This window comes from Nesoenas mayeri (assembly GCF_963082525.1).
Source record: "Nesoenas mayeri genome assembly, chromosome: 5".
Lineage (NCBI taxonomy): Eukaryota > Metazoa > Chordata > Aves > Columbiformes > Columbidae > Nesoenas > Nesoenas mayeri.
In genome coordinates this window covers 9,715,708-9,787,796 of record NC_137548.1, presented here as the reverse complement: position 1 = coordinate 9,787,796, position 72,089 = coordinate 9,715,708, and the positions used below count along the sequence as shown (strand labels likewise).

The following is a 72,089-nucleotide window of genomic DNA, read 5'->3' as shown; positions in this document are numbered from 1 at the left end:
AGACTCAGACTTTCATCTCAGACTTTCCAAGGTAGGGTGGTGGGATGTGCCCCAGCAATGGTCTAGGCTCTTCATAGAAAGGTTGGGCAACAGCATGTTGGGAGACTCAACACAGGTGTAGACCAACTGCTGCTCTCTATTCCTGTTATTTTAATTAGATGAATTATGTAAATTAGCGTTTATGTACTTAGGTGAATAAAGAGCCTTTCAGAGAAGGTTTCAATGAGGAGAAAGGACTCATGTTTGTTAAGGGGTTGCTAGGCTTGGATGCATTGTAGCTTGCTGAAGTCCAGCCTGAGGATCAAGGATTCAACATCAAGGTGCTGTACAAATGAATATGAGTTTCCAGTTACATCTTAGCCCTTGCAAATCAGTTTATATACACAATATATTGTTCATCTGCCTCAGCCCCATTGCCCATTCACATAGCAAGTTCAGAAAAGCCAGTGAAGTGAATTGGAAGCAGAAATATTTGTGCGAGTATTTTACTGTTTCATTCCTCATTAGATAAATGGCCTCAAATCTTGCAAGGAAGAAAAATCAGAGCTAGCAGATGCAGATCAGTTTTATCTTCATCTCTTGGAAGTTCCTAGGTAAGCAAAATTTTCCTTGTCTTCAACCCATGAGTGTGGTTCTTATCAGATTTATCCATAAGAATTAAGGCCTCTGTTTCCCGTGCTAAAGAGATGTTCCTGACATTCAGCCTTCAGGGTAAATCATCTGACTACTATTTGTAGAGCTGGTTTGATAAATTTTTCCCTCCTAAAGGCCAAACAGGCTTTCAGACACCTTTGGCAAACCATAGATAAATTAATAAGTTAGTGAGAAAACTCTTGGTTCTTGTAAGAGCTACTATCTGTATGGCATGAAGCTGCAGACTGAATCCTGCCACCAGGCTGCTGATTCACTCCACCCGTGGTTTAGAGATTCCAGCTCCAATGGAAGCCCACAAACCCATCGCTGAATCACAGCAGTGCTGGTGTTTTCACCACCTCCCTGATTTTTACCAAGTCAGAGGAGGTGAGCACAGAGGGATCTTTATGCTATCCATAAAAAAAAGGGTGATGTGCCATAATTCATAGGAACAGCTCTCCATAAATCTGATCAGTTGCCATGCCACAGCCTGAGACATGTTTTTGAAAATATGTCTTTTCATTTTCTCAAGCTTATAGCCAGCTTTAAAAGTACTTTAGAAAATGTCTTCATAGGTCTTCCACAACATTAATCCATAGTGAGGCATAAAGATAATTAAAGGACATCACTGCAAAAATATTTAGAATTTCTGTATGGGAAGTTAAAGGGAAGAATGAAAATCCTGACTAGTGCTGCCCAGGAACTGTCAAAAATTACGGCCTCATTATGCTGGGAAGTCACTGCCAGATGTCAGTGCAACATTGCTTTCTGAAAGAGGAGATCATAATTGTTTCTAGGACATCTTTGGAAATATCCAAGTGTTTGATTTATTTATAATCCAGTTCTCGTGTCAGAGCATTAAAGAGAGCATAACAATGCTGGTACTGAGCTTTGCCTAAAATGGGTGATTCTCTCACTGAACACAAGACAATTAATCAGGCTTGAGGGTTTTGTTTTTGTGGTGTTTGTTGGGTTTTTTTTTCCACTGATCTCTTTTAGCTACCAGTTGCGGATTGAATGTATGCTGATTTGTGAGGAAACAAAAATTCTGCTGGAGTGTTTGTGGCCAAAAGCACAAGCCATCAGGACAGCCTGTGAAAGTAAGTACATCAGTCCACTGCCTATGTCCAGGCTTAGTCTATAGGAAGCCTCTTTCCTACTTCAATAGCATCAGTAGTAGCATATGCTACAATTTAATCAAAATTAACCTTTTAATTGCTGAATATGTACTGAATGTCAAAATTATTCTGCAAATTCCTCCTTCTAGAATTCATTCTCTAGAATTGCAATTTGTGCTGTCCGTTCTGAAGTGGAGCTTCTGTCAACATGAATAACACAAACCTCTCTCATATCAGTGGTTCTGCAGAGAAGAAATTTCCTTTATGTCAGTGACAGATTCTGTTTGAACACAGGCTAGTTTTTTTCTGTATGCAGTGAAGATTTTTGTCTGTAACGGTGAATCAGTCCCAGTTTATCCTCTAGCACACACTGGTTGCTGCCCAGCTTAGCTCTGCAGTGGAGCAGTCCACAGTGACTTACCAGAATTTGGTTTGGCTTACAAAGTGGACGTCCTAGATGGTGTTCACCAGCGCTTCAGGAACCCCCTCCACACAAAATTAGCCTTGGTTTTAGTTTTAAATTGGCTTGTTCATGAAGTTGCACTTCAGTTCAATAATTTAAAGAAAGTCATTGACCTCATGTTGAAGAGTTAAACTGCAAAACTTCGGTTTATGGTTGCACATAAAACTTGGCTATACCTGGCTATCTGATGTCAGTGCTATAATCTCTCTTCACTGTGTTGCAATCAACAGCTCTCTGCAGTGTCACCCTGTCATCCCTGTCCCCGCTCCATCCCATTGCATGGGTCAGAGTTTTTGTTCCAGTTTTGCCAAAAACTTTCATCTTACCCCAGATTCTCCAGCAAAACACACACAGCGTCTGGTTATCACTCTCACTAAGGATGATAATGAGGCAAAAACCCCTTTGCTTTTCTTAACCTAGAATAATATGTGCTGGAAATTTGAGCTATGGTCTTTCACAAGTTTATAGACTTTCCCATGTGCAGTTCTCCTTCCTAAGTGGCTGTAGGGATGACACATCTATACTTCAAACTTGATGGGAAAACTAGTTTGTAGCAAAGAGACTTCAATAGAAACTTACTCATTCCACTTCCATTCAGCTGATTTATTTCTGTAATGGTGTATTTCCAAATCCATAACAACGGCTTGACATACTCTTGGATGATAATTTTCTTAGCCTCACTGTCAAACCTAAGGAAAATCCTATTTCAGATCATTTAATTTAATCTATTGAAAATGTCTCTCTGTTTATTCTTCAGCACTTCTTACCAGTCACCGACTGCTGGTTTTCTGCCAATTGATTCTTAAAGTTGGAAACTTTTTGAACTATGTAAGTAAACTGTTTTCTTTCATCGCTGTATTTCTAAAGATAATAGAAAATACAAATGCAAGACTTGGAAACTGAAGGAACTTTCTTCTGTATCTTCTAGGGGCATCACACTGGAGATGCTGGAGGTTTTAAAATTAGTGCCTTGCTCAGGCTAACAGAAACAAAAGCAAACCAAAGCCACATTACTCTGCTTCACCATATTTTGGAGGTACAACAAAACTGAAATTATTTCTGTATGCATTATTCTAAAATACTAATGGTCCAGAAACTAAGGGGCTTTGACCTCAGTAGCACCCTGCTGTAGGTATCTGGAGATTGAGTGGCTCTGCCTGAAATACAATGAAAATCTTTCCACTGTTCTCTGTGCAAGTGGGATCAAATCCCTATGCAGTAATATTTAGAGAGTTAACACTAGCTTTCCTTTCTCAAGCTTTTTTTCACATGTCTGCTTGCTGTTTCTTTCTCTTCTCCAACTGCTCTCTGGTGTTGACATGCCTCCCAAACACATCTGTCAAAATAAATTCATTTTAGTGGCTTGAAGACAAAATCTCAGGTCAGCTTGTGCACTGTGGCAGCACATAGGATGTAAGTCTGATAACAACCTTTTGTTATCTGTAACTCCCTATGGGTCCCGACATGAGAAAAATAATTAACAAGACTAAATTTACCCCCATGCTTATAAGAATGAAAACTGATGTGTAAATTTTTTGGTCCTGATGTTGTCCAGCTGAAAATCTTTCATACTCTTTGACTGACTGTGCAAGATAACTATTTTTCACTTCAATTTTAGGAGATTGAAAAAAATCACACAGATTTGCTGCAGCTTCCCAGAGATCTTGACTTTGTTTCCAAGGCAGCAGGGTAGGACATTATTGTTTGTTTATGTTGTGTATGAATTGCCAACCTCTTTAAAGCCAACAAGGGGCTGAGTCATTTTATGGTGGTATAATAAGGTCACAGGACTTGTCTGCTGTGGGAGAGAGAAGTTCCCTCCTCACACCAGACAGTTTTGAGATTTATAAATCAACCTGGTTAAGGCTTTTTTATGTGGAGCTCAGTGGGGTTTTTCTTTCTGAAGCTCCAGTACTACCTAAAAGTAAAACTGTGTGAATAGTGAACTCCCTCATTTTCAAGGACAAGGTTCTCCTTCCACATATTGCAATAGAAACAAATCTTCCCTGACATTTCTCAGTGATATTCATGTGTAAGCTCATCAGGAGGTACATGTGCAGTGATCGTGTAAGGAGGGAATGACTGGGGTGATTTACTGGCAATTGGGGGATCTCAGGAGTCTCTGAGTTGAGTATCAGCTCCAGTTTCCAATGTATTTGGGTAGAAAGAAAAAAATCAGTTTCTGCAGACTTTTTTTCCATGTGCCTGAAAGACTCGTGAGTCTAATGACAGCTTATTCTGCTTAGCTCAGAAGAATCACATGGTGATATGTTAAATTACACTAATCAGAATCCAAATCTGTAGCATGAGGATTAACCTTTTTTAATCCTGTTATGAATTCATAGGAACCCTCAGTGTTTTAATTTTGCTTTTATCTAGAAGTAGGGGTAATCTGGAGATGGACTGACATTGTTAAGTAACTGTTAAATAATCAAATATAAAAGTATTTTTATTCATTACTGTAACAAAGTATTACAGTTTTGTGAGTTATCTGTGCAGAATTTAATTTGGATGTTGTTTTGAAACATGAATTTTTTTTGGGTTTGTGTGAAAACAGAAATACTTTTGTCATCTAAAACTAAATCTTGATGGTTGATGGTATAAATGGTGGTGATGGTATAAATGATGGTATATGTTCATTTTTATAAAGTAATTGGCCTCCAGTTTAATCCAACTCTCAAACTTCCAAAATCGATTTGCTAATCAACCTGTGGAGAACTGTTTACAATGCAAATCCTGCAAGGGACTGTTCTAGGGCTGCTCACATTTGGATGCACCGTGTCAGGTTTTGCCAATTCAGTATTTTCTGTCTGGTACAAAGAACTGGTCAGAACCACAGATGATGTTGGTTCGGCAGGGTAACATGTTTGGGTCTCCACATGAGCTATTAACAAATGAACTCTGAAAAGAGATGTGATTTTGGACTATAATTAGATTAGGGAGAAAAGGCAAGGAGAAAAAAGAGCCAGCTAAGTAACCACAATATTGGCACAAGGGAGATGAATGTGTGTTGCCTGTGAATAGAAATAGGCAGGAAATTTGGGAGGTTTTTTTAATACTGTAACAGCGAGGTTCTTCCATAGTCTGTCCAGGGAGGTAGTGAGGGGAGAAGTACAGATTCTTTCTTAGTGAAGGGTTGGAGCACATAGAAAAGGATTTATATAGAGAACTACCTGCAAAGGCAGGGCCTGGTTTGGATGATTAACTCTACATTCATTTGGACAGATTATATCATTTATAATAATATTTTAACTTAATGAAAACGAAATACCCCTTCAATGTACTGTCCCTTTTGTGGACCTTTCAGAATCCGCTTGGACGTTTTGCGGGCTGAAGCAGGCGCCAATTTGAAGAAACTGTTAGAAATAGAGAAGCGTTTGTTTCTGTCGACAGACGATTTAAAAATACAGCATGCAAAATCTGTTCAAGTAGGTAATGTGGGTGTGATGCACTTCCTATCTTTCTTCCTAACCACTTTAAATGTCTTCTCAAAGGCCCTGTAATTCATGTTGCAAACGGACATAGAGCTCTATGGGAAAGGGGACATAACTACATTCTTCCCCTGTGCCCTGCTGGAAGGAGCATCCCAGATTTTGCTCCACTTCTGGGGGTATCATGATAAGGAAACAGCAGAGGAGCAGTCAGTTTGTGCGTGGGCAAAAGAAAAGAAAGCCCTAAAAATGAAATGTAGGATGCAACTATAAATGCATGCAGCACAGTACAGAAACATGGTTTGTCTCACTGTTCTTTGGTGGGGGGGAAAAGTGAACAGATTTGCAATATGCTCTTTTTTTTTTCCCCATATATTTCCAGACATCCTGGCTTTTCATGTTCTCAGAACAGGGTAATTTAACTAAAGCTAAAAGGCAGAAATCCTGGTGCTGTATCTTCCTTGATCAGTCATCCCAGATTGTACCAAATTTCCACGTGGTTTTGTGATGAAAGTGTCAACAAGCAATGAGCTGCTTTGGTCCAAATGAAACCAGGGAATAGGTTAGGTAGATGGTTCAATTAAGAGGAAAATATCACATATTGTGAAACAGTCTTAACTGTCAGTTTTTTAAAAAACTGATTGCTCTGTGTTAAGTGGCTTGAGTCTTCTGGGCAGCTCAGAATATGCTACTTCTTAATATGTATGAATTGTATTGCAAACTGTGTCTCAGGGCAGTCTCGATGCTTCAAAGGACCTGCAGAAGGAGTTTGCCACCATTGAAAAGAAGAAGGAAGAACTTGCTGATTATTTTTGTGAAGACCGAAAAAAATTGTCTTTAGAAGATGTGTTCAACACAATGAAAACCTTCAGAGAGCTCTTCCTCAAGGCCTTACAGGTGGTTTGCATTTGTGACTCTTTAGAAATAGATTGAGAACTTTTATTTTTAAGCAAACAAGAAGTTTTTTTCTTCTTCTCCAAGCTGGGTTACTGAAAGTAACTGTTTATGTGGGCAAACATAAAATGTGATTTTTATTTTTTTTTAATTTTTTTTCCTGTGCAGAACCCTCCAAGTTGTTGTTCCCACTATAAAATTATTAATCAGGCTTCAATGCAATCAGAGCTTAGTGGTGTGTGAAAGAAGGAGCAACCTGACATGCTTTATAGGCTTTGCCAATAGGCAAAACATAATTTTGCCAATAGGCAAAGCCTAATTGGAAAATATGTTTACATATAGGTATTTCATTTTACTAGTTAGCTCAAAACAGTCTGGTTTTTGCCCCCTGTAAAACTTGGAATCTCCCAAGAGATTATATTGGGCACTTTATTAATTTATAAGACCTCACTCCTTCCAATAAGGATCAAGAAAAGAGCAACTTCACCATAAAAGTTGTGTAGAGCACATTCTAATTAGTAAGCCTCCAGTAAACCTTCATTTTGCATCCCCTGCTACATGCTTCACGCCTGAACTATTGAACTTCCTCCAGGGTTTTCTTAATACCAGGTGAGAGTGGCTGCACATTTATATATTTTAACAGCAACAATCACCCACCCACTCCAGTGATGACACCAGGAGAGCCCCAGACTGGATGCGCCTTCTGCCCAGGGAACCATCCACGTCACAAGACGTGTTGCAGGAACACAGACAACTCTGCTGGGCATTGTCAAGGCAAGAGAGGCTGAAGGAGTGTTTAAGGGCAGATCATAGTTTCAGATTAAAACAAAGAAGCTTCTGAAGTGTTGGAAGATGAAAATTATATCCTGTAATATTCCCACGGCTTCTGCTGTGAGGCCCTGGCCTTCAATATCACAACAATACAGCTACACAGGCTCCAAAATTATGTGATAGCACCATAGATAGTCTGGGAAATAAACCCAACAAACCAAGGATCATTTGATGACATACTTGACCCTCTGAGTTCCTAAAAATATAGGCAGGAGGGAAAGAATTAAGATTCAAGAACAGCATGGCTCAGCAGCTGTGGAGAGCTACACTGGAAAATTGCTGTGAAGGGTAAATCCAACAATTTTTTCTTTTGAAGAAACAGTCCCAATAAAGGTTATGTAGTGTCCTAGTACAGCTGCAGTAAATTTAAACTCTTTTTTGGGTGCTGCCTGCTCACAGCTAGGCTGGAGCAACTAGCAAGAAGCTTATTTTTATCTACCCAACATGTAGACTCCCTTTCATCCTTATTTTTGTTCCATTTCTCAGCAGCACCTCACCTCAAAGGTACCACAGCCATTAGCCATATCGTGTGCTTCTCTGCTACCTCCACTGCAGACCTGTAATGCAAACTCCTCTCTGCCTTGCCTTGCTTTCTCCCTGTCACTGTAGTAAAGATACTCTCTGTGCTTGAAACAGCACCATGCTGAAAAGCTGAAGGTTTAAATTTTCAGAGTATTTAATTGTTCTGTGATTTTGATTTTTACATTGGAATCGGCCACATGCATCGTCTCTTTCCAGTGCAATTTGACAGAAGCTTTAAGGCTAAGGTGTAACTTTTATTTTGAGATGAGTCTTCTGTGTAAAGCAGGTCTCTTAGCGCTACCAAAATCATTAGTGCAATCTTTCCATTCTCATATGAAATAAGAAGGGAAATAATTTTGATAAATAGTGACTCTTCATGGCTCCTAAGCTTACCTAGAGAGATTTTGATTTTGTTACTTCTTCATTTAAGCAAAATCCTTTTCCATTCCCTGAGGGTTCTTTCTGCTCTCTTATCCCTCAGATAACAAAAGCTGAGCTACACAAATGAAATTGCTATAATAAGAATCTGCCTTCTTCCTCTCTGTCTACTTGAAGAGGTGAAGGGGGGGAAAAAAAAGGCTTTTAAAACAGCCAAACAATCCCCAAAACTGAGAGTGAAAAGGAGCTAGTTCATCACCCAGGGCTGGTGACTGCTTTGCCAGTTCTCAAAAAATAAAAGGAGCAGATGGTAGGAGGAAGGAGAAAGGGAGAAAATAGCTTCCTAGATCAAAGATGAAAAAAAAAACAGTACTGGAGATACACTGAGAACTGAGTTGTAAAATTGTGTGGAAAAGAAACACTGTGTGATTATAGGGGATTGGGAGAAACATTTGATTTCCCTTAGCACTTGCAGCTGTTCAAAGGGGAGCTCCCAACAAAGAGTCTGTCTAACTTCAGAAAAAGGAGAAAAAATGTTAAACAAAATCTGCTCTAGGAAGGAAGTACTCAGTTGATGAGGGAGGTTACATAGACAGCTCTGTGTGGGGATGGCTCTTCTGAGGGCTCCCCTGGGATAACTGAGCTGGAGCAGCTGTTCCTCCGCAGGGTGCACATGGTGCTGGAACGGGATGTGCTTTAGATAGTGTGGGCATAAACAGTTGTCATGGAGCATCCTTCAGTTCAAAGATCACGCAAGTATCTAACGTCCCACAAAGTTCAAATCTGAAGTGATACCCCTCTTTGATTTAATCTCATCCATACAGCTGCCTTCAGTAATCCAGGAGATTGAGGAGGGATTATAAATATTAATTCCTCTGCCTTTACCTTGTTGGGCTTTCTCATATTGAAAAGTGTGGTTGCATTGAATTATGTTTTTACTTTGTTTGTTGGGTTTTTTTGGTTTTATTTTTGTTTTGTTTTTTAATTTTCTCTGAACAATTTGGTTCAGGCTTCCTCAATACATAAATTCATTCCTGATATATTTGGGTTTGTTTTCAGTACATTGTGTGCTGCTTGAGTAGCAGAACAATGTATCCCTGAATTCACCGCCTTTATTTCTTGTGGCACATGACATAGAGACATTCTCCCAGGGCCCACAGATCTGCAAGTCCCTCAGCAGCCGTAACATCTCAAAGACATTACCCTAAGGCACAGTGGGAATTATCAGGCAAGCATGTAGGAGGCATACAGTGATGAAAGGCTTTTAGCCTTTCCATAAGACTTCATCACCTGGACCTCCTTCTTTCAGAAGCACCCTCCATTCAGGGAAAATATATCCTTTTCTTTCTTTGTCACGAGTACACCATTTTTATCTCCTTTTCTATGTATTCAGTGAAGGTCCCCATAACCTTGAGCCTATAATGCTGCTATATTTCAGAAAGACTAATTCTATTAATGTTCACAAGTTTTCTTTATTTGCCTGGAAATGTCTTTGGACCAAAGAATCCTAGGCTTTAAATTTCTAGAAAGGCTTTAAGAAACTTGTGCATGTTTCTGAGAACTTCTTCAGCCCATTTTATGGAAATAGCATCAGATGATCCATAGCAATTAACCAAATCTATCACTATAATGAGAAAATGTCTCTTCTGCTGCCAGACTCTCTGCAAGGGAGACCAGACATGTCTCATCAAGAATCCTATCTTACCACATCATCAACATCTTCCTGGACATTATTAAATTTTGTAATATGGCACAGCAGCACGCTACTGTTAACGTCACAATTATCTACGACAGCAGGCCCAACACCTACTGATCTACCTACAACACGTAGATTAGCTACAGGCTGGTTGCAATCACAAGTAGGCAAGCTTCCAGGTGGTGATGGCAATGTTCTGGTGATGATTGCAGCTCTGGAACAAGGACTGCATAACCTTCCAAGGAAATGGGGTTTGTCATCTGATGTTCTGCTACACTTATCCCAGTTGTTCAGAACCATCCTCTCCTACAATTGTGCTACTTGTCAAAACCTAGAGTAAAGTTCTTCCTCTACCAGGAGTGATCATTCAATTTATTTCTCTTCAATTTCTTTCTCTTAATCATATCAACCTGATACCAGCAGCTCTGTGGAAACCAGAGTCCTGCCTGTCTGTGTAAATCCCAGCAGGATTTATGCCATCCTGGCAGTTGTCTGACTGGTACCAACAGATGCTGCCACTGAACACCAGTGCAGAAATACAGCTGCAAATTTAACAGGTGCCTGAAGAGAAGCTGTGAATTCCTGTTTAATACAGCCAAAAAGTTCCTGAAATTTTTGGTTGAAATCCCTGAATACGAACAATATAAAATCAAGGTTGCTATGGGATAAATCTCTAGAATGCAATTTAAGCTAAACTAACATCCTGTTTTGTTGACAAAAGGACTAATTAAGAATGCCTTTCACTCCATAGTCAAATGTTGTAGTTAAAGCTCAAGAAATAGTTTGCTGGTAACATCACCAGATGGAGAAGGCCAAAGGGATTGACAGAGAAGCTCTGTTCTGCTATTCACCCTCAAACCCCAGAGGCTGAGAGTTTTAAATGTGCATAGGTCATATTCACAACAGCTCTTCATTGCAAACTGGAAGTTTCTTAACCAGCTTTTCCTTCAGTAACTCTTCTTTTTCTTTTTTTATTTGTTATTCTGTCTGAATGCAGGAAAATGAAGAAAGGAAGGCGCAAGCTGCAAAGTCTGAGAAAAGGAAGAGACAGCTTAAAGGAGAAGATGCAAAGAGGCTAAAGGGAGAGTATGGAAAGAGCATAACATTTAACAAAAATTAATTCTGCTTTTACTAGCCAGTCTTTTGTTAATTAGGAGGAAACTATCTGTTTAGCTGTGGCTGATCTAATACAATAACAGTGATTTAGCCATGGATGGTCCAAGCAGACAGTATAGTAAGATACTGATTATCAAGTGTGTGTGAATGCTTGGAAGAAATCATGATGGGGATGTTAGAAAAAAATATCACTCCCGATGAGCAAGTTACTACCATTTTGCTAGGAGGTGAATGATATCCTGCTGGTGGTCTGAACAGTTACTGGAAGACTTTTAGGGGTACAGAAAGTTGCACATACTTGAATTTCAAGCTGCGCTGTGTCACTATGGTAGGCGAGTTGTGCCAAATGTTACTGTTACCGCAACATTTGCTTTTTTCTGATTAGAGATCTGATTCCTTAAAGCGGTTCTATGTGTGCTTAAAGGAGTGTCTGTGCTTTGCTGAAGAACAGCTGATTGACATAAATGCAGAAAAGTATTTGCTGTGCTGGATCTCCCTGGGTGTGAAGCATTTCTAGTGCTAATGCTGGCATGTGTATATTTAAAAGTTTTATATTGGGAAATACTTTTCATCCACTTTTCTTGAAGATTTCTGCCAATAACATTTGGGTTTGATTCTTTAGAGAACCACTGCAATAATGGCATCAGGAAATCTGAGTGGAGTTCGTGTAAATATTACACTAGATGCTCACCCCTTGGATGACTGTGTTTTTCCTTTTATCTGGTGTTTAAATGGCCTTGTTTAAGCTCCTCTTTTACAGTTACTCATCTGTAGAAATAAATTTTTAAAATACATAAAATTCATTGAAAACTGACAAAAACAAATTTGTCAGTATTGTCTTGACAAGTGACAAGCTGCAGTGCAAAGGTTTTATGTATTTTGCAATTATAACATGCTTAACGTAAAGATGTAGATTAAAACCTTCTTGCTGTAAATACAGAACAGTATCTTAGTATATGGTAAAATAAAATTATAAAGTGATATTCAGCAGCTGTAAGGATTAAAGGTGTGCTTCTACACTGTGAAGACATGGATAGACCAGAAGAACCTTCTGCACTTCCAACATGCAATTTAGATGGTTGCTTTTGATCCCTTGTGAGAAGGTAGATTTAATTACTGGAGTATAAACTTAAATATGAGAGAGACCATTTAGACTCTGAATTATTTTTCAGTACTCATTTTAGAAAACTGTGCATAGCACTAGTGACAATGAGAATTGAGCAATTTTTTTAATCTATTTTAATCTCCATCAGGGTGTGCTGACAAATTATAGAGGGTATCAGATCTGGCGTGGCAGGATGTTGGAGCCCATCTTAATATTCTTCTGCCTATGTGAAACCTTTTTCCTTTTTTTATCCTATATTTAGCAAGTTAAGTAATTATTTATAAGGAGGGAATGAAAAGACAGTAAGTCTGGTGAAACCCTATTATCATGTGCTTACACGATTATCAGAGCCTGATTCCACAAAGACTCAAGTGCAACTTTAACTTTGCAGGTATCTCCCTTAAGGCTGGTGATATCCAGCACATGGGGTAATCCTGTACATAAATCTTAAAAGGCCCAAGTGCTACAGTCTTTGAATCTCTGACCTTATCTCCAGGCACATGCTCTGTCAGTGTCAATATCTGCTTTATCCAGTTGTCTGAGGATCATTTCTCTGCAGCTGACAGATCAGAGCACAGAGCAGTGAAGTTTCTCAGGGCAGGCGATAGTCTCACTCTCCCAAGTTCAAATAGAAGAGGTGAAGGCACAAGCACCCATCACTGTTATTTTATTGACAGATTGCAAGGGAAGGCTTGCAGCTGCTGAAAATTGCCGAGTCAGAAATTGTTACCAAAATTCAAATGTATGGCACGATTAAGAGAACAGAGCAATATCCTATTTGATTCTATGTATTAAAAACATCTTTCCTGTGAATAAATTTTAAGTTATGCTTCCCTAAAACAACTTTGGTGACAGGCTTCTGCTGATTCCAGAGACTCAGACATCTAGGGATTTTTTTTCACTCCTCTGAACTAGTTTATATATGTATTTACATGAAGGTTTTTTTCCATGCTTTATGTTTGATTAAGCAATTATCCTGCTTTATTATCTTCAGCTTCTCTTGCAGCAGCTTCCACTACTGAGCAGTTAAATTCTTCAAGACAATTATATCAGATAGTTGCAAAGACCATTTCAAGAGAAATAACATATAGAGGTTTCTTTAGCTAAACAAGTGGAAAAATTACCTACTTCTAATGCAAATTTGGGGGCACAGCTAATGACTACAGTAAACAACAGAACAAAACCACTTCAGAACAGAGAATGAAAATGTGCAGTTAAATATCTGGTGAGAATTTATATATGCAGCTCTAATACTGTAACTGTAGCAGAAAATGAAATGCTATCAAAAGATGAAGAGCAAGTAAATTTTGATGAACAGTATAGGAGTCTCACAGCATATTTACCACCATTATGTATAGAAACCAACTGCAAAAGCAGATCCCCCCAGTCCAGTTTCTTGTGTTGATGCATTCAGCACCAAATACAAGAGCTTTTCTCTGGCAAAATCCTTACTGTTTCTACTTACACAGGACTTATTCATGTGGCTATAAGTAACAAACTAATCTATGATAAAATGTTATCCGCATAAATTGGTCTTGCAATAGTAAAAGCATCAAGTCTTCAAGAGCCGGGGAAATAAGCAAATGTTCTGCTGCTAAAAATTTACTGCTTAGTGGGTTAGTGTTGTATTGCTTGAATTTGCTTTCTAAAAACATGTCATAATGGTTTAAAAACTCTGTATTTAGGACAAGTCCAACCTTCAGTGCAGAGTTTACTCACAACTGCATTGTACTCTAGTATGTACTTGTAATCCAGGATGTATTTCGCATTTGTATACGTTCATTTTAGTAAACAGAGCGAAACAAATGTATCTGAATCTGTGAGGCTTGTTAGTTGTGGTTTTAAATAATATACTAGCAAATAAGATTCTGAGCAACTGCATTTCTTGGGCTGATTGTGAATGCGGTTGCAGTGTTTTTGTTTTATTTCTTTTTAAGCACAACGGCAAAGATAGACTATCTGGATCTTAATCTCCTAAATAGGATGGTGAATAAATGAGAAAAAGCTTCTTAACTGCATCTGGCAATATAAAACTGTTAAACAGTTAGATTAATTCCACATGAATTCTAGAAAATTGCAAAGATTTGTTTTGTTTTGGTTTTAATTCTGACCCTGAGCCCTGGAGCTCAATGAGTTTGCCACAGTTCTTTCACAGTTCTTTTTTTAAATATAAATCACCTCATAGAATGTCCAATTCATTACATTGCCTGGAGAGGTGACTCAAATCGAGCTCATTTCATTCAAATGTGTATTAAGATCTTTCCATAGGTTTTATGCAGTTTTATTTCTTTGCGTGACATTTACTCAACCAGCTGAAATATTGTGAATAAGCCTCAAGTTTTGGTATCAGCTTCATTATTTATTAGCCAGAGAAAGATGCTGCATAATTCAGCTGTTAGAGGGCTCACCATAGGATGCCTGAGACTAACATTTCTGTTCACATCTCTAGTCAGGGGAAAATACACAGATTTGAACCAGTCAGTGCCTGTCACATCACAGCTGAGACCCTTAACTCCTCAGCCAGTCTGTGGGGATAGTCCAAATACAACTTTCAGGGACAATTGCTCCAGTCCGTTACGTTCGCTGTTCATAAGGGAGGGACCTGGTAGCAAAGCAGAACATGTGATGTGAGACTCGTCTCATAGCTTGACACAGGGTGAAATGTGAAATAAATTGCCTGTGCCCACTCACAGTGATTACAGAATTGGGTGGCAGCTGAGCGGCCTTTTGATTGTTGCTGAAGTATTCGACCTGGGCATCTAAACAGATGGATATGTACTTTTGAGAGTTTGGGCCAACATCTTCATAAAAGACCTACAGTACTGGGACTTACTTAGTAAAGCTGGTCTAACTCAAAGCAGTTAATGCTGAATCATTTTTGCCTAATCTTTTCTCAAAAAATGCTCAAGGACACAGGATTCCTGCTGCCTGGACAAGCTGCTGCTCTGCTAGGATGGTGCTAAAATGTTGGTGTTGGTCTTTTCTCCCAAGTAGCAAGTGATAGGACAAGAGGAAATGGCCTCAAGTATCACCAGGGGAGGTTTAGATTGGATATTAGGAAAAAATTCTTCACAGAAAGGGTTGTCAGGCATTAGAACAGGCTGCCCAGGGCAGCGGTGGAGTCACCAACCCTGAAGGTGTCTAAAAGGCGTTTAGACGAGGTTCTTAGGGACATGGTTTAGTGCTAGAGTTAGGCTAGGTTATGGTTGGACTTGATCCTGAGGGTCTCCTCCAACTGAAATGATTCCATGATTCTATAAAATGCTGCTGTGCTAAAATGCCATCCTGAGGAGTAGCGTTGGAGCAAAGTTGGTCTTATTCACAGCTTCTGTTTCAAGCTTAATAATGTTTTATATTCCTTCAAGTTTGTCCATGTTTACCAGATCAGTTGGTTTGGCCTAACAAAAGATGCAAACTCTTCATTTCATCCTGTTCACTGCAGAGAAGACACAACACCACTCCATTTCACTTTGCAGCAGCCTTTTACATATCTGGTGGCTGTTATCTTGCCACCTCTGGTCTTTTTCTTCCTAGACTCAACAACCCCAGCCCTTTCAGTTTCTCATTCTGGAGCTTTCCTAGTTTTTTCATCCTAGGCTTTTCAAAATCTGTGTTCACGTACTTGTGTCTCTCTTCCAGATTTTCTTCAACTGGATCTCCTCTTCCTCCCAGCACAGTGCTGGATCTCCAGCTGGGTGGTTCAGCAGGGTTGAGAAGAGTGAAAGGCCATTTTCCTGCATCTTACAGGTTGTTCTTCCATCTCAGCATGATGTTTGACTTCTTTTGCAACCATACAACATTTTGACTCCTGTTCAGAGAAACATCCTGGTCTCCAGCAGGATTCTTGTTGCTTCCAGCTTCATTCCATCTGCACATTCAAAAGTGCACTCTTATTGCACACTCCCAAGTCTTTCATGGAAATAGAAAAAAAAACTGAACGACAAACAGCCCTTATGATTTGATGTGTGCTTTTTCCAAAGAAATCATTCTTTACTACTCTCAGAGTACAGTTATTCCTGTGCTTTTGCACCAATTTACTGTTTTTATCAGGCTGTGAACAAATAAGTGTCTGGTAAAAATGTAGTTCTGCAAAGAAACAATGTAGTTTTGGTTAATTTATTCTACAGTAAATCTAAAGTGTAGTGCTTTAATCATGTGGACATATTTTTCTCCTGTTAATTGCCCTGAAGTAAAATGCACTGTGTTTTTTTATCTGCGAAGGCAAACTCTTGAAAGTTTTTATGCAAAATTGCAAAGGTCAAGCATTATCAGGTGAATTGGTTTTAATGGAAAAGATCTGAGATACCAAGATACCGATACTGGGTTCATTCCCTTGACGGTGCCCAGCACCAGGTGACAAGCAGGGGACAGGGGCACTGCAAACCTGCAGCCTTGCACGTCACGTGTCACCCTGCACAACCTCACTGTTAATTCATGTATTACTCAGTTTAACAGCCAAACATTTGCTTTTAACTGAGCAAAACCTACCTTGAAGATTTGATTTTTTTTTGATCTCGCACATCAAAATGGATTTAAATCAATTGATTTCAATGGACTTGAGTTAGTTTTCAAATTGGTTTGAGAAGAAGAATTATTCAATTCAAGTTATTAATTGCTTGATATTATTTCTATGCTGAGATATGTTTTGAACTTCTATGAAGAGAAGTGTTCCCCTGGTCAACTATTTTTTTTTTGCCAAGTGTTCAGTATTTCTTTCATATGAAAGAAAGATATTCCATATTTCATATGGAAGGTTTGATATTGTTGGCACTAGAAATAAAATGCAACTGGAGTTTCTGTCCATCTCAGAATGACAGTGGATCTGACTACAGAAATACTTAAGAAAATGTCAAAAAAATCTTCATATTTGCTAAATCTGAAATAAAACAAAAAGAAAAATCAAGAATACTTGAGAATACTTTTTGCCTGTTAAGAGCAGAGAAGCTGCACCTTTATTTGCACAGAAAGTGTGGAATTTTCCACCAAGCCAGTCATGAAAGTTATTAACATACAACTGGCTGAGAGCCACAAAGAACAAATAGCTGGAAACACTGTCATCACCTGTTTAAAAGGGTAGATTCTGTACTTAAGCAGGGGAATTTACATACAGTCATGCCAGGATGACTGGCTTTTAAAAAAACAGACGAAGCATAACCAAAAACCAGCCAAGCAAACAAAAGAACAGCAATAACATTACTCTGGGAAAATACTTGAGTTCCTATGCTAATAGGTGTAGAGAATCGTAAAGAGAGGAAAGAAAATGCAAGCAAGAATGGCAATGTTAAATGCTGTAAAAATCAATAAAAAGTTATGGCTCTGGGATCCTCTCTGACTTCGAAATGTAGCTGTATACAGCTTCTCCTGCAGATGAATGGCACCAAGAATACGTATTTCTTGCAGCAAAGGGTATTTTTATATTCTAGCTGTGTGGCGCTGACCTGCAAGCTGTCAATTTTGAGGCAAATTAGCATGTGGGTGAGGGAACTGAGTGAAACCACTGCTATATTTTCCTGTACTTGGTGCTTGTGTTTTCGAGTTGTAAGAACAACTGTAAACATAATGCCCAAAAAATACTTATTCCACAATGTGAAGACACAGTTTTTATTGTTTAATGGACAAAATTATTTTGTCCATTAAATAATAAATTCAGAAAAAAAAAAAAAAACTGAAAGATTTGATGGGACAGTAAGGAAAGCTTTAGAGGAAATTTTGAAAGAAAATAAAAGCTGGGAGGGGAATGAAACTGAGATAAAATACAAAAGGGACAAGCAAAAGTAGAAACACATCACCCTGATATCACCTTCCTTTGCCAGCTATCAAGATAGACCAAACGCAGTAGACATGGACTTCACTAAGATACTCACCATGACACTGAGTATGAGGCAAGTACAATTACAAATGGGGCCAAAATATCAGGTAAAGAGAATTTTAAGTCATTAACAAGAATTTCTGTTGCATAGCGGGACTAGGTTGGCTGCAAATGGTTGAGGAGATGATAGACCAGCGCAGAAGTTTTACAGGTGATGTCCACGTGCTGTCAGTGTGTGACGGGGAAGAGAAACATGGCCAGTGATGGCTGTTCCCGTGCCAGGTGGAACAAGTTCAAGCTCAACTGGTCTGGGACACAGGGCAGCTCTAAACTGGATGGTACCAGGGCAAGAAGCCCAGAGTTTGGCATAAAGCCTGACCGTGCTTGAGGAGCTGTGGCCCGATATTTGGTGTGTATTAAACCAAGGGAACCAAAAGTCTTAGAAGACTTCACAGTAACCTTCTATCCCTACAACGGAAACAATGGTCAAAATAAAAGTAAAGGTTAAAATTCTATGACGCAAAATTCTGAAACCTGAGCTGGAGGCTTGTCTTTCAGGCCATGTTAGATCACACGTGGCGTCTGGCTGTGAATATATACATGAAATGCCAAGTAGCTGTATCGTGCATGTGAAGAATCAACGGTGGAAAGAGGCAGCAGCATTTCAGTGTGTGAGGCAACAGCAGAAGAGTGGGAGAGGAGCTGACTTCTGTCAGGTATGTGAAACTTGACAAGTCCAGGAATGTCTTAGGTGACATATTTTCAGCTGAAAGGAGAAGACATTAATTCCCATGTAGAGGGTACTAAGGAACTTGACGCCAACCACCATGTACAATTCTAGTTGCCCATATTTGAGAAATGTGAACTGAATTCAGAACAGGTGAAGGGAAGGCAGATGAAAATGACTAGCGAACTGAGAGCCAGTTTTTAGAGAAGAGAAAAAAAATCTTGTATTTTTCTGCAGAGCAAAACAAAGCCAGAGACTCAATGTAATTCCTCCTATAAATACAGGCATGGAAAGGGGGAGGAAGAAGCATTTAAACTAAATGGCAATGTCAGCACAGAACATATGGGTATAAATTGGCCAGAAGGCTGGAAATTAGTGGAGGTTTCCAACTAGAACAGCTCAAAACAGTTATTTAGTAGGAACAGCGAGGTGTGGCATGACTTATCGCTTTCTACAACTACCTGAAAGGAGGTTGTAGCATGGGGGATGTTGGTCTCTTCTCCCAAGTAGCAAGTGATAGGACAAGAGGAAATGGCCTCTAGTTGCACCAGGGGAGGTTTAGACTGGATATTAGGAAAAAGGGTTGCCAGCCATTGCAACAGGCTGCCCAGGGCAGTGGTGGAGTCACCACCCCTGGAGGTGTTTAAAAAACGTGTAGATGAGTTTTTTATGGACATGGTTTAGTGCCAGTGTTGGGTTAACAGTCAGACTCAATGATCTTGAGGGTCTCTTCCAACCAAAATGATTCTATGATTCTATGACTTACTTAACTGTAGTAGTGGGGGAAACAAGGATGAACACCGGGAGCTCCCTTCCAGTCTTCTGTATTTATCATATCCACTGATCCATGCTAAACACTCAGTTGGAGCATACAGAGTATTTAATCTTCCCTACCTCTTTTTCCTAGAGGAAACATTGCAAATGCTAGTAGAGGAAATGTCTGCTTTGTTTGTCACCATGAATGCTTACAAGGTGCTGGAGTCTGGAATATGTTCTATACTATTTCTCTACATTCACATACGTAAACCTGTATATGTATATGTATATGTATATGTATATGTATATGTATATGTATATGTATATGTATATGTATATGTATATGTATATGTATATGTATATGTATATGTATGGGTAGATGCTTGTGTATATGCACACATGCACACATACAGAGCCCACACAGCACGTTTGAAATGGGCTGTATATGCTGCTATATTTCTATTTCTCGGTAGTTCATCCAAGTATTCTAGTACTTTCTTTTCATCCTTATAGCAGAATAAGAGATTGTGTGAGCACATTTCTGCATTTTGGCCCCTGCATTCACAACATGTTTGTGTGATCTCACGTGTATCATGGCATCTCATCCAAGCCACCGTGTAAGAGAAGGAATGCGTCACTGGAAAACACTTGTTTTCTCGCTGGGAACCACATGCATGCATTGGCTGGTGCGGCTCCTCCTGTCTGAAGCTGCAACCTGGTATTTTCTGCTGGTGCATTGCTTCTGTGCGAGCGCATGTGCACAGACATGTACCTGCATATAGATATATATATACACCTAATACTAATGCAGCTCCATGGGCCACAGACTAGTCTGTAAACTCACACTTTCCAAATTGCTTTTTTAAGGACGTGGTGCCACATGTCTGGAGCTAAAGGATGTGCATTACAGAAGTCAAGCGTAGAGTACAGCTCGTGCATGGGGAGGGGGTTATGGGTGCCAGGCACGGTCTGGTCTGTTTGCCTGTTGCAGCAGGGAAGCAGGCACATAAATCTCTCCCTGTGACACAGCTCCACATGCCTTGCTTGTTTGTGTCACAGTGACAGTCCTGTTTTTTCAGGTCAGTGTGTGAGGATATGTGTGGGTGTGCACATGCACCTTGCCAAAACAGTCTCGGGTGTCTCAGGCCACCAGGACAAGGTATGTATGTGCCTGTCAGCGGGGTCTGTGCCAGGCAAGTAACAACAGTCATATGTATTTTAGGCGCTAGCATGTCTGTCAAATGCAAGTGCGCCTGCCCGTAATTCTTGGGCCAGCGGGTGGATGTTTGTGTCTCATGATCTGTGTGTGCCAGAGCAGCTTGTGCGCCTGCCCTTCTCCGTCTGAGTGCACATCTGCGTGTGTCAGGCCACTCTGCATGTGCAGCTCTCTGTATCTGATGCCGCAGTCCCACATGCCCCATAGCAACGCCTCTCTTGTGGTGACAGCGGCTCACGTCTCTCAGGCCAGTGTCTGTCTGTCTGTCAGCGACACAGGCTCAGGTGCCGCAGGACTCCATGTGTGTCTCACAGTGATGCAGCTCCTGTGCGTAACACCAGCTCATGGGTCCGTTTCATTGTGTCACTGTCACATACACCTCAGCACTGCTCATGCATCGCAGTGACAGTCATGCACCTCAGGATGGCACATACCTCTATGTTCCCGAGCCACAGCCCCGCGGGGCTCAAACCACTGTGACAGCCACACACCTCAGACCCGTGCGTTGTCTGTGTTACAGAGCCATATGCCTCTGACTCTTGCATGAGTGTGCCTCGCATGATGCAAGCCTGCGTGACCCAGTCTGTCTGTCTGTCCCTCTGTGCCACAGGCCTGGCTGCCTCAGACAAGCGCGTCTGAGAGCGACACGGGCACATGTCCCTCTGAGGCGCCTCTGTCGCACGCGTGCTCCACAGTGCCACAGCCTCTGTGCCTCGGAGGTCGGTGCGTGCGTGTGTGCGGAGCTTGTGCGTGTGTGCGGAGCTTGCGCCTGTGTGCGCACTTGTGCGCGGACACGGTGCGAGTGTCGCCGGGCGCGGCGGCGGGGCGGCCGGCGGGGCAGCCGGACCCTCACGTCAGCGCGCCGCGCGGGGCGGGCGGTGGCGGCGCCGTTAAAGGCCGGCGGCGCAGGCGGCGAGCGGAGATTGGGCTCGGCGCCGGCTCCAGTTCCAGCCACCGTCCCTCCCACCATGTCGGGCACCCGAGCGTCCAACGACCGCAGCAGCCACCCCGGCGGCGGCGGGGTCAAGCGGGCGCGCAGCGAGCCGGGCGGTAACAAAGTGACGGTGGTGCTGGGAGCGCAGTGGGGGGACGAAGGCAAAGGCAAGGTGGTCGACCTGCTGGCCACCGAGTCGGACATTGTGTGCCGGTGCCAGGTGGGTGCCGGGCCGGCTCTGCCCGCCGGTCCCCTGCCCTGCGTTTCGTGCTCTCCTCGGCCCCCGCTTTAACCCCCGCTCCCCTCAGCCCGGCGCCCTCCTTCCCTTGTGGGTCCCCTATTTCTCTCCCGTGTTGCGCTCCCCTTTCTCCCCTCAAATCCCGTTTCCCTCCGCCTGCCCGCCTTTATCTTCTGCCGCTCCTGCGGGTTTTCTTCCTCCTCTCTCCGCTCCTTATCCCTTCACCCCGTCCCCTCTCCCGCAGCGAGGGGGGGGACGCGAATGTACCCCAGTGGGCATCCATGTACCCCCCCCAGCCCCCCCAACTCTCCCCGGTTGCTCCTCGAAATGCCAATCGGAAAGAAAAAGCCCTGAACTATAAATATAAATAGCTGACCCTTCACGATAAGCGACACAAGATCCCGAGGGGGGCGGGCGGGCGGGCGGAGGGGGGCCGGGGACCGGGACCGTCTGCCTGGGGCGGGGCGGGGCGGGCGGGGCAGCGCTGCGGGGCCGCTGCCGTGCCGCTGCCGTGCCGCTGCCCGCGGGGAACCGGCTGCGCTCCGGGCGCTTCCCGGCGCTGGGTTCTGTGGAGAAGCAAAGCCCCGGGGCCTGGGGTGGGGTCGGCTGCTTGCAAGGCTGAACCGCTGCCTGGAGGGGAGCTGGTGGGGATCCCGGGCTTGTTGGTTCGTCGGGAAAAGAAACGTGATGAAGCGGCTTGACGAGCGGCTGCTAATAAACATCATGAGTTTTTCTAAGTTTTGCCGCAGGGGCTTTTTTGGATAGAGGGGGTTGTGTTCCCTGCAAAACGCCTGGAAGTTTATTATAAGAAATATTTTAAAGTGGGGTATGAGTAAAACGGAAAAAAAACAAGTCATGTAAAAATACAAGATTTAAACATTTTGATGAAAACAGGGAACATTTCACATGTCTTTGTTTATATGTATTTTTGAATTGAATATAATGCAAAGATTCTTAAAACTGTTTGCCTAGTACAAACCAAATTAGACACAAAAGTGATCCCAAATAATAGCAATAGCTTTTAAAAGAACTGCTTTCAAACATTAATTATGAATATACTAGATGAACACAACTGAGAATCTGTTCAGTTGTCCCGGTAAACTATGTGACCACATTAATAAGTATTCAGCCTTAGTTCAGCTCACTTGCTATGTACCATAAAATTTATTCCGCTTTAAAATGCATGATAACTACTGAAAATCTACAGATATCCTTGAATCTGAGATGATAAATCCAAATATGTTTGTGTCATTAAGTGTATTGTGTAAATAAATGTTGTCATGAGAGTTAAATATTTAGTAGACAGAGGAAGTATTTTCAATTGGAACGTTAAGCTCACAGGATCTTGAATCACCTTGGGGAGAAGTTTCCATGCACAAGTTAGCTAATGAAATATATTTTATCAAGACTATAGTTACTTTTCCATCTTCTCCCTCCCCCCCAATAAGCTGTTGCTAGGAATTTAAACACAGGTCTCATAACTGCTTTGAGAAAACAAGATTTAGCTTTTAGCTGAGGAGGAGCATTTAATATAGGCCACAGTCAGTACTTTCTCATGGGTTTACTGTTACTACTGCAAGAAATCATATTAGATCTTTTTAGACCCACTTCTGATGGATGCCCTGAGGCCTTTTTCAGGATGGATTTGCTGTCCATCCGGAGAACTAATTTGCAAAGCATGGCCCCAGGTGCAGGCTCAGAATACCCTTTGCAGGATACAGGACCCTGCGTGGGTGAGCGTGTCAGACGGGTTAGTGTGTTAACAACAGGCAAGATGGCTTTGATGGTTTAATACGGTGTCGGGCACATCTAGATCGTGTTTCCATAGCCTGAGGGTGGATCTAGAATCGCTCTGGACTCTATTCAGAAAAGTGTTCACAGATACACACACACACACACACTGTGTATATGAGACTACAATAAGATTACTAACTAATACACTGATTTAATGGTCTTCAGGATTAGAGTTTAGGGGAGAGTATGAAACATTTGAAGGAGAAAATATGAATAATGATTTAGTTCTGAGTAGCAAAAATTATACAACTTCAGTGAGAAGTAGGGGGGGTTGTTAGTATTTAAGTGGGGGTTTTGTGCATCTGGTAACTTTGAGGATGCTTTTTAAAAAAGATGACATCTTAGTAGTTTAATATTTTGTACTTTCAAAGCCAATCATGCAAGTAGGTAACAGTGTATGAAATGTTTCTGTTTGAAATGTTGATTTCTCTGAGTGAAAATGGTAGGTCATTAACTTACAGGTGTAATCAGTTTGAGGGGGAATTCATTAATGCTGTGTAATGCCATGAAAAAACTCAGCGTCTGCACCAGATTCTTGCTGGTGTCACATTCCTCCTAGAAACTACGAAAAACTTTCTCAGTGTGATAGCACTTGAGTATTAGAACAGATAGCTTTGAAAAGAAATGCTGAATGGCTTGCTTCTTAGAGATTTTAGCCAAAATACCAGAAAAAGCTCCATCAGGAATTTTTTGTTGTTTAGATTGACAAGGTTATTTCCTCATGTCCTGCCCACTCCATTTTCTGAGACATTGATAGGAATGGTGTTCAACAGCTTGTTTTGGTCCTCAGTGACATGGAAGTAGGAAGAGCTAGAAAATGAATGTCAGAAAGGGGGATGTTTATGTCTTTTAAAACAATGTCTGAGCTACATTAATCCTTCATCATGGCAGGATACTCTTTGAGCTAATATTTTAAAAAAGGTGTGTTGTTTGTTTGTTTTCCCACCTTTTTGAATAGGAGTTTAAATGCTGGGCTGAATTGGAGTTTGAAGAGCTTTCTCGAAATAGTAGTTCCCTAATATTTCTATGAAAGGAAATAATTTTCATTAAATGTTTCTCAAGTATTTTTAGTGTGTTGATTTCATGAGAAACATCTGTGACAACTAGATTGCTGCAGAGGAAACGAAGTAATATTTCCTGGGATACTGGAAAGAAAGGCAAGCAGGCAAATAAGTCCTTCACCGGCACAACGGAGGCTTCAAAATACATTAAATAAGGAAAATTGTGCATTAAAACCTCATATTATTTAATTTTCCTGAGCTTTCAGGATTTAGTGTCACAGGAATTGAAAAATCTCAGTTTGGTGATCATGTTGTTTCAGTCTTTCTCAGTACTTACACAGTCTAAGTCAAAACAAATTTGCTTAATTTTTCACATTAGCAACACTGAAATACGTGACATAATTTAAATATGAAATCTTAGTTCACTTGAAGTAACTGATTTCATTTCACCCATATACTTGAAGCATTCTTCTTGAAATGGGATGTTTCAATAAAGGTGAAAGATCTCTGGATAATCTCATAAATGACGCTTGAGCAAAACTTTTCACAGGCTGCTTTCATTAAAATACCAGATACACAGGCACACATACTCATATAAACAACCAGAAAATCCATTTCTGAATATATTAATAACAACAGGCAGTTTAGGGCTGTTAAGGAACTGAGTAGGTTTATCTAAGTTTGAGTTATTGGAGAACATCAAGAACATTTTTTGTCTAAATTGCTCTTTCAGCAAGCAAAGGCATTCAGAAGCAGAACGATAGAGGCTGATATTTTTCTCATTGTGGCCTCCTGGGGCATAGAACCGTCCCATTATGCTGTGCAACGCCTAATCTCTGGTATGTTTTTACAGAAGGATACAATCAAAGAGTTCCGCTGCAAGTGTTTCATTTTGATTGTTTGTTTTGTTTTGTTTTGTTTTTTGAAGAACAGGGTTTGTGCATTTGTGTAAAGCTTCTAGCTGAGAGAACATCAGACATAAAGAAGGAAGTTGACATTTTTCCCAGCCTCTTACCCTGTTCTCATAGAACAAGAAGTCCTAATGTGAGCTTAAGTAATACGGATGCAGGTACTGAAGAAGAGAAGTTTGGCATTGTTCAAAATGTGCCTTCAGATTGTGATTTCTTCAGTGGCTGCTCCCAATCCAGTTGTCTGTTTTGCACTTCACCTCACACGTTGTTGTATAGTTACCTTAAAAGCTCTGGTTTGCAGTTGGTTTTGCATACCTGTGTTTACTTAGATGATTTCCACAGATGTGGTTCAGAGCATGACCCAACAGTCAGCTGTCACAGATGCCGGGGCAATGCACTTCCAAAGGCACCACTTAAACTAGATCTATTCCCAAAGAGTTGTATATAGCACTGCTGGAGTAAGTTCAGAGTTATTTGAGGACAGCTGGTGGTCACACAGTTCTAGCAGAGACTATGCAAGATACACTTGTAATAATAATTTTTCTTTGAGTGTATGTACTGTGCAGTTCTGCATGAGTGCAAATGGAAAAGCAAATAGCATGCATTGGCATAAATGGCAGGAGAATTACCGTGCGTCTTTGCTGATAATGTTTAATTACTGATGAGATATTTGCTCTTTTATAATACAAGTGTGTGCCAAGAGTGTCTAGGAATTCCTGTAGTAATGGAGATTAAACAATTCTGCCTTTTCTGGTCAAGTTTTCTTGTGCAATAAATTGTTTTTCAAAAAGATATCCAAAAGCATTGGAGGGAAATGACGTTAAACAATTTGATTAAAAGTCTGAAGGAGAGGAAAGAGAAAAGATTTCTAAAAGCTCAGTGTGAAAGATATGGAAAATGTTGCTAGTAAAGTGGTAGAGCCCCTGTGATAATAATCATTACCTGCAGTGGGTTTGATCTCAGTTACTGAATAGATTGGTAAAACAGTTGGAGCAGAAAGTAATATCTTTCCTTCACTTCGTACTGAAACCAGTGACAATGATTCAGCAGCAGGGACTAGTCCAAGACAGTTTTTAAGATTTCTTTCAAGCCTTCATTTGGCACTGCTGTTGTAGTGCTGCCCATGCCAGTGCTGGATGTGTCAGACCTGTGACACTTCTGGCATCTGGAAGCCTGGAAACAATCTGCCTGATGTTACCAGCATTCCCTTCAAGAGCTGGTGTTGAAGAAACAACACCAAATTGTAAGAATGTGGTTGCAATAAGAAGTGCTGTTATTAGGTTTCTTTAGCTTCTCGTATTAATGTGCTTTTATTTTTCACTAAGTATGCAGTCACTTTAAAAACATTTCCTCTATCCAAGTCAGTATGCTTTCAAGTTAAGAGCTGCTTTGGTTTTAGAGAGGGATCATCTGATCTTTTCAGACAGATAGACAAAAATTATTGTTGAAGAAAACCTGAGGAAGTTGAAAAAGGTGCCAGAAAAACTTGCTGTTAATGGTTGAGTAGTTCACAGTTATTTGGACTGAAGAAATTTAACCAAGTTATACCCTAAGGGTGTCGAGTCTCTAGTTTTCTTGATGTAGTGGGTGTTAGCAAATAAGATTGAGAGGGCCTAACCAGCAGGAAAAGCTTAGCAATGATTGGTTTGAGATACCATTGCAATATGACAGAACAATCTAAGAAGGTGTAAAGGACATGCCCAACACTTACCATAGAAATAATAGTTGTGTATTATTGGCAGTTGCCTTATTTCCTTGTTCTGTTGTTTTCATGAATGCAAAGTAAATACCATATATGTATATATTAGAAGTAGTACTTTGAAGAATGCAAAGGAATATACCGTGGGCAAGTGATTGGAAAATAAAGACCAAACGTGGCAGAACTGCCAGAGAACAAGTTTTTTTGCAGTGGTTTAGGTGCGAGACAGGATGTTTCCTCTGTTCCCCTGTTGTGCTGCTGACGTGGCTGGGCAAAGCAGCCACACGTTGTTGTGACTGTCCCTATTGATCATGGGCTGCTGGAACTGTTTGTAACGGGGATTAAATTAGGGCAGTTTTATGTGATGACTGCATGGAGTTACAGGGGCTCGTTGGCTACTGTTTTTCTCTGTGTGTGTGGATTGTGTTATTCTCATTTCAGTGAGACCTAACTCTGATATTCAGTATAATTTCTCCCTACAGGATAAAGTATCATGTAAAGACTTTAATCTCCTAATGATTTAGTGCTTGATGATTTTCAGTGCAGAGATTGATGACCTTGGAGTCACGAGTGTGCAGTGACTGCAGGACTGTGGGTTTTGATTTCTCTAATGTTTAGGAAGGTTGATAATCCCAGTTGCACGCACATGTATATTCATAGAGGCATATTACTTTCTAAGCAATGTTTGTACGATTCCATGCAGAAAAGAAACTAGCTTATATTTTGCTGCTTAACAGAAGAGAGGGTTCTTTAAGTGTGGGCATTGGTTTCCTGAGCTACAATAAAGAATTGCACCCTTTCAAAATTGAAAATTTTTGTTGCAATTTCTAACTTGTTGGATATTTTATCAAAATTTTACTTTTCATTTTGCTTATACAATACTTACATGCTACACAGTATCATTTTAGGCTTTAGAACAACTTGGTGACATTGCTATTTTAAACTAGCCTCTCCTCTGGGCATCAGCGAGATCATCTCAGGAGCACCAGGATTATAAATACTGTATGAGAAGGTCAGGTTTAAAGTTTCCAAATCTCCATAAGAAAGCAAGCTTAATTTTCAATCCCCTGTAATAAAGCCTGATAAATTTATTATCCTGTACAACCATCAAAAGAAAGCAACTGAAAATTAAGCTGAAATGACATCTGTTCTGTTTCATTCCTGTTGTAACTCACTAGCTGTTGTTACTTGTTTACAGATATAAGAAAAGTTATGTTCATATCCTTGGATCATATTACTTCCTACAGGGACATGACTGTATCTCTTCAGAAGAGAGGGCTGAAGATGAGCAGACATGTCTAGGTTTTTCACGTTTGATTTCCTTTCTTTTAGGATCCTGCTAACATTAGTCGGAATGCTTTTTCCACTATAGCATTTTTCTATCAATTTACCTTGAATTTGTTATTTTCATCTTCTGCTGGAGTAGTGTGGTGTTTTTGCAGTGGTCTGTTGTAGCAGATTGTTTTTACATGGTTTGACAAAACTTTAAATTCTGTTTGAGAGAAGATAACTGGAGTTTATAACTGTCTAGTTTGCCTATGCTGATTGCTATTTAAACCTGAGTTGAATTAGACATGTCTTTTCCAGTTGCATTTTTCAGATACTTAGGAAGACCAAGGTATGAATATAATTTAGGGCCACTTTTTCTTTGCAGTAAAGGAAAAATACTACATTATTACTGCAAAATACGATATAAGCTTCAGTCTTGGATATTTGCACTATAGTTATTTTATATATTTCTTTTAAAGGTCAAAAGTTTTGCTCAGTTCATCTCTCGATTGTTTGTGTCTATAATACTACTATAATTAGCTCCTTAGGCTTTAAGTCTCCTTCCGTGGGAATTAAGGAGTTTTTTAAGAGATCACTATTTGAATGGGGAAAGTGGGATCCTGTGATTTTTGTTCATTCTATGAGGCAGTGAGAAGAGGTACAGCAGGAACACACTTGAGCAGATGCAGGAGTCGGACACAGCAGTTCTGTGCGGAGTTGTTCTTACTCAAAACTGTTACTGCAAACGTATTCTTTGGGAAGAAGAGCAAGCCAAGCTAGATTTGGCTGATGATAACTCGTGTCAGGAGATAAATACTTGCAACTCACTCCAGCTCCTTGTCACCACCGTAGCTTTAAAAATCACCGCTCTGTCAGTCGTTCTGATCTAAGTGTACTTCTGATTATTCTTTTTGCAATGGCTTGGGTTAAAAAAAACATAAAAGTTGTGATCCACTCCCTGGAACTGAGTTGGGGTGAGTTGGGTTGCTATCAGGTAACAGTTTCACTGGAAAAATTAGCAAGAAAAAACTTGCAGTAAAGGAAACTATAACAAACACCAAAGGCAGCACCTCCCAACCAGAATGTACAGCACTCCCAGTCATCTGACAAAAGCTTTCACACACAGGTGATTTTGTGCCGTTGTGTCCAAAGGTCTGAGCGTTCAAAGCATTTAATGCATTCCATTTATGTGTGTGTTGGATTTTTTTTAAAGCCAATGGTGTTCTAAACTCATTTGCAATGGTGTAAATTAAGAGAAAGAAAATTGCTCCATCCAGGTAAGAAAACTGAAGTATTTTGTAGTCTGTTTCATAGTATGATGAGAGGTTTTTGGCCTGCAGATGCAGTTGAATTTCAGAAAATGTTTTGCTTCGTCCGTGGGTGCAATTTGTAGAGCTGAGACACTTAGAATGAAAAGAGGTGAACAGGAATCATAGCATTTGTTTTCAGATGTGGTCTTCCCAAACTGCTGGTTTGTAGCTGTTATTACAATTCCTAGATTATAAATTCTTAGATTATAATGCCAGACAGGGTCATCTTGTAATCTTGTCTGAGTACCAAGGACACAGTATTCCAGTAGCAGTTGCACCATGGCCGAGAGGAGAGGTAATACAATCTCCTCCTACTTGATATTCCCATTTATACATGCAAGGCTTGTATTAGGCATATCAGCTGGTACTGAAGCTGTGTTCAAAAACCTCCACGTGCTTCCTAGCATAGACACCTCCCATCCAAAGTCTGACCTGTCCTTTTGTTTCTAATTTATTTATTCTAGACCTGCTTGTGAAAAATTATACGTTCACTGTTTATACCAATTGGCCAAGGAGCTCAGACTGCTGCATGCTGCTGGTACACCTCCCAAATAATAGTTGATTTATTTTTTCCTCATTGTGTTGATTAACATTGCTAACAAGAAGAGGATGAGGACTGATCCCTATGGGGCACATCAGAGACAGACCTGTTATGTGTTCATCTTCTAGTTCTAGTTTAAAACTATCATCAGGTTCTAAGGCATTTCATATGTGCTCTGCTGATTTTTAGATCAATCTGGTTTGTTAATCATGTTGTTTTGGGGCATTGTGGGGAGCACTGAGCAGATGAAGGATGTGCAAACCAGCAGAAACCAGAGTATCTGGAAACGTTCCTCCCACGTGTGCAGAATGCAGCATCCTGCACTGCCTGGCTGGCAAGAGCAGGCAGAAACACCTCTGAGCATCAGGACACGCTTCGTTCCTATTCAAAAATGTTTCATAGGGTTCCTGCTGCAGGTACTGAACAGCTTCACTGCTGCTCTGAATAGAAATTCTGCTTCTACCGTGGGACGTTTCAACTGCACAGAATCGATGATTTAAAAAAAATCAGCCTTGAAATGGCTGAGCACTTTGGAAGGTAGATTTGCTTCTTCATCTTTTGTCTAAGTTCTACTAACAAGATATAGACTATATGTTATCCTCTACCAACCTCTTCATAATAATTATTAATTCCGTGAAAGGTAGTATTTATACAAGCATACAGTTGCTAACACTGGTAAAATGAAATAGCTTCTCAGTTTATTGATGGCAGTGCTCATGTTCACATGCTCTAGAACAGTAATCAAAGTACATCACTTCAGTAGAAGAATCCAGTATCACAAATATGTCAGCACATGGAAAGCTTTGAAAAGTATTTTCTTTTTAAACAATGGACTTGAAAAAAAAATTGGATGTTTTATGAGGCAGCTTAAATTCCTTTAGCTCCTTCTGGTACTGGGATAGCATGCAACTTAACACTTCGATTATTAGAAGTCTGAAAATATAGATTAAAATCTTTTGAAGAAAAAAATCCCATTTTTGTGTCCAACATAAGCATTCTTTGAAAGTAATTGGGGAGGAAAAACAAACAAATAAACAAACAAAAAACCTCTAGAAACAAAAATCCTCACCATATAGGATAACTCTGCTCTGAAAATAGTGCCTAGTATGTGTTTCCGGCTGTTTAACTCTTGAAAACGTCATGTTGCAACTATTTCCATTAACTAACTAACTTGTTTTCCAACCTGGAATGACAGGCATCTGAGCTTGTTGAATTTAAACCATGTTGCTCATGGTCTGCTGGATTTTAGAAGAAAGGAGGTATAGCTTGCAGTGCTACAGGTAATAAAGCATGCCTTAGGCAAAATATATTGAAATTATACATATTGAATGCTGTTATAGAGTCTCAACTTCTAGCACTTTCAAAGATAATCAAAACTGATTTGTTAGGCAATGTAGGTACTTCCAAGGGGCTGAATACTAATTTTCCACTGCAGGCTATTAATGACTTAAGTGGAAGTTATTTTTTCCTAGGTGCCTGATTTAAATGTGGGGAACTTTAACATCCTCCAAATACTGTTAGAAACAACCATTTTTCAGCTCTTTAACATAACTGATACAGAGATCAGCAGCTGTGGCTGCACACTCAAAAAGAATTTTCTGTGTTCTCTAGAGATGAGTTTCCTAAATGATATTTAGGTCTCTTTATTACTGTGCTAAAGGGTTTATCATGTTGTCTTTGGCACGCTTAATACTTTCTAGTTCTCAAGTCACACTTCATTGCTGCAGTTTGCTGTAACTGGTAGCCCCAAACACCTGCACCTGGTAGTTTTTCTGCATTTTCTATGGTTTTAATGGAGTCACTCGAGATTAAAGTGGCTTTACAGAAGGCACACAAGTGCTGCTGAACGTGTTGGAATCACTGCAGGTCTCAGATTGAACTGGATGCTGATGTTCAAGGTGCTGCAGCCATCCCAGTTACACTCTTAGCCTTTCAGAGCTTCAGGAGCGCACCTAATGGTTCCTTCTTGGGAACAGAACTTCCCATTCTGGAGGAGTTTAGTGGGAATGGCCAGGCTTTCCAGATTTGGCAAGTGAATGCTAGTTGTTATTTCTGGTCATACTATCATTTTGCAACACAGATGATGCCAAAGTGGCATCATTCATTAATCAGTAAGAACATTACTCTTGTCAGAGAAGTTTTTGAAGAACCACAAAAGAAGGCAGGTATGGTCTCTGAAGACCTAGGAAACTGCAAATGATGAAAGACAAATACAATTCATGTGAGATCAGTGATACATAGCAGAGATTCTGTGGGCTGGATCTGGATATTAAATGGAAGCTCATTATGCAGGGCCAAGCAGAGAGACCAAAGATTTCTTGGTCTAAGTAGAAGCATCCTGAGGGTCCAGAGAATACTGTCACCAGGTGTGTTAGTGCTCGACATCCCTTTAATGAAATACCATTTGAGGGGAAAGGAGGGCTCTTACATGGCTGTGGTGTACAGGATATTTCTCTGCACCCTCAATTGTGTAATCTCCAGATTAAGCCCACACAAGCTTTTATACTTGATTAGCAAAATAAATGGTTCATATAGACCCTATATGGACTCTTAGAACTCAAGTAAAATTAGAAAAGAAGTAGATATCTTTAATATCTGGGCTATTTCACTGCCAATATGCTGTTATTAATAGAATATCTATGAAACTGAACATGAGAAATTACTGAGATGACCAGATAATGAATTGGAAGTATCTCATTGGACCAGCAGTATGTTTTGCAAGTTAGATCTTGTGCGATGGGCAATTTAGTGCTCTGCTACCATTTCAATTGTATTTGTAAAAATGTAGTTAACTGAGCCGGAAAAATATACTTGGAAGACACTTGTTTAGGAAATGCAGACCAACGTGAGCAGTGCACAAAAACCATTCCAGAGCTGTCAACACTAGCTTTAGATTTAGAAAAGTGCTGTTTTAGAAGGTTTGTCACTGGATTCTTGGTTTATATGGTCTATCCAGAGGGACTGAAAGTGGATTCAGATATTTTGACAATTAAAGGATGTATTGTATTTGCTGATGTTTCTGCACTTCAGCATTTTCTTCTATGTATGCCCGCTTTCACAACTGATTGACTAAATCCCTTTTTAAGCATTTGCTAAAGAGAAAAACAGCATTTGTCTGGGTATCAGTGGTTCAGGAAAAATTCCAAACCCATAAACTGTCTTTCATAAAAATTCTCATATTGGTATATCCCACCTTCTAAAATTTTGGATACCAGAAAACACTTCTGACTATAATTTGGGAGTGCTCTTATCTCAGATTGTGAGTCCTAAAGCCTGGTTTCATTTGTTCATGTTGATTAAGAAAAGTGGAATGTAACTATGGTATTAGTGACAACAAATACTTTTGAAGGAGCCTGGTTCCCCATTTTCTAAGGAAATCTGAAAGTTGTTGTTTGTAGTAGAGATTAAATCAGTGTTAAAATATGAAATTCATTCTCTTAATGTTTGTCTTGCCGTTGCCTACAGGCAAGCAGGAAAGCAAAGCTGATTGTCTCAGAAATTATTAGTCTCTTTCTTAAGCCTGAGACCACTATAGTAAAATAAACTAGTGTTTCAACCAGTGCAATCCATCCAGTCTCAGACCTCTTAAATATCATGTAAGGAGTCTCCTGCATGATTTATTAGCCTGCTAGGTAGTTCAGTACCTTTAACTAGATCCGGGTTCCTACAACTGGCTTATTGTATCTGGGAGGCAAGCTAAATACCCAGGGATGGTCCTATTTTCTTCAGGATTGTCTGGACAAGTAATAACTCTGCATTATCAAGACACTTGGGAGTCCTTCATAGCCCAAGGATGAGCCATCCAGCAGTTCACTAAATCAAATGAAATTTGTGTGTGCTCCAGTTTTTCTGTTACAACTCCTACTCGGCTCTCCCTTACCAGGTTATGTGTTTAAACTTCATTGTTGAGTTCACATCTCCAAAAATGTGAGAATTACTATTGTTATATTTAAAGGCATATTTTTAATGTTTTTCTCCATCCCACTGCTTAAAAAAAGCTTAGATTTTTTTTTATATAGATCCTGTAGCTTTTATTTTCTTAATGTTGTGTTTCAGCATGTATTCCCACTTTGAAAGAAATTCCAGTTGCTGTTTTCCTGTATATTACATGCAAACATACAGGCAAATGAGTAAATGAAACTCTGGAAAGACCTGTGTTATATTATTAATTTTTATAAATGACTGTCCTTTCTCAGAGTCTTCATACAACATCTCCACTCATTCAGCCCATGTTCTTCATTATTTGCAAATTATCAGTGACAAGTCTCAGTTCACCTTCCAGCAGATGCCCTCATTCAAGATACTTCTATGTCATTCAGACCTCATATGAAATCCACAAAGATTTATAATTGTTAGTCTCTTTCTTAAGCCTGAGACCGCTATAGTAAAATAAACCAGTGTTTCAACCAGGGCAATCCATCCAGTCTCAGACCTCTTAAATATAATGTAAGGAGTCTCCTGCATGATTTATTAGCCTGCTAGGTAGTTCAGTACCTTTAACTAGATCTGGGTTCCTACAGCTGGCTTAGTGTATCTGGGAGGCAAGCTAAATACCCAGGGATGGGCAGGCCTGTAGCACCATATCAGACAAGTAGTCAAGCAAAAGAGTTAAATCATGGCAGAACAGCAACAAACATTAAGCCTGTTAAGAAAACTGGACCTTTAATTTTTAAAACTCTTTAGTGTTTCTGTTGAAATAAACTCATAATCTTGATTTACCTCTTCCCGAGTTTTTGTGTTGTCTCATCACTCTCTTTTAAAGCTGTTTGCAAAAAAATCAGTTTCTTGAGGAAAATACCAGCCCCCATTCTCAGGTCTGGTAGATGGTTGGATAAGGTTTGAGTAGTAGCAGACTCCATAAAATGGTGGTGGTCTTAACTGGGGAGGTCATGCCTTGACAGGGAGATTCTGTGAAGCCGCAAAGACCAGACATGCTCCCAACTCTGTATAGACCTTTCATCTGGTACCGCTAGAGAAGCAGGGACTGGTTATGGGTGGGCAGGTGGGAGGAGTTCAAGAGGAAATAATGGGCATCGTAGGCTTAAGCCTGAAGAAATGGCCATGCACAGATGATGCCCAAAAAGGATGGGCTTCTGTAGGTATGTCAGAGATGGGACTCCATGGGTGACACTTCAGTCCAGTTTTGTTCCCAGAGATCTTCAGTTCTCTTCAATCTCCTGCCAGGACTCCTCTGTTTATTCTTGCGCTGCCCCAGTTCTGCCTTGACTCTGTGGTATCTTTCTGCCCCTTTCACAAGCTTACAGCAGCTCAAGAAACTGTAGGGTGGTGAAAGCAATGACCTCAGACACGAATGTGTAAATAAAAAAAAGATGATCTTGGCAAATCATCTGCTGAGGATTGAGATTGGTGGTATAAGGCCGTTAATCTTGTGGTGTTTCTTTCTATTGCAGGGTGGAAATAATGCCGGCCATACCGTGGTTGTCGATGGGAAAGAATATGATTTTCACCTATTTCCTAGTGGCATCATTAATCCAAAGGCAATTTCATTTATTGGTAAGATAATTTTGGAACTTATTCAATAAAGCAGCATTATGTGATGGGTAGCTGCAACCATATTTTATAGCAGCAAGCAAATTAAAACATATAAGTGACTGTCTTGGATTTGCTTTAGTTTCAGCTGTTTGACTTTTATTTCATTGCTGCTTTAACATGAAGAGTTATTCTGCCTTCAGTGTCAGTTTAGTTTCTGCTACTAGAAAACTGAAAGCAAGACCCCACTCTTTCTATCATGTTTTCAGGTTATCATCCAGTCTTCTTTTTGTTCATTACCAGCTCTTTCAGGTGATGTTATATTTCACTCTAAAGATATTCAGTGCAGATGGCATCATAAAAAGCATGCCCTCCTTACTGAACATTAAGCTCATTTTAGTGATAGGCACGTTTAAGCCTTTTATTTGTCTGAAATTATTATTCTTTCTGACAGAAAAAAAAAGCAAGTGTTTTTTGTAAGTTTTTGGATTTTGTTTTGTTCGATTTGATAATTTCTGAATGGATGATTGAAATACATGAAACACATATTTTTTCTCTCTCTGCTAAACATGGTCTATTGTCTTGCTTTCCAATTTACTCCCTTGTCAATTAAAGACTATAACTTAAGTTATCCTAAATTTAGGCTAAGACAGACCCTTGCAGATATTTCTGATGTTCCCAAGAAGGAAGCAGCAGCTGTTTCCAGCCCACTACATCACTAATCCTCCACAATTCTATATTGTAGCTCAAAAGCAGGGTGAAGGCATTGCTGATGTGTTACACCATAGTTTGAGCTGAGTTTAAAACAAATACATGAATATTGCAGAAAACTTCAATACTGTCGCACAGGCTTGTCAGTGTTGTAAGGCCACACGCTTCTTTATGCTTTTACCAGCGGAGAACTGAGGCTGAAGTCATGGTGTAAACTCTGTGACAGACCAAGACAAGAATCCACCTGCCTCTGAGACAAGCAAGCTCTGTTTTTTCTGATTTGAGCAGGCTTGTAGCTGCACACTCAAAATCAGCTCCGACAGGGAGACTGGACTAGATGATCTGTCGAGGTCCCTTCCAATCCCTGACATTCTATGATTCTGTGATTTATCCCAAAAGTTCTCAAGGTCACTTAATGAGAAACGTGGCCAACTTAGTCTTATTTTTTAAGTAAAATTTCAGACCAAGTGTTTTCATGCCTTACTTCCTACGAATGAGTGTTTAATTTCTTGCTTTAAAATAAATCATTTATGTTCCCAAAGGTAATGGAGTCGTTATACATTTACCAGGCCTGTTTGAAGAAGCTGAAAAGAATGAAAAGAAAGGTTTGTATTGAGTAATTTTTAACCTTTCTTTATGGTGCCAGCCAGGTTGAGGGTTTGTTTAAGCCTTTATTTCTGACCATAAATACTCAGTGCAATGACATTCTGGATTTTTAAATAATGAGAAAAACAGTATTTAAAATGTTGAATAGTGTTGTAGTCTTCAGACAGATTTTTCTAAAGGCATTTTTTTCATGGGTTTTCAGGAAGTTTTATGGCAGTTGATACCATGTTAGAAAATAAAATCCTAAAATGTGTGGCAAAGCTCCCTTTGACCTCAAACTGAGATGGATTAACCAGAGTTTCTGTGTTCCCTTTTCTGTGCCCAAGTATGAACTCTGTTTTGACACAGATGGTCTTCTAAGGTCCCTTACATCTTGAATTGTTTTATGATTCTATGTATATAAATTCTCTATTTTCTGAGGCACAAATTAAGTTTGTGATTTACCGTATAGTGTTACACAAAAATCGTTCCTTAAAATAAGAATTGTGTGTAAGCCACAGCATTTTGGCATTAAGAAGTGCTGAATGTCTTTGTCCATACCAAAATGAAAAAGGAAAAAATGAGAAAAGTTTGTAAACAAAAGCATTGCTGATATTTGCTGTTCACTTATTATATATTTTTATCCATTTTTTCTACAATCTTCTTAACAAAAAGTTCTATAAAGTAGAAGACAGATGCAGGAAAACTAAAAGCAAATCTAAAAGTTTGACCAATCAGCACAGCTGAAATTGTACTTTTCCTTATGTCTTCTGTCAGGTTTAAAAGATTGGGAGAAAAGACTGATTATATCAGATAGAGCACATATAGGTAAGTGATGATTGGGGGAAAAATCTCACAAATTATTGCTTAGCTCGTGGTGCTAAACTACATTATTACTCCACAGAGCAGTCCTGTATTTGCTCTAATACGGTTTCTTTATGTTGTGTGTCTGAAACATAATAATGGAATTTGGATTGCTGAAGAGTGATGTTTCACGTTTCACAATGTTTAAGGAATAACTTGCTCTGTTTTCACATGAGGAGGCCTGTGCACTATCAATGGTAACAAAGACACTTTGTCATGACATTAGAGATGTCTGTGATTTAAAGAATATTTTTTCCTTTGTTCTCCCACTATGTCCATTTGATTTTCCGTTGCAGTGTTTGACTTTCACCAGGCAGTAGATGGGCTCCAGGAAGTGCAACGCCAAGCACAAGAAGGAAAAAAGTAAATATCTTTAGCGCCTTCATTTAATTAACAATTAAGCTAATTTGAAAAAATGATGTAATTTTGGGAAACAGAAATGCAATGTATCTCTAAAGAGCTTTGATGTTACTAATTCTGTGGCTCTGTTCTGCTCCTGCTTACATTAGTGAACTAACTCTGAGGTATTACTGAGAAGGCAGGGTATTCATGCATATTCATATTCATGCATATTTCCATTTTCCAGTTCTGTGAAACATATAGAGACATTTTAAAATTCCTACCAAATCCTCAAAATTAGTTTACATTACAATGATGTTTCTAATCCAGTTTGATATCAGACTAGTGATTCTCTTTTGAGTCAGGTCTGGAGAGTTGGCATGATTGGGTTCCACACTTGTAGTCATTTATTCACTTACACTTCATGGGGATAGTAGTTTCTGTTTTAATCTTGTACTTTAGTACAGTATGTAACTATTCGTACTTCATTATTCTGGTTTCTTGAAAGAACAAAGATTTATATGAACACTGCTTTTCTCTGTTAGTTTTTGAACCCATTGAACAATATCAGCCGAACCTACCATACAAACAGAGATCTCAGAATTACTATATTTCTAAAATACTCATGGAAATAGGCATGCAGGTAGGGAAATAGCTTCAATTTTTTTTATTCTCATCAAGGTAAAGGCTGCAGCAACAATTCATAGGGACAGGTGGTATGAATAATGCTGAAGCCATAGGAAAGCAGTTTGATCACTCACAGAACTGGTTGTCATTTACAACCAGACAGTGCTACAACTCAAGGCTCAATGCTTTACTGCATAGCATGCATATCAGCAACATTTATGCAAATCCACTGAAGCATGAAAGTTTTTGTATATTTACTATTATAGAGCTCTAGTCTTTATTTTGTCTCAGCTCTTGTACCCAGTAAATGGTATATTGAAGAGCATTAACAAAATTACCTAGAATAAAACCTATTTTCATATATTTATACATGTTTGCGGGGTTTCTTTTAAAAAGTATTGGCACAACAAAGAAGGGGATTGGACCAACATATTCTTCCAAAGCTGCACGAACAGGCCTTCGAATTTGTGACCTCCTTTCTGACTTTGATGAATTTTCTTCAAGGTACAACTATTTTCATTTCTAAATATTATGTGAAAGAGTGATACATTTTGGCTGCCAGATTTGCTTTTAAGGAGATGTTTTTAAATATGTGTCTGAATTTTGTATATAAGTTGTCTAGAAGGAGAAGAAAACTGGAAAGAACGTGTGTGTTTCTTTCCTGTACTTCAGAGTTTCTCATCATTTAGAATGTAATTTTGTAACCTGGGAAACGCACTGGCTGAGTTCTGGGTGTTTTCTCCCTATAGCTCTTAGTATATGCTGTGTATAATATAACCAGAGTTCTTGCCAAAGGTTCTATGAAGCTCAAAGAGTGTTCTTCATAGATATGACTTCAATATTTTACAGATTTAAAAATCTGGCACAACAATACAAGTCAATGTTTCCCTCATTGGAAATAGATATAGAAGGGCAATTGAAAAAGCTAAAGGTAAGGATTTAACACTTTTAATACTTATTCAGTTTCAGGGAAAGTATAGAAGAATAATACTCATTTTAGTTAAAGTAAAAATGAAGTTTACCAGAACTGCTGCTTATTAACCCAGTTAATTAGTTTAAATGAAAAATGCATATCGTTGTTATTATAAAACCTTTTCAGAAGCATTAGCTATGCCTTTTAATAGAATGTTCTCTTATTGTGGCCATTAAAATCAATTTTGTTTATGATGAATTGCTTCTATAATATTTTGCTTTTTTGACATAAACTAACGGTTGTGTTAGTAGCCAAGAGAACACAGGGTGACACTTGCAGTTAGCTGTCTCCAGCCGTGACTGATCCAGTCTGTCTGAGAGACTTCCAGGCTTGCTGAAGAATTGTTTGGGAAAGCTGCGTTTCAAGGTCCTGGTATTACAAGAATAATGTCTTTTTATAAATAAATGCAGAAGAGCCACTGCTAAAACATTGTCTTTCATGAATATGTAAGAAAAGCGGATGCTCCTACCTTTCTCAAGTTTTGTCATTTGTTCAGAGCAGACACTTCCTCTAAAAACATTTTTTAATATTTGTGAGTAGCGAGATATATATTCTTTTTTTTAAATTTTGGAGCTCCCTCTGTTTCTAAGTCCCACTCTCCATGTGTCTAGACTATATAGAGACTGTAGCAACAGAATGAGGTAGGTACACAGCATTTCTGTGAACAGAAATGGTACAGAAATTACAGCATTCTAATACCATAACAAATCATGGGGTTTTTTTAATGTGAGTAGTTCAATACATAGATTTGTTTCCAATAGAATACAAGCAAATGGTTGTGTTTTTCAGGTAAAACACAGTTATTAAGGATGATGTGTTAAGCCTATCTGTATGTTTCAAAAGTGAACACAGTGTTCCCAACTTCCAGCTGTTGTCAGGGGAGCCTCACATTTCTACCCAAATTTGCAGGGATATGCTGAAAAGATAAGACCCATGGTTCGTGATGGAGTGTATTTTATGTATGAAGCTCTTCATGGCTCCCCAAAGAAGATTCTTGTTGAAGGAGCCAATGCAGCATTACTTGATATTGACTTTGGTAAGTTAAATTCAAAACTCAATTTAACTCCTAAGAGAGAGTTTTATTTTGATTTGTGTTTATTATCAGCTTTGCAAACAGCAGGAAAATAGAGGAACAAAATAGCCTTTAATAGGAACAGATCTCTCAAATGTAAAACGCAGTAAACCAGAGATTGTATCATTAACAGGATTAAGTGCTTAGCGTTTAAATATTGATTCTTGTTACTTTTATTTTTTTTTTACTGAAGCTTATTCCAGTGGAGTTAAAATTTCACTCCAGATATTCTTGCCTTTATTACTTCTAAATGTGTGTGCTCATTGCTGTACATTCCAGGCAGCCATTGCAGCGCTGCTGTGATAATTCCTCTGCAGGGGAGGGAGGATTAAGCTTATGCAGATAACCTGTAAGTCCAAACCTCCTCAGCTGACCTCTACTCTCTTACCAAAAGTCTAATTAAACCACTGAGGCCTCCATGAAGATGAAATGAAGAACTGGAGAGATACTCCAATCCAGAGTCACAGTGTAGAGACTGTGAATAACTTCTTAAGACTTGGAAAATGTGCTGCAGATACTCAGAGCTGCTCATGTGGAGCACTGGGAATATCAGACTGTGACCTTTACACCAGGCTGTCCATGGACGCTGCAGAAATACTTTCTGGGATACACAGGATAGTGGAAAAAGCTTTACAGAGCAGCAACATCCTGTAATACAGGGATGTCAAACTCATTTTCACTGGAGGCCAGATCAGTAGTTACAGTTATACAGTCCTAAAATTACATTCGCCCCTTGAAGGCAACCATGAGGCTGATGTGGCCCCTGGTGAAAATGCATTTGACACCACCTCTGTAATAGATCCAGTGCCTGCTGTGAGTCAGATTGCGATTCTTCTAAATTTTCCCCTTGTGGGCAATCCTCAGTGAAAGCTGCAAAGGATGAAGGCAGAAGAGCTTACGTGTTGGAACAGATTGCACATACTTGATACCTCTAAGTATAAGTAGTATGTTTTCTTATTTGTCTTGCTCACTAATAATATGCTTATAGAAATTGCTAGGATATCAGCTATTTGAGTGGAAAAAAAATCCTTCATTTTGGGTGGATTTCTGTGGAGCTTTAGAAATCTAAATATATATTATTCAATTCAGGAGGAAGCAATTTGGGGAAAACCAGCTTAATTTATTCTCTTAAAAGTAAAATAAGGATGTGTAGTAGGAAGAATTTCCCCTGCTTTTTGGCTGCTATTTCAGTTTAGTTGAAAATCTCCTTTCAGCTCATAAAGGAAAACTGATCTTTGTCTTGCTGAAACAGGGTTGTGCTGTTGTGTTTTTTCTGGCAGGCACATATCCTTTCGTGACTTCGTCAAACTGCACCATAGGTGGTGTGTGCACCGGGCTTGGTGTTCCTCCCCAGCACGTCGGTGATGTGTATGGTGTGGTGAAGGCTTATACTACTCGGGTGGGAATTGGAGCCTTCCCTACTGAGCAGATTAATGTAGGTTTTATGTTACAAAATGTGATATCTACAGTTGCCAAAAAATAAGGTCAATAGAATGGGGTAAGGGTATACAAACAATAAATAAGCACCACAGTAAGACACTTACGGAAAGCATAGAACTACATTAGAAACTTCACATATTTTTCTTCAGAGGAGAGAAGCAGAGTGTGATGATGTCGTCATATGACAGTGACAACAGTTCTGTTGTAATGAATGATGTGAAAACAGATTTCATCATTTTATGTAATATGGTAGGTGCATTTCAGTGGCAAGAGTTTGTTGCAGACTGGAACAGTAAGTGCAGGAAAGTTTAAATTACAAGATAAAACTTCTGTGCTTAACAGCCTGTGTTCCGTGTCACTTATAGAATAAATGTGGTGTGTATGTCAGCCAGTCATGCACAAATTGATCAATAAAAAGAAGGGGAAAGATTTTGATTCCTTTAAACTGTCTATTGTATTTTCATTATCAAGAAACTAGAAAGCTCAGGGTATTGATTGAGCTGTGCACATAGCAATCTCCAGGTCAGTGATCTGAATCTAATTTCAAGTTTTAGTCACTAAAATCCATTCTCTAATGGCTCAAATAGTTCAGTGATGTCCTTTAGTTTTATGAATCATGAGTGTAAAGTTTTTCTCCTTCATTTTTAACACATTATAAACACTGCCAGAAGGGAAGAGTGAGCAGTCTTATATGGTGGGAGAACCTGGGAGCCCTGGGCAATGTCAAGGAGTCTGACCAAGGCATTGCACAAGCACTGATCTTGTCCCAAGCGTTTACAGTCTTACCCCCCCGCCAAAAAAAAAATAGATGCCAGAAGAGTAGATGAAGAAAGTAAACATAAACAAAATTGTAAACTGGGCTCAATTTTCAAGGAAATCTTCCTGTCAGATGAAGAATGAAGAAAAGTGTCTTCTTGGAACATGAAATAGTCATATTAAATAAGTATTTTGGAAATGCTAGTGATTGAAATACAAAGGTCTTGTGTACAAGGGACTTAACCTTAGCCCTCTCCTAATAAAACTTATTCTTTTTCTTCCTAAAAAAAAATATCTTGGAATTGAAGAACTATATTTGTCTTGCTATTTGTCTATATTTGTGTAGATTTCATTCTCCTGCTATTTTTCAGCGAAATACCATCAGCATTCTTTCTGCCTTCTTTTAGGAAATCGGAGATCTTTTACAGTCCCGTGGCCATGAATGGGGAGTAACTACAGGCAGAAAAAGACGCTGTGGCTGGTTAGATCTTGTCATTTTGAAATATGCTCATATGATCAACGGATTCACTGCGTAAGCATCACAGATTTTGCGCTACATTTGGAAGTCATAATTTTGTGCTTCGCAGAATAAATATGTAGGTAACATTAATATAAACCCAGTAAAGTGTTACATTTTAAGCAATAAAATAATTCACGATGGGCAACTGAGAAGTGTCGTAATGCTAATAATAATCTAATCTATCCTTCGACTTTTTTTCAAATCAAGTGATTTTTACACTGTAACAGTGGATTTTTTTTAATATATATATGTTTTCATTTTGCTTACATCAGATGGCCAATGTAGATTGGATTAATATATCAGTTTTCTAACAGCTTGCTCTAGTGTTCTTGATCCAGTGCTTTCATACTGTCTTATGTCATGATCTAAAACCCGCTGGTTTTGAGCTTTGGTTGAGTCTGGTAGATCATACTTGTAAGCCCAGATCTACATCATTTGGGACCACTACCTCTCTAAGTGAAATAAGTGGGATGACACCAAGTTACAGCAACTGGCTCAGCTCTCGTTCCAGTCCTGACAGGTTCATTTATTTACAAAGATGTAGTCTAATATTGTATTATAAATGCTGCTTTTAATGGGCTGAGTTTTATTTTCATTGGAACCGAGCAAGTTACTTGGTTGATAAATTATTTTATAATTAAAAATATGTATTAAATTGACATTTTAATGGAAAGTGGCTGTTTAAAGGAACTGTTCAAGAGCGTAATGCCATCAAGCTAGCTTATGTCTAGTCCTAAAATGCTAGTAACTATCACAAGCCATTAATTCATAACTAATTACTAATGTGTATTTTCAGCAAAAGTTGCAAAAGTTTCATTACAGTTTTGTTCATATAAAGTGCGGACTTATTAATGCATTCAGGCAAACTTGTTCAGATACGCAAACACATGACCCTGGGCATTTCAATATCTTATAAACTGACTTAACTTATGCTTCTAATGTTATGAAGGAACCATGATCTTTGTTCATGAATTTATCAAAAGGGTTTTAAAATATTTTTTAACTTGGATTGATATTTTGCTTTAACTTACACAGCTCTAGTTCATGTGGAAATACTATTAGGGAGGCACTATTTTTCCTTCCATTTCAGTTCTATACAATTACTGCACTTCTATCAACAAAACTATGTCATCTCTAGTAACTATGATGGTTAATACACAAAAACTTCAGAAGAGTTGAAGAACTGTCTCTGTGCTGCTTCTTTCCCAATAGGTCTTTTCATTTAATCATTGTGTTCATTGTATACTTACTGAGCACATACAGCATGGGCTGTTATGCACGTACCTGTCTAAATCTTTAACTACTCTTCTTTTTACCAAGCAATGTCTGGCATATTGTTTTTAAAGAATCTGACTAGTTTTAAAATGCGGTTTGATTATGATCAGTGAATAATATGGTGTCCAGGTTCTGGTTTTGTGTTCCAGTTTGTTCATTCACAAGATGAAAAAGGTTCATTAAAATGACAGCCCTGGTAGCACAACCCAAGCACTGAAAGTTGGGCTGGGATCCTTCCTGCTGGCCTGTATATGTGATTTTAGTAGCCAGGTTATGCTTGTGAAGTTTTTTATTTAAGTTGTAATTTAGTGAATAAGTCTGTCTTATAGTTGTTGTTAATCAGTAAGAGTAACAGAAATAATCACTAAAGTGACATCATACACACCCAAACCAAGTCCTGTAAGTGCCACCTTACATACTCAGTTTGCATTTTAATGTGCTGAACTGAACACCGCGCACCTGTATGAGCAGCCAAGCATTTAGAACTAAATGTGTCTTAGTAACTCAGTCGTGTTCATCCGAGAGGCGTGAATTCAATTAACAATGCTCATTATTTGATATATTTGTGTATTTCTGCTTGCTGGGTTGTCTGAGCTGAATTTGTGAATACAAAACTAGAAAGGGGAAAAACAAACAGTTAGAAAGTATTAAAGAGGAGAGTCACCATGTGCGTAATTCTAAACGATGTTTTTCTGTACAGTTTGGCATTGACAAAACTGGATATTCTCGATGTCCTTGATGAAATTAAAATTGGTGTTGCTTACAAATTGGGTGGAAAAAGAATTCCATATTTTCCAGGTATGTCACTAAATATTTCTCTGTTTCCTGCTAGTTTTGTCATATCTGTTGGGCAAGTCTGCTTTTTAAATTCAGGCTTGATTTCTTTTTCACCAGATCTTCTGTAGATACTTGCAGGACTGTAGTGTCAATACAAACACTACTGTATCAGTACATTAGCATTTTCCATTCACCTTGTACCTCTATGTACAATCACAATAAGTTCAAAGCAGATGAAATCGTGTTATGGCCTCTATATCTTGTCCCATTAGATTTGGGTGGGTTTTTCTGGCAATGCCAGGGATATGAAAATCAGTAAGAGTCAAGTCAGTGACTGTGTATCATTAGCAATAGTCTTTAATGAAGTAAAAATGAAAGCAGTGCTCAAGCTGTGCAAAAATGAGATGGATACAAGCAGAATAAAACTGCTTATGGGTTACCATCATGTAACTATAATTAACAGCAACATCATTGTGGTTAATCATATTGAAAGGCAATACATATATTTATTAATGTTAAAACTTTTAAGAAGTAGTGATATGTAATTTTCTTACATTAATTATGTTTTCAAGCTCTCTGTAACAGTCTGTGCCAGGTGAGGAGTTTGTTCTGTTGAGATGGGGGGTTCTGGAGGCGCGGGGAGGGCGGGCAGCAGCCGCTTTCCCACCACAGATGGTATAATAGCTCCTGGCCGTGGGCACAGTGAGAATTCAGTGGGGAAAAGCTTGCAGACATTTAAGTTTTTAGCAAGCCCAATTTAGCCCTGCTCTGTAAAGATAAAAATATTTGAGATAGTAGTGCCTTGTCTACAGGAGGACTTCTATTTTATTATGTGCAAATCTTAAACAAAAAGTGGAACTACTGCAGGCTCCAGTTTGTTTCCTCAAAAATACTGTAGTCTTCTGGCAACATACAAGAGCATCCTACACTTGTTAGAGGAGGAAACTGGATTCCTGGATCCTCTTGAATCAGAGTTACCTTCTGAAGTAAGAGAACTTAATCCAAATAAAGAATGAATGAATACCCCAACCAGTAGGAATACTGTTTTTTCTTATCACATTATAAATGTTGGCAAAATACTTAGTTGGTCAAGAACCATAAGTGTGTTCTTCCAAGGTGGAGCAGGTAAATGAACTATGATTAAAAATTGTTCTCCCACAGCTAATCAGGAGATCCTACAGAAGGTGGAAGTAGAGTATGAAACAATGCCTGGGTGGAAAACTGACACAACCAGTGCACGAAAATGGGAGGACCTGCCACCCAAGGCCCAGAATTACATCCGATGCGTGGAGAACCATGTTGGAGTGCCAGGTAAATCTTTCTGTAAATGTACACATGAGGATGCCACAGCTATGGAGGAGTGCTCAGTTCAGCAGTCAGGGAGTGCCTTGGTTTGGGTAGGAGGCACTGGAGGCAGCTGTGGTTGGACTGGTGATGGTACATGACAGCTTGCCGAGAAGCAGCGAAGGCTGGTGTTCTGTGGGCAGCTCCACAGCGTTTCAGAGGGCCCCAAGCTGCTGCTGACAAGGATTTAACCAGAGGAAAAATAAAATGTGTATTGTTCTTGGCAAGCTGCTGCCTTTTGTCAGTGAAAGCTTTGGGATCTCTGCACCATGCTTCAGTGCATCGTTAGTCTAATGTCCTCCCTTTGCTGATCTCTTCCTTTCGCTTCCTGCCCTGCGTTGCTGTTTGAACATGGACTTCTCTTTTTTTCCTTTTTTCTCGCTTTCATACTTCTCCATATAAGGAGATGTGTTGCACAAGGAATATAAGATTGTTAGCCCAGTTCTGCCACTTTGGAAAAATGAGAATCTTAACACGGTCAATCTCCAAAGGTTAAACCATCCTTTTTTTTTTTTTTTTCCAAACCTAATTGCTAGAGCTCTAGAGGTGCCAAGATAATAGGTACGATGTGAATGGTGGAGTTTGAAAGGGAATTTCCACAGTAGCAAACTTAGAAAGCTAGCGTGTGTGCTTTTGTTTTCCATAAAGCACCTCAAATGTAACATTTGGGGAGTGTGAGCTGATTGCAACTGTGGCAAGTCTGGGTATTGTTCAGGGATTAGGAAGCCTCTGACAGCAGAACCTGAAACTCAGTGGGTGGCCTGTGTGTGGTCATGGACACATATGTGAGTGATGGGATATGTAAATGAAGCTCTCCTTATTTTCTTTCTGAAATTCTCAGTGAAGGGAAGGTGCCTTGGTGGGTCTGGCTAAAAGAGCACTGTCTACACTCAGTCCTATAGTATACTTGGGCAATAAAAATTGTAGTGGAACAATTAGGTATTTGGGGTGGCTGCTTACACTGGATAATGTTTTTAATTGCAACCTTACATTTAACAATATCATAGCATGTGTGAATCACTGTCCCTGGGGTTCTCATCAAGAAAAGTTCACTGTCTGGCAGAACTCCTGCTTCCTCTGGAGCTAGATCCCTGTCACACAAGATAGTGACAGCTAAACCTTCAGCACATGTGCCTGACCTTCTGTTAGGCCTTCCATCTGCAGTGCTTTGTGTTTGTGGTGTAATTATTTCATGCTTTCAAACTTCTGTATATTTCACTTCTAGTCTGGTAATGCAGCAGGACTAAAGTTTTTGACAATAAAACTTCCTAGCATTGTGTTTCAGCCAGTTTCTAGTGAAGCATAATAAGATAAAAAATTATTCCAGTTCATTGTTTGTAATATTTACTTTCAGTAATTGATCTCATGGATGTGTTTGGTTTTTTTCCTCCATAGTTAAGTGGGTTGGAGTTGGAAAATCAAGAGAGTCAATGATCCAGCTGTTTTAAACAAAAGAAGAACTTCAGCGATGAGAAGCACAGTATAGCATTCATCTGTTCCTTACTGCTTCTTCTTTAAATGGAGATGCTATTTAAAACCATGTTCTCCTAGGAGTGGAATACAAACAAAACGTATATTCTGTATTTATCTTTAAGTTCTTAATAAATTCAGTGTCAAACATTTGGTGGCCATCATCCAAAAAATTCAAAAAAGTATTCTTAACAAAATAAGGATTTTATTTTTATTTGAGCCATGTTACTGTTTGAAAGTATTTTACACCCATATAGAGTTATTTTTTCTTGCTGAAACCAATGTTAAGCCTTTTCCAGTAGTTACTGGGTAACCTTAGAATTGTGAAGCTTAGATTTGTTCTTCAACTTCAAATATTAAAATATCTTTGTATCTGAGTAGTAAGACAGATATTGTGTACTTAAATTGGTTGGATTATACAGACTTTCCATTTCTAAAATACAGTAAAGTTAGGTAATTTTGATTGCACAAAGCAAACACAATTATCTATGGGGTTTTTTTAATAATTATTTTTATTGGCCCACAAAAATGAATACAGGCTAAAGTATTTTTATCACAGAGCCTATTCTAGTAACTGAGATGACATCTATAGAGGGGCCAAACTGGAGAAAGCTGACCTGTCTAATAATTCTTTCAAATATCCTGTGTACTAACAGTCCCTGTGGAGACTCTGAGGTGTGCAATCTTGATTTTTATGCAGTAGGGAAGGAGTGAAGGTGAAAGGAAGAGAGTCCTCAGGGTACAAAACACATGGGAGAGTGGAGCTGAGACAACGGCACGTGTTCTCTCAGTGAACCTGAGACATTTCTTCCTGCTAATGCAGTGACTGCGATTTCCAAAGTTTTACTGTAGTTCTCTGTTGAGGAACTTGGGACTTGCAGCTCTGTAATGCACCCTCGCTTCCACAACTCCTCGGTTTCCAAGAATAAATCAATGCGTGACTTAACGATGACTGCTGCAGTATTTACACCCCTCACACGTTTTGACCTTCCTCAGCAAAATGTAATGCCTATTTATAGAAGGGGATGACATGTGGCAGCCAGGGCTGGGACACATAGAAGCTGTGGAGAGGTCCCAATATCTTCAAGAACACACTTGGATTTCTTTGTGGATCTCACAATCGTTATACTTCAAGAGCTCTCAACAAAGGCCTACCTCTTGTAGAGGAAAAAGAATACACTAGAAACAGAATTACTCCACAACTGTGCAATTTTCTGAGTAAATATTCATTTTCTATAGATGTCTCAGAGAGCTATAACCATATTTTTGTATCATTCCCAGGGGCTGTGGAAAGGACATCACAACCCCAATAATGCCATTATGTAGTGTGTGAAAATACCCCTTTTCTGAGATGATAACTCCAAGGATACCAAGTTATGACATTCTTTGCGTCAGAGATAGGGAAAAAGAAAAAACTATCCAGAGTACTTTGTGTCATACTCATCCCCTCTGTCTTTTCTCATTCAATATTAAATAACAGTCAATGTTCAAACTAATTTGTGTCAAGAAGCAATTAAAAATGTACTGGTATAAGCACAGAGCAAGCACTAAATTTGACTGTTGTTGCTTATAGGGCAGAATTGTTAAACCCTCTGACTGCAGTGCAGTCCCTTCACCACAGATGGTGGCTTTATGCCACAAGAAAATACCTTTTATCTCTAAAAAAAACAACAACAACAAAAAAAAAGAGCCCAAAGCTGTGAATCCTTAATTCAGCTACAACTCCTTTGTTGATCTTTGACAAGTTGTTTGATCTCCTTGCTGCTGTTGTAAAATGGCAATTGCGAATACAATGCATCATCACCTCCTTTATATTGCTTTTTGGAGGTCCATGGGTTGAGCCCTGCAGTCCTTGCTATGACATTGATGAGGAAGCTCTCCTTGTCATATTTATGGGTGTTCTAATGAAAGAGTGATGAGATTTCTGACCTTATTTAATGTTTGCAAAGCGCCTCTGAAAGGTGCTTGGTAAGTGCTAATTATTAGAAGCACTGTGAAATGTGCCTCATTTATATGAGGTAATTTAAGTATAAAGATGCTTGGAGGTACAGTAATTAAGTTTAATTTTCACATGGCTTAACCTTGTGACATATGCCTACTGGATGAGCTAGACCTGTTTCTTTTCTTGGCCTCCCTCTTTATCAGTACATTTGTGTTAGGAGGTTGCTTTTATATTTAAGCTTTGTTTGATTTATAGGCAAAGTCCACAATGACTATAAGGCACTCAGTGTGCTAAATAACTGGATTAAATGATCAACTCTAAATGAAGTTTTCAACATATTGAAAAAAATAGGGCTTATAACTTAGTTTTCACAGGAATGCTTTTTCTTGTTCACCTAATCTTGTTGTTTTCCATTAAGTAATTTTTCCATTAAACTAGATCCTTGTTGCCTGTCTTTGCATTCAAGGAGTCATCAAAAAAACCCAGTGATGTTGTCAGTGGGCATGATGTAATAGGCAGTTATCCTGTGACTTACTCTGTTACCTAAAAACTATTGTGTATTTCATTTCATAGTATGGATTTTTTAAGTGAAAATTCTATTCCTATTGAATTTCATATGTGTTGTTATTGAGTTAACTGTGAATAAGTTCAGGCTTTTATTGAAAAGCTCTTTAATCTACTGAGTGACACAATGCTTAATAAGAACATTTTAATGTAAATTTGCTTTCATTTTGGCTGCTTCCCATGTGTATTATTTTGTTTTGTTTGGAATTTCATTTTAATAACAATCACTGTGGTTAATTTAACTTCTTTCTCCCCAGCAAAATGCAATAATAATGACTAAAACTGGTTGATGCATCATCCCGTTAGATATCTGGATGGAAGAGCAAGGGTAAACATCTATAAAATGGCATAATTTGTGGTAAAGATTATAGGTTATTTTTTAAATAGCAATTACTGATTCGCTCATGCACATTAATGTAGTTGACGTATTTTCTCAGCCTTACGTTTATAACATGGCCTTCGTAGTCAGGTGTGTGCTTCCTAACACATGCAGGATAGGATTTTTGAAGCTTTTGTAATTTTTAATTTGGCTGTACATGGTCTTTGGGTTCTGGCATAATGCACTTTATAAAAGGAAAGAAGATAAAGCATTTCCATAGTAATGTGCAAACTATACTTACAACTTACGCACCTTTTTTCAAATGAATTTTGAATCTACACCTGTTCATTTGTCCTGAAAGACACAGTAAAACCAATTTAAAGTACCAGTGCTTGGTCTCTATTTCTCTCTTCATTTTTTTGACACAATGCACTTCATTCAAAAACCTGGTACAGTATTTCATGGATTTTTTTAAAAGTAGCTAACAGCATTACTGAACGAATGGATATTTTCTTTCAATCTACGGATTCTCAGTGCTTGGCTGTTTTTTCACATGTTCTATAGATTTTGTCACACTTTCCAATTTACAAACTGAGCAGACATCCAGCTTTACCACTTGGGATTCATAGTTAGTCAGCCTGAGTTATCTCACCTGAGTGAACAATAGTTTTATGAAGAAAGAAAACATTCTCTGATTGATGCAAAAATGTTCTTGCCATACCAGCTGGCTCAGAACAACCTACATAAACTCCATAGGACTTTATCAACAGCCCTGTGCTAGAAATGAAGAGGTGATGTTGGTTCAGATAAACAATTAGTGCCTCTAAAATGTGGGTGACCCTCAGACAAGTCCTGTTAGGGCTTTCAGAAGCCTTTATAGAAGTCACTCTTTTTCTCATTCATTTTAGAAGGAGCCTGGAACACGAGGTGAGTCACCTGTCCAGTAAACCACAGCAGGTTAGTACACATTTTGAGGCATTGTTGGAGATCTGTATAACAGCTCTCCTAATTAACTTATGTTTCTTCATTTCCTTTGCATCCGTTATTTATATATATGTAAATTCACATAGAATGATCACAGAATGGTCTTTGATAGCTGAAGGATCTGCAGCAGTTTTGTCTCACTCCACGTAATGCTGGCAATGCCCAAGAAAAAACATAAAAACAACCTCAAGATAGTCTCTCTTTGCTGAAATTACTTACTGGGCAAACACTCTTGTTTGTTACTGGTCCATCTGTTGTCTGTCACCTGGAGAGCTGAGTTTTAGGGTTGGGAGGGAGGAAAGAAGATAGACAGCCTGGTGAAACAGGAACAACGCGACTGTTTTGCCTTTGGAGAGTTGCGATTAATAGATGACTTTCCTGCCTCTACCCTCTTCTAGTGGTACTTTACATGGGGTCAAGCTCTAATCCACTCCCTATTTATTCCTCATGGAAGTGGCCCAGCTTCTTTTACAGTAACGTTCCATATCTACCAGCTGGTTTAATCAGCTGGCAGCACCCTTTCAACAAGCACCAAGCAAGAAAAAAATCCAGCTCCAACCATCTGGTCTTCAGAAGAGGATCCTGTTTGTGGTATAGGTGCTGTATCAGGGGAGTAGCCTCCAGATTTGTTGCCTGCCAGTTTAACTGAGTTTGTGAGTGCTGGTTTTGTCTCTCTATTAGATCGGTGTTGCCACTGAAAAAGAGGGTGCCTGAGGTGCAGAGTCTGCTCGAGCATCACAGCGCTACATGGCATCCACGGTGTGTGAGAAGCGGTGGTGTGCAGGCTACTTCACGCAGGTTCTTTCCTTCGCAAATCACAGGTCCATCACAAAGGAGCTACCCCTTTTACCCTCAGATGGGGCTGGCTGAGCCATTACATATTGTTCAAATTTAAAGTAAAAAAATTATCCAGGTAGATGTCAGTCATAGTGTGAGGCTCTAGAGAAGTCAAGTCTGGTTAAGGATTTCGAGATTTTGCCCTTTAATCTTTTATATACTTACAGGAAATTAGTTGTTCTAACATACTTTCATGTATTATTAATATCTGTACGTTTCTGGAGTAGAGACTGTGTATTAAATATTTGCCCATCAGTGCTATGAGACTAAGGAAAAAAAAAAAAAGGCAATAAGATCTTCTGTAAGCACATACACTTTTTAGCTACCTTTAATGTAGAAAATTTGGGCCAGCAGCTGCATTTTCAGTGGCTGGAAACAGTACAAATTTTAACACTTTTGCAAAAATGTCTTTGGCAAGGAAATATCTTTGGCAGGAGAAAAGTGACACTCGTATTTGAGCATTTTCACAGTCTTGAGATAACGTACCCTTCCTTTGACAGGCGCTACCTTTTAGAAGTTGAGTTCGTGCACCAGAGTTTGCATTGCGGGCCTGTAAATAGTGCCTCAGACACCAGTGTTGGGTTTCAGGAGATGCCTTTGCAGTGCTTGACAAGTGGTGGAACACTTCAGATAGTTTGGGTTATTGCTGAAATCCTTAAAATACCCTAGGCAGAAGCACTGCAGACGTGTTTCTTATGGACCGCAGAACATGGTCAACCATAGGTGCCCATACAGCAGGGGTGGCAATGTCCGTCTTCATCTTCCCCTCTGTCAGAGGAAACTTTTAATGCTAATGGAGCCTACTTCCTCAGATGTGTGGAAACAGTATTTCACAGAATCACAGAATGGTTGGGGTTGGAAGGGATCTCTGGAGATAATCTAGTCCAACCCACCTGCTAAACAGGTTCACCAGAGCAGATCATACAGGAACGTGTCCAGGTGGGTTATGAATGTCTCCAGAGAAGGAGACTCCACAGCCTCTCTGTTCCAGGGCTCTGTCACCCTCAAAGAAGTTTCTCTTCATATTCAGATGGAACCTCCTGTGCTTCGGTCTGTGCCTATCGCCCCTCATCCTATCACTGGGCACCACTGAAAGGAGTCTGGTCCATCCTCTTGACATCCACCTTTGAGATATTTATAAGAATTGATGAGATCCCCTCTCAGCTGCTCTTCTCCAGGCTGAACAGACCCAGGTCTCTCAATCTGTCCTCATGAGAAAGATGCCTCTGAGGTTTCTGAAAGCCCGGCTGGCCTGTAAATGGAGACAGTCCCATGCAAGAGGTGCGGGAGTCAAACTTTGGTGGGCCTGACAAAATGACAAACTTGGTAAATACAGTATATTACCAGTCACTATCATAAAAAGGTGTTTGATGGTGTTCTTCACTTCTGAAGAAGAAACTCCCAGTTACTAACCTGTTATATTTAGAGTTATGTTTACATTGGGATTCTTAAAATAGCACAATGCTCTGCTATGGGTGGAAACCTGTTCTTTGATGAGTGCTGGATTCAGGAGTGGCTGACAACAAATGGCAAAGACTTTTAAGAGGGCTGGTCAATGGAAAGCTCAGGAAGCTCAGGAAGAAGTGCAGGGTTCCCTGTGTCTCAGTGCAGACTGGGAAGCACCTGGCTGAGAACAGCTCTACTGAAAGGGGACCTAGGATTTACAGCAGATGCCAGGCTGAATATGAGCCAACAATTCACTTGCATCTGGAATAAAGCATCTGGCCTATTGGGCTATACCAGATAATGGCCAGGAGGTGGAGGCAAGGTGTTTCTCGTTGCTCATGCTGATGTACAATACTACAAATGTCCACGGGTGTCTGCTGTAATGGCATGTTTTGTGTTCTTCGTAAATCGGTGAAGGAGAAAAGCAGAATTGGTGAGATGAGGGGAGGTTCTTGTTTCAAGAATCTGCTTTGCTGTGGATAGGACGAGCTGTGGTTCCAGTGCACAGTTACAAGTATAAATACGTAAGTACTATAGTTGCAACTTTACTGCTTAGTTAGCACCTTGTAGCATCAAAAATAGGCAATGCAGTTCAAATTTTGAACTTTGCATTTCACGCTCCAATATTCTGCTTCAGTTGTTCCAGCAGTCGAGGCTACACCCTTGTGGTGGCTTCATCCTCCTCTGCAGTGGCTGTTACCACTGTCCCACACTTTGGTTTGCACTATGGCATAGTGTCATTGTAGAAACTGCCTTCCTTTCAAATTAAACTCAATAAGACATGCTCTCCAGCAGTGCTCCAGATGCTAATCAGAGTTCAGTCCACGAGACCAGACAAGAGCTGGTCAGAAGCAACCCTCCACCTACACAGTGGATATTTGGTCCTGAGCACCAGCTGCTTCGCATATTTGCTCCCGTGGGGCTGCACTGGTTGCTACCAGAGACATAACATTTGAATATCAGCCATTCCATCTCCCCTTATCCAGTTCTTTGCTCACTTTATACTAATCCCTAACTAAAAACTAGTTATCACAGAATCACAGAATGTCAGGGTCTGGAAGAGACCTCAAAAGATCATCCAGTCCAATCCCCCTGCCAGAGCAGGAACACCTACATGAGGCTACACAGAAATGTGTCCAGGTGGGTTTTGAATGTCTCCAGAGAAGCAGACTCCACAACCCCCCTAGGCAACCTGTTCCAGTGTTCTGTTACCCTCACTGAGAAGTTTCTTCTCAATTTTAAGTGGAACCTCTTGTGTTCCAGTTTGAACCCATTACCCCTTGTCCTATCATTGGTTGTCACCAAGAAGAGCCTGGCTCCATCCTCCTGACACTCACCCTTTATATATAGTTGTAAACGTTAATAAGGTCAGTCCTCAGTTTCCTCTTCTCCAAACTAAAGAGACCCAGCTCCCTCAGCCTTTCCTCATAAGGGAGATGCTCCACTCCATCATCTTTGTTGCCCTGCGCTGGACTCTCTCCAGCAGTTCCCTGTCCTTCTGGAACTGAGGGGCCCAGAAGTGGACACAATATTCCAGGTGTGGTCTCACCAGGGCAGAGTAGAGGGAAAGGAGAACCTCTCTAGACCTACTAACCAGCCCCCTTCTAATACACCACAGGATGCCATGGGCCTTCCTGGCCACAAGGGCACAGTGCTGGCTCATGGTCATCCTGCTGTCCAGCAAGACCCCCACGTCTATTTCCCCTATGCTCTCTCTAATAGGTAATTCCCCAACTTATACTGGAACCTGGGGTTGTTCCTACTGAGATGTAGGACTCTACACTTTCCCTTGTTATATTTCATTAAATTTTTCCCTGCCCATCTCTCCAGCCTGTCCAGATCTCTGGATGGCAGCACAGCCTTCTGGCATGTCAGCCACTCCTCCTAGCTTGGTGTCATCAGCAAACTTGCTGATAGTACACTCAATTCCCTCATCTAAATCATTGATGAATATATTTAATAATATAGGCCCCAGTACTGACCCTTGAGGCACTCCACTAGATACAGGCCTCCAACTGGACTCTGCCCCATTGATCACAACTCTCTGGCTTCTTCCCTTCAGCCAGTTCAGTATGAGGTTGGTCAAGCACAACTTCCCCTTGGTGAAGCCATGTTGGCTGCCCCTAATGACCCTCTTATCCTTCATATGACTTGAGATGGCACCAAGGATAAGTTGTTCCATCAGTTTCCCAGGGATGGAGGTGAGGCTGACCAGTCTATAGTTACCCGGGTCCTCCTTCTTGCCCTTTTTGAAGACTGGAGTGACATTTGCTTTCCTCCAGTCCTCAGGCACCTCTCCCGTTTCCCAAGACTTGGCAAAGATGATGGAGAGTGGTCCAGCAATGACCTCAGCCAGCTCCCTCAGCACATGCAGGTGCACCCCATCCGCACCCATGGATTTATGGATGTCCAGATTACCTAATTGCTCCCTAACCCAGTCCTCGTCAACCGAGGCAAACTCCTCCATTGTCCCAACTTCCTTTGGGGCCTCAGCGGTACGGGGCTCCTCAGGACAGCCTCCAGCAGAGTAGACAGAGACAAAGAAGGCATTCGGTAACTCTGTCTTCTCTGTATCTTCTGTCACCAGGGCACCCACCTCATTCATCAGTGGGCCTATATTGCCTCTGGTGTTAGTTTTGTCTGCCATGTATTTGAAAAAGCTCTTTCTGTTGTCTTTGACCCCTCTTGCCAGGTTTAATTCTAAGGAGGCCTTAGCTTTCCTAGTTGCCTCCCTGCATCCTCTGACAACAACCTTATATTGTTCCCAAGTGGCCAGCCACTCCTTCCGTGATCTATAAACTCTCCTCTTCCCCTTGAGCTTACCCAGCAGCTCCCTGTTTAACCACGCGGGTCTCCTGGCTCCCTTACTTGACTTCCTACGTGTCAGGATGCTCTGATCTTGTGCCCGGCAGAAACAGTCCCTGAACACTAACCAACTGTCTTGGGCCCCTTTACCTTCAAGCAGCCTTTCCCACAGGATTTTCCCTAGCAATTGTTTGTAAAGGCCAAAGTTTGCCCTGCTGAAGTCCAGGGTTGCAATTCTGCTTGCTGTTCTGTTCTGCCACATGAGATCCCGAACTCCACCATTTCACAGTCGCTGCAGCCAAGGCAGCCCTCAATCTTTACCGCTTCCACCAGACCCTCCTTGTTAGTGAGGATGAGGTCCGGCAGTACACCTCTCCTATTCGGCTCCTTCACCATTTGCATCAGAAAGTTATCGTCAAGGCACTGGAGGAACCTCCTGGACTGTGGCTGGCTGGCTGAGTACTCCTTCCAGCAAACATCAGGGAAGTTAAAATCCCCCACCACAACCAGGGCCTGTGACTGTGAGGCTGCTCTCAGCTGCCTGTAGAAAGCCTCGTCAACTTCCTCACCCTGGTCTGGTGACCCGTAATAGACGCCCACAACAGTGTCTCCCCTGCCAGCCTGACCCTTAATTCTCACCCACAGACTCTCGACTCGCTCCTTATCCATGCCTGGACAATACTCAATACATTGTAGCTGCTGTCTCACGTAAAGAGCAACTCCACACCATGCCTGGCTGGCCTGTCTTTCCTGAAAAGGACATAGCCATCCATGACCACATTCCAGTCATGTGAGCTGTCCCACCATGTCTCTGTAATTGCCACCAGGTCATAATCTCCTGCCCTAACACAGGTTTCTATCTCTTCCTGCTTCTTGCCCGTGCTGCACGCATTGGTGTACAGGCATTTCAGAGAGCAAGCTGAGCACACTGATTTCACCACAGGGGGATGGGAGGCCTCACAGTCTTCATCAATTATAGAGTGCTGCCCCACTGATGCAAGCCCAGCTACAACCCCATCCCCCTTCGAGTCTAGTTTAAAGCTCTCCAAATGAGCCCTGCTAATTCCTGCCCCAGCATCCTTTTGCCTCTGCGAGATAAACCTTTCCCATGTATCACTGTTATCAAAGAATCCAAAGCCCTGCCTGTATGTTTCTATATCAAATGCTTAATGAGGTCTAAATAGATTATAGCCACTGCATTTCCTTTGTAAAGATCAGCTCTTACTCAAGAAAGATAAGTCACTCAGGGTCATCTATATTTTTAAGTCCATTTTGCGTTTTATCCCATTTTGAATGTACTTCCATGTTTTTAGTGAACCTTTCCTTTAAAACATGGCTGAAGTCTTGCAGACTACTGGGTCTAGACTATTAACTCTCTGGTTGTAAGCATAATTTTTTCACTACTTCCTTTAAAAGTATTACATTTTCAGTTCTCAGATAATACAATACCACTCTCAACTTGAAATATTATTAGAAGCATTTCTTCCTGCCTTGCAACTGCATAGACCATTCTTTCAGAATTTGGGGATGCAGTTTATATCTGTACCAATGGGGCTGTACTCGTGTCTATGTGAGATAAAACATAGTTTGAAGACATTTACTGACTAAGTTCAAAAAAGGTTTGCCTTGCCATTTTGAAACAGCACTAAGTTTCTCTCTATAGCTTCTAAAGAAGATTACTGGAAAAGGTAACTAAAACATCAAACCCATTTCCTGAGGATTCAGTCCATTGATTTTAAGTTTATACATTCTGCAAAAAAAACCCCAAGAATATACATTCAGTGATCTCTACTTGCCTATATTGGGTACTGAAATAAATAGGGGGCTGGACAATCAAGCATCTCCAAGTTTGCCAGAAGAATTGAAGCTGGAATAAATCAGGAACAAGCTCATGTGCTAGATGCTGAATGTGGCCAAAAGAACAACCGGTGTCTGGGATGAACACTGGATGACTGAGAATTGTGAAGAGCTAGGGGGAATGTCAGGCCACTCTCCTCCATTCTTCAGTCAGTCAGGAGTGTACCAAGCATAAATATATATAATATAAGTGATAATGCATTTTAATACACATGAAAAAGAGGTCAAGTGGAAAAAATAAAAGATGTTGGCTAGTTAAGGCATTATAAATGGGATAAGACATTTTGTCTATTAGTGATTGATTTGCACCAGACTACATAATTAAAATGCCAAAGCTGGTGCTGATGGAAGCCTGAGCCCTACACAAAATGTATTGATTTCCATGCAGGGGAAACACACCAGCAGCACAAAAGGAGTCTCATTCTATTAACTGGCACCCTGGATAGCAGGGCTAGGACTGAAAATTACTTTTATAGCTTATATCAACACCACTCATGGGAACTGCTCAGCAGAGAGCAAAGTGCCTTCAGCACTCCCAGTGTAAACAGATTTCAACAAAAAAAAAGGCCGTACTAAGAAAATGTCCATGTTAGCCCTAGTTTTGGTCCCTGTAGCTGTGGCATGTTATCCTGGCAATGTTCAGGGACTTGCTTTGACTCTACACAGCTTCTGTTTCCTGGACAGAGGTCTTCTCTATCTGGGGTTGACAATACAACCACACATGTATAAAATAAACAGGCTTTGTGGGCTGCTGCTGGGGAATCACTGGTTAGACACAGTGAGGGCCAAGAGCCAGGTTCTGCGCCAGCATGTGTTGACACAGTCCCTTCAAGCTGAAGGGACGGACCATGGGTTATTCCAGATAAACAGCTGCTTTAGGGACCTGATAAAGGCAAGCATGTGAGGCATAACATATGAAACAAGGATTTATTTCCCCAGCAAAACAAGACGATCAGGGCTGATGCGGCTGCAGTGAGGAGGGAGGAAGGTTTTGCCCAGCCCTTCCCATGCTGTGTGAGGAAGAGGATGTTTTGTACTGGGGCACAGGTACCTGCAGGCTTGCCCAGGTGAATCCACACTGAGTGATGGAATAAGCACCTTTTGGGCAGAGATCTAGAGAATTCTTAGGACAACCACTTAGTATTAATTGAAAAGCATCGTTACCTGCACAGGAAGCAATCAGAACATCGTGGCACCTTGCTAGGCCAGGAGCAGCAGTTATCGCTGCCAGAGCTTAATTTCCTTTTTTTCTTGATAGATTAAAATAATCTGGAAAGAAGCAAAATGAAAAGAAACTGTGTGCAGCAGAAATGAAGGCACACAACTGGACAGGTAGGGAACAACCACCACAAAAAAAATATCTGGAGAAAGCAGCCCCTTGGTGAACCCTTGCGCATTCCTCTTAGCAGAACAGTAACAACTTTGCCACAGCAACTAGAATTTTAATCTTGAGAGTGCCCTCTAGTGTAAGTGGGAGCTTGGAGTGTTGATGTACTGAGCAGAACTGGTGTATCTCATAGCTGGCAGAACAGTAACCTGCTATGACATTCAACCACACCACGCTAATTAAAGAGCAAGCACCGTCTGCTGTGCCAAGGTGGCAGAACCTCAGCATAACAGCAGCGTACTTCAGGAGCCAGCCCTTAATCCTGCACATCACCGGCTCATCAACAGTTTTTGATGTGCGAACCAACTCATCCAGATGAGGGCATGAACTCTGCTGCTAATTGGTGATAGTGAAATGACATGCACTTCGGGACAGATAATGTCTGAACTGTGTGTAGCCCTTCTATGCGAGTTGTAAACCTGTTACCTGTTAAGGCTGAAGTGTTACGATACAATATGGAAAGAAAACGGTATAGAAGAAATGAAACACCTCTGGGCCATTCCAGTAAAAGCAGGTTTATTGAAGTAGCATTTTTTTATCTTCAAAACCACATTTCAGGGCACAGAAAGAAGAGTATGGTGGGACTTTTTACTGCAGTCCTAACAGAAGGAGTGTGTGTCCTGATGTTCCAGCTGACTTAACACAGGCTGCACACTGGTACACAGCAAGCTACATCAGCTGCTATAATATATACTCCACTAAAAAGCATTTGCAGAATATTCCTTTCAAGGTTTCATCACAAAACATTAGAAAAGAACCAGTGAGCTGGCCAAAATCCATTCTTTTTATGTAACTACAAATCAAGATAAATCATTAAGGAAACTCTTGATTAGAAGGTGCTTGATTTGAAGAGTCCCACCTCTAGGTATTGTGCTTGGGTTTCTTTCTAAATGGCCAAATAATGAAAGAATAAAATAAGTGGAGAATATTTACTACAACCACGTATAGGGGAGGGATTTGGTATAATGAAGCTGGAGAGAAGGGTAAAATATTCTTAAGGTCCTCCAATGCTTAGGGGAACCTATGATTAGGCACTTGGAACCGTTTAAAAGCTCGTACAATCTTCTATATTGCTACTTATCTGCCACCTGTTCCTAAAAGTGAACTATAGTTACAGTAAAAGGGTAAAAGTTGCAGGAAAACAAGGTGTAAACAGGAAGAAGTAAGACTGATGAATATTCAGATTCATAAAGCCAAATCAACCATCATGAATATTTTACTCAACTCTGCCTAAAACAGAAGGCAGAATTTTTCTCAGTTTTCTCTTTACCAACTTGGTAAGTTCTTTCTCTTTTAAGAAAGCATCCAGTTTCCATTTGCAATGTCTGTGATTTACACGGTCAGTGATTTTTATTTCTGTCTACCTGGTTTTTTAATTATATTTTGGAGTAGTTGAAAGCATTGGCTGGCAGGCGAACATTTATCATGATTGTCTTACAGATGGATTGGATGCATCAGAAACAAAAAAACTTTAAATCTGTCATTGCATACTGAAGTATTTAGAATCTATATCTACACATTTTGTAGGCAAAGTCTATTGCAGTTCAGGTCTGAATGTAATATATTTAATTCTAGTGTTCTCAGTGCAAAAGGAACTTGGTGCCAATTCTTAAAAAGGGATTAGTGTCATCCTGAAGATTGTCTATCAGTGAGGAAGCTTCTGGCAATTCAGTGTATTTATAAGTACTCTGGGGAAGGGAGATGAACAGTGAGGTATCAGTGTTTGCTGCATTCTTGTTAAAACTCAAATCTAAAAGCCAACCGGAAAGAGCTACAGCTGGGTATTTTTGAGGCTCTCTCTATAACAAACAGGCAATAAATGGATGATGTCAGTAAGTTCACAGTAACATGCACGGGGGAAAGATAACCTTGGTTCTACTGATAGGGCAATGGGTTCTGAATGAAGTGATCAGCACTCAGGGGAGTGATGCGGGGAGCAATTTATTAATAGTTCGCTAAAAGCATCAGTTTGGGACTTCAATAGTAATCACAATGATGAATCAGATAATAGGAATTATTGGGGAAGGGAGCAAGAAGAAAACCTCTTCAGATTTATGCTGACAAGATGTGCAGCATGGCCACAGCTAGCACATAGGCCACCAGCTTCAAGAGGGATGCTACACACTATCAGAGATGCAGAAAAGGGCATGTAACAGAATATTTCAGCTTGAATAAAAGATGAAAGAGGATCACAGAATGCTAGGGATTGGAAGAGACCTCTATCCAATGGTTGAGAACACTCTCAATGGAGGAAGTTTTTCTAATATCCAATCTAATCCTGCCCTCATGCAAATTAAGGCCATTTCCTCTTGTCCTTTCATTTGTTACCTGATAAAAGAGACCCATCTCTCCACAAGATCCTTTCAGGCAGATGTAGATAATGATACAGTCACACCTCAGCCTCTAATTCAGCAGGGGCAACAACCACAGTTCACAGAATCACAGAATCAAAGAATGCCAGGGATTGGAAGGGACCTTGGTCATCCTGCTGTCCACCAGGACCCCCAGTTCTCTCGGAAGCCTCGTGCTCCACGCTCTACCCCAGCTTCTCTGCTCTTCTTGGACACCCTCTGGCACCTCAAGGTCTTTCTTGTAGTGAGGGGCCCAAAACTGAGAACAATGTTCAAGGTGCAGCCTCACAGGTGCCAACCCAAGCTCCAGAGAGGCAGAACACTTCCCAAAAAGACAGATCTGAGCAGCAGACCAGGGGAACAGAGAATTAATTCTTTCGGTTGTTTTGCTTGGGCGTGTAGCTCTGGCTTTACCTACTAAACTGTCTTAGACCAACCCTCAATTTTTCCCACTTTAGCTTTCTGATTCTCTCCGCCCTGCCACTGGGGAAAGTGACTGAGCAGCTGTATGGCAGCTGAGCTGCCAGCAACCCATGCCCACCTTCCCAAAAATCCTGATGCAGGCATGTAGGACAGGATTTGGCTGGCCTCAGAAAAACTCCCAGCACTTATCAATTGGTAAAAGGAGATGTGCTGGAACTTGTTGGTCACAGGCCATGGGGAGGATAGAGGCAAGAACCTTAATTAGAAGAAGTGGAGAGTGCTGATTCTATGTCTAGACAAGGTTCGCAAGTTAATAAGGTTGTCCTATAAAAAGGGGACTCTTGTTTTTGCACAGGGAAGATTGCTTGGCTTGGGGTAGGAACTGTTTAAGAAAATGTCTGAGCACCAGCCAGTCTGTGAATGTTTAGTGTACAGTGTAGACCAATCAGTCTGTAACACAGTAACAGAAACACCGATCAGCTCGAAGCATGTTGCTGAGGAAAAGTATAAATGTATGTGAAGCACACTAATAAACCGGACATTTTGTTTGCATCAAACTGCGTCCTGTCTCTCAATCGTGGCACAGGCAGACACAGTGTTTGTCCAAACACAACATTTATTGGCAGCTTTGAACAGAGGAAAGGTCCCAGAAGGAAGAGAATGGACTGTGTTGAAGAGTGTGGGTGGTCACTGTCCAGCTGGTAACAGAGTCTCTGTCACAAGCCTGCTTGCAATGGTCTCTTTAGCGTCTTCAAGCCCGGCCCTGTTCCTGAAGAACTGCACCTCTGCCGTAGCACTGTTCTCTGGCCGCTCCTGCTGCTGCTGCCAACACCGGCCTGTGCCTACTCGATGCTCAGGACGGTGTCCGAGCCATCTTGCTGCACCCCAAACATCACCTCAATCAGGACGGTGTTAGAGGAACGGTCGGTCAGCCGGAGCTTGCAGGAGCGCCTGGAGGGCAGCACTGTTAGACGCCGGCGTGTGGACTGAGGCAAAACCACCCAGGCTGTTTTCACCAGTATCTGGAACCAGCGGGTGGTTTTCTCCATGTCCAGGTGGTGGCCAGTGCACAGGGTGTCTAGGAGGCTGGCACTCTCATTTTGCCTCAGCTCCTCCTTGCAGCAGTGCACGAAGCACAGCATGTCCTCCCTCCTGCAGGTGCACTCCCGCTCCACGCGGAGCCTGGACTTCCTCGCCGGCATCGCCTCCACGGTGTCCGTCTCCAGGTGGAAGGAGTGCCCACGGGGGGGCTTCAGGGGCACGAGCAGACGGTAGACAGCGTGATCCTCACAGTGACTCATACCATCATTGTCGTTGCCCACTGCCATGGCAAGCTTTGGTCGTGGCACGAAAGCATTCCTGGAAAGTTTTCGGCGTGTACAGAGAAGTTCATCCACCAGCTCTACCACCATTGTGAATGATTCCGGCACGTCCAGGAGGCGCTGGGCCGAAATTCTGCCCACATTCAGTGCAATACTGAGATTTTCTTTTGGCTCCTTCTTGTCCACATCCGATCTGGAATTGTCCTCGCTGCTGCTGGCCGTCTGTTTGCTGGCTGTCTGATGGCTCCGTTTCCTGAACCACCAGCAGAGCCCAAAGAGCAGCACCAGGCCTCCAGCAACAGCCCAGAACTGCCAGTGCTGCAAGGCAGCGAGGAACAGGGATGCCCAGGCAGAGACGCTCTGCTCCTGGTTCCTCAGCTCCTGGTCCCTCAGCTCCTGGTCCCTCTGCTCTATCTCCTGCCACAGCCGAGCCATTTCACGGTTCAGCATCTCCTCGCGCTGCTTCATGCGCTCGCGCGTCTCCTCATCCATTTCATAGTCAACCAACTGCACATTCTGGATTAGAATTTGCAAAAGGCTGACCAAAAGGTCCTTGAAAGCCATGGCCTGCAGGAGAAGAGAGAGAAGGGGCTCAGCGGGGCTGGGTGAGAGGCAGGGAGCTGGCAGCAGGGGGAACGGAGCCGGGGGCCGCAGGGAGCTGGGGGCAGGCAGGAGCGGGGCCGAGGCAGCTGGGAGGCAGCAAGGGCTGCGCCAGCCTCGGCGGTGGCAGCTCCGTGCCCTGCCCAAGGTGCTCCCGCGAGCGGCCGGGCCCTCCATGCGGGGCCAGAACCCACCCCCGGGGGCCGCATTTCTGCCCCGGACCCGTCCAGCCCGGCCTCCCCCCGCCTGCGCACTCACCGCTGGCCCAGGCCGGACTGGGGCAGCGCTGCTGCTGGTGCCCCTGATAACCGCCCCGTGGGGACTCGTCCCCTGTGATGTCACAGGCGCCACAGCGCGTCACAGGCACGCCCGCCGGCCACCCGGCCCTTCGGCCCACAGCACAGCTGCCCTGGTGTCCCGGCGAAGGCTGGGCCAGGGTTAAAAGTGGCTCACTGCACCTTGTGAGGTGCTTTATGTTGGGCTGTTATCCTCTGCCTGCCAATGGCAATCTCATAAGAATAGGATATCTCTGGTTTGAAGGGGCCCACGAGGACTATCTAGGCCAAGCCCTGACGCCGCACCAGGCCGGCTTCAAGTGAAATCACAGATTCACAGAATCATTTCAGATGGAAAACACCCTTAAGACTATTGTCTCCAACCGCAGATCTCACACTGCCAACTCCACCAATAAACTGTGCCTCGAACGGCAACACCTACACATTGTTTTACTTAGCTCCAGTCATGGTGCCTCAAGCACTTCCCCGGGGAGCTTCTTCCAATGGTTGAGAACCCTTTCAATGGAGAAAGTTTTCCTAATATCCAGTCTAATCCTGCCCTGACACAACATAAGGCTATTTTCTCTTCTCCTGTCTTTTGTTACCTGAGAAAGGAGACCAACAACCATCTCTCCACAATGTCTTTTCAGGTAGGTGTAGATAACCATACGCTCTCACCTCAGCCTCCCGTTCTCCAGCTTTATACAACCCCAATTCCCTCAGAAGACTTTTGCTCCAGACCCTTCACCACCTTCTCTGCTCTTCTTTGGACACCCTCTGGCACCTCAGTGTCTTTCCCGTAGTGAGGGGCCCAAAACCGAACGCGACGTTCGAGTTGCAGCCTCACTGGTTCCATCCCAAGGCCCCGAGGAGCAGAACGCTTACCAAAAAGATGTGTTTGCTCAGCAGACCACAGGAGTGGTGAATGAACTATTTAGTTTGTTTTCCTTGGACGTGTAGCTCTTGCTTTACCTACTAAAGTGTTTTAGATCTACCCACAATTTTTCCCATTTTGGCTTTCAGATTGTCTCCACCCTGCCACATGGGGGAAAGTGACTGAGCAGCTCTGTGGTGTCTGGCTGCCCACTGGGATTAAGCCATGAAAGCTGAGAATCATCGAAGCCCAGAGAATCACTGAAACCAGAGCCCTCTGCCTAAGCTCCTCTGCAGAAAGCTCAAGGACTTGGGGGCAGCTGAGCTGTCAGGACCTTATAACTATGTTCTCCATCAAACTGATACACAGAGGCTCAGAGATGCAGCGTTTGTGTGTTAAACAAGTGCTTGGTTGACATCTTTGTACAGGGTAAAGCTCCCAGAGGGTTTGGAACCTCTCAAAGAGGGTGGGCTTTTGCTGACCAGGTGGTAAGGTGGTCTCCTCTGCAACCCTCCTTGCAACGGCCTGTTCAGCTGCATCATATTCCATTCTCCGACGTCTTCTTTGGCTGTGGAGATCATGTGCAGGCTGATACTGCCCCAGGGGACACAGCTCTGCACCTGGAAAGCCCTGTGGTCCGAGGCAGTTGGACTCCAGCCGCCGCTACACGGCAAGGGATTGTGTACCCAGCTCCAGGCACAAAGAAGGGAGTGCTGTCCAGGGGAAGCTGCTTTCCCACCTGAGCCTGTCACACCATAGAGCAACAAGCAATGTGCAGAGTTGTGGAGGGGATGAGTTATTCTCCTTGCCCCAACGGAGGAGCGCAGACAGGTGAGGGAGCCTTGGTTACGGACTCAATGAAAGCAGAGTCCACCGCATCAGGCCTTCTGCACAATGCTCCCCAACTCTGGGGCTGCTGAGCTGCCAGCACCCTGTGCCCACGGTTCTCTACAAAACGTTGCACGCACAATCACTGGCAATGAAACATTTATTGGAACTGTCACACAGGGTCTGGGGGATCACGTTGCTGCTCTTGCTTTCCTTTTCCTTTCTGTCTCCCGCAGCAGCCTCTTCAGCCTCCTCACAGGTGCCGACACTGACCTCTGCCTACTCCATGGTCACAAATGTGTCTGAGTTGCCCTGCTGCACTGCCAAGACCAGCTCAATGGAGAAGGATGTCTCACAGGCAGTGGTCATCCTGAGCTTGCAGAAGCGTTGGGATGGCAGCACCGTGAGCTTGTATGTGCCTGACTGAAGTACGGCAACGCAGGCCGCTGTCATCAGCTCCTGGAGCCAGAAGGCGGTTTTCTCAATGTCGAGGTATGGGCCGGTGCAGAGGGTCTGCAGGAGGCTGGCTTCCTGATGGCTCATCAGCTCGTCCTCAGGGTGGTGCATGAAGCAGAGCATGTCTCCCAGCTTCCGCTCCCTTATGCACATGCACTCCAGTTCCACACGCAGGCGGGAGTATCTCAGCAGCATCTCCCCTTCGGGGACCAGCTCGAGATGGAAGGAGTGCCCGGGGGGCGGCTTCAGGGGCACAAGCAGGCGATACAGAAACTCTTCTCCAAGAGCATTCCGGCTTTCTAGGAAGCCATCCAGTCCGAAAGCGGGCTGCAGGCGCGGCATGAAGTCATTGCCAGAGAACACTCGGCAGACACAGAGAAGCTCATTCACCAGGTCTTCCACCACGCTGCATGTTTCTTTCCTGTTTGGCAGTGGCCACAAGGGGTACTCCTCTGGAAACCTGTCGATGTAGAAGGGGTCTTCTTTATCTTCCACTTCCTCTTCCAGGCTCCCACAGCTGACACGCTTGCTGCTGCTGGCTGGCTGCTGCCTCCTTTTCTTGAACCACCAGCAGAGCCCAAAGAGCAGCACCAGGCCTCCAGCAACAGCCCAGAACTGCCAGTGCTGCAAGGCAGCGAGGAACAGGGATGCCCAGGCAGAGAAGCTCTGCTCCTGGTTCCTCAGCTCCTGGTCCCTCAGCTCCTGGTCCCTCTGCTCTATCTCCTGCCACAGCCGAGCCATTTCACGGTTCAGCATCTCCTCGCGCTGCTTCATGCGCTCGCGCGTCTCCTCATCCATTTCATAGTCAACCAACTGCACATTCTGGATTAGAATTTGCAAAAGGCTGACCAAAAGGTCCTTGAAAGCCATGGCCTGCAGGAGAAGAGAGAGAAGGGGCTCAGCGGGGCTGGGTGGGAGGCAGGGAGCTGGCAGCAGGGGGAACGGAGCCGGGGGCCGCAGGGAGCTGGGGGCAGGCAGGAGCGGGGCCGAGGCAGCTGGGAGGCAGCAAGGGCTGCGCCAGCCTCGGCGGTGGCAGCTCCGTGCCCTGCCCAAGGTGCTCCCGCGAGCGGCCGGGCCCTCCATGCGGGGCCAGAACCCACCCCCGGGGGCCGCATTTCTGCCCCGGCCCCGTCCAGCCCGGCCTCCCCCCGCCTGCGCACTCACCGCTGGCCCAGGCCGGACTGGGGCAGCGCTGCTGCTGGTGCCCCTGATAACCGCCCCGTGGGGACTCGTCCCCTGTGATGTCACAGGCGCCACAGCGCGTCACAGGCACGCCCGCCGGCCACCCGGCCCTTCGGCCCACAGCACAGCTGCCCTGGTGTCCCGGCGAAGGCTGGGCCAGGGTTAAAAGTGGCTCACTGCACCTTGTGAGGTGCTTTATGTTGGGCTGTTATCCTCTGCCTGCCAATGGCAATCTCATAAGAATAGGATATCTCTGGTTTGAAGGGGCCCACGAGGACTATCTAGGCCAAGCCCTGACGCCGCACCAGGCCGGCTTCAAGTGAAATCACAGATTCACAGAATCATTTCAGATGGAAAACACCCTTAAGACTATTGTCTCCAACCGCAGATCTCACACTGCCAACTCCACCAATAAACTGTGCCTCGAACGGCAACACCTACACATTGTTTTACTTAGCTCCAGTCATGGTGCCTCAAGCACTTCCCCGGGGAGCTTCTTCCAATGGTTGAGAACCCTTTCAATGGAGAAAGTTTTCCTAATATCCAGTCTAATCCTGCCCTGACACAACATAAGGCTATTTTCTCTTCTCCTGTCTTTTGTTACCTGAGAAAGGAGACCAACAACCATCTCTCCACAATGTCTTTTCAGGTAGGTGTAGATAACCATACGCTCTCACCTCAGCCTCCCGTTCTCCAGCTTTATACAACCCCAATTCCCTCAGAAGACTTTTGCTCCAGACCCTTCACCACCTTCTCTGCTCTTCTTTGGACACCCTCTGGCACCTCAGTGTCTTTCCCGTAGTGAGGGGCCCAAAACCGAACGCGACGTTCGAGTTGCAGCCTCACTGGTTCCATCCCAAGGCCCCGAGGAGCAGAACGCTTACCAAAAAGATGTGTTTGCTCAGCAGACCACAGGAGTGGTGAATGAACTATTTAGTTTGTTTTCCTTGGACGTGTAGTTCCTGCTTTACCTACTAAAGTGTTTTAGATCTACCCACAATTTTTCCCATTTTGGCTTTCAGATTCTCCCCACCCTGCCACATGGGGGAAAGTGACTGAGCAGCTCTGTGGTGTCTGGCTGCCCACTGGGATTAAGCCATGAAAGCTGAGAATCATCGAAGCCCAGAGAATCACTGAAACCAGAGCCCTCTGCCTAAGCTCCTCTGCAGAAAGCTCAAGGACTTGGGGGCAGCTGAGCTGTCAGGACCTTATAACTATGTTCTCCATCAAACTGATACACAGAGGCTCAGAGATGCAGCGTTTGTGTGTTAAACAAGTGCTTGGTTGACATCTTTGTACAGGGTAAAGCTCCCAGAGGGTTTGGAACCTCTCAAAGAGGGTGGGCTTTTGCTGACCAGGTGGTAAGGTGGTCTCCTCTGCAACCCTCCTTGCAACGGCCTGTTCAGCTGCATCATATTCCATTCTCCGACGTCTTCTTTGGCTGTGGAGATCATGTGCAGGCTGATACTGCCCCAGGGGACACAGCTCTGCACCTGGAAAGCCCTGTGGTCCGAGGCAGTTGGACTCCAGCCGCCGCTACACGGCAAGGGATTGTGTACCCAGCTCCAGGCACAAAGAAGGGAGTGCTGTCCAGGGGAAGCTGCTTTCCCACCTGAGCCTGTCACACCATAGAGCAACAAGCAATGTGCAGAGTTGTGGAGGGGATGAGTTATTCTCCTTGCCCCAACGGAGGAGCGCAGACAGGTGAGGGAGCCTTGGTTACGGACTCAATGAAAGCAGAGTCCACCGCATCAGGCCTTCTGCACAATGCTCCCCAACTCTGGGGCTGCTGAGCTGCCAGCACCCTGTGCCCACGGTTCTCTACAAAACGTTGCACGCACAATCACTGGCAATGAAACATTTATTGGAACTGTCACACAGGGTCTGGGGGATCACGTTGCTGCTCTTGCTTTCCTTTTCCTTTCTGTCTCCCGCAGCAGCCTCTTCAGCCTCCTCACAGGTGCCGACACTGACCTCTGCCTACTCCATGGTCACAAATGTGTCTGAGTTGCCCTGCTGCACTGCCAAGACCAGCTCAATGGAGAAGGATGTCTCACAGGCAGTGGTCATCCTGAGCTTGCAGAAGCGTTGGGATGGCAGCACCGTGAGCTTGTATGTGCCTGACTGAGGCACGGCAACGCAGGCCGCTGTCATCAGCTCCTGGAGCCAGAAGGCGGTTTTCTCAATGTCGAGGTATGGGCCGGTGCAGAGGGTCTGCAGGAGGCTGGCTTCCTGATGGCTCATCAGCTCGTCCTCAGGGTGGTGCATGAAGCAGAGCATGTCTCCCAGCTTCCGCTCCCTTATGCACATGCACTCCAGTTCCACACGCAGGCGGGAGTATCTCAGCAGCATCTCCCCTTCGGGGACCAGCTCGAGATGGAAGGAGTGCCCGGGGGGCGGCTTCAGGGGCACAAGCAGGCGATACAGAAACTCTTCTCCAAGAGCATTCCGGCTTTCTAGGAAGCCATCCAGTCCGAAAGCGGGCTGCAGGCGCGGCATGAAGTCATTGCCAGAGAACACTCGGCAGACACAGAGAAGCTCATTCACCAGGTCTTCCACCACGCTGCATGTTTCTTTCCTGTTTGGCAGTGGCCACAAGGGGTACTCCTCTGGAAACCTGTCGATGTAGAAGGGGTCTTCTTTATCTTCCACTTCCTCTTCCAGGCTCCCACAGCTGACACGCTTGCTGCTGCTGGCTGGCTGCTGCCTCCTTTTCTTGAACCACCAGCAGAGCCCAAAGAGCAGCACCAGGCCTCCAGCAACAGCCCAGAACTGCCAGTGCTGCAAGGCAGCGAGGAACAGGGATGCCCAGGCAGAGAAGCTCTGCTCCTGGTTCCTCAGCTCCTGGTCCCTCAGCTCCTGGTCCCTCTGCTCTATCTCCTGCCACAGCCGAGCCATTTCACGGTTCAGCATCTCCTCGCGCTGCTTCATGCGCTCGCGCGTCTCCTCATCCATTTCATAGTCAACCAACTGCACATTCTGGATTAGAATTTGCAAAAGGC

The 72,089-nt window shown here is 42.0% G+C and overlaps 1 protein-coding gene across 1 annotated transcript; it reads left to right on the top strand.

Moving 5' to 3' along the window:
* Positions 1–21,663: 21,663 nt before the first annotated feature.
* ADSS1 (adenylosuccinate synthase 1) lies at positions 21,664–48,613 on the top strand (the record flags this gene model as incomplete). The annotated part of the gene is made up of 13 exons (XM_080346028.1): positions 21,664–21,849; positions 35,804–35,906; positions 37,136–37,198; positions 37,956–38,006; positions 38,339–38,405; positions 39,405–39,512; positions 39,858–39,939; positions 40,891–41,017; positions 42,334–42,488; positions 43,657–43,781; positions 45,745–45,842; positions 46,983–47,132; positions 48,561–48,613. 13 exons carry the CDS (start codon positions 21,664–21,666, stop codon positions 48,611–48,613), a joined length of 1,368 nt encoding a protein of 455 aa, XP_080202154.1.
* Positions 48,614–72,089: the final 23,476 nt, after the last annotated feature.